Below are 72,089 nucleotides of genomic sequence, written 5' to 3' on the forward strand. Positions count from 1 at the left end.
AGGTGGCCAAACCGAGTGGATCTAAGCCTCGGAAGGCTTTGCCGCGGATGAGGGTCACAGTTCCCGTCACCTCAACGTAAGTGCATTGTTCTTCTATCTTCTTCCAGTATTTGATTGAACTCATGCTTATTGGTCGAATGAATTTTACTCGACAGAGCTGCCACCTCCGCCACCTCTCCGCCACGCCAGGGGGACGATCCCATGGACATGGACAATGTTGTCACATCCCAGCCAGGTGCGTCGTGGCGATTCCGAGAGCTTACATTATTGCATCACGAATTCTGTCTTTGGTATTGCCTTTTTCTGTGGTCTCACGCCGTTCGATCGGGTTTCCCTCAGAGGTGATTTATGTGGAGGAGGGTGACCAGAGGAGGTCCGAGCAAGCTGCGGTGCCTGTCCTTGAGGTTGTTCCGCCGGTTACTATTCTCGCTATGGACGCACCGCCAACTGAGACGATGTCGTCGACTGAAACGGCGCTTATCGCTGCTGAACCGACTGGAGCAGGACTTGGGATGCCCAAGGAGTCTCCTATGATGCCAGGTTCGTCGACTGTCCAATACGACGTCCAGCGCCTCCCGGAAGATCAGGTGGGAGCTGCCAAGGGGGCCATGGTGCAGGCGGAGTTGATGGCGGGAGATGCCAAGAGAGCGTACGACTCCATCGCGTCTGTGTACAAGCGAAGCTTGGAACTCCGGGACGATATCCGAGTAAGTGGGCTAGTAAGTATTTACTTTCCTCTTGTAATCCACTGGGTGTTTAAGCAATGTACTCGGATACAGTATGATTATTTTGCAGTGGGTTCACTCTTAGTGAACCCAGTGGGTGTAGTCCCCGAGACTTCTGTCGAGTGCTTGCACCGGCAGTTGTCTTTATATACATTTTCTTTAACTTGATTAGATCAAAACTAATCTGTTCGAATGTTACCGGTGGGGGCACTCCGAGTGCACCTACTGGATGAGTCCCCGAGGGTAACTTTACTCAGGTCGGGTAGTAGTAACCTCATAGGCTTGTTTTTGTTGTTATGTATCTCAATAGGGCGAACCTGTTTGAGCTTCATGCCAGTGGGGTCACTCTTAGTGAACCCACTGGGTGTAGTCCCCGAGACCGCTGTCGACTGCTTGCGTCGGCAAGGGTCTGAAGAACTTCGAGTTTTTATTGTTGTCCTTGTTGAATTTGTCTGATCGTCTCTTGGCGCTGACTTGCAGAAAACTTGCGAGATGGGATCAACATACGAGACTCTGAAGGCTGAAAAGATTCAGTTTGCAGCGGAACTGGATGCAGCAATGCTTGCGTTGGCTGGTCTGAAGGGTGTTGTGGCTGAATGAGAGAAGTCCTTGGAGGAGTCCCGTGAGGCAAACAAGGCATTGGCGGCCGAAGTGGAGAAAATGGGGAAACAAAGGACCGAGCTGATGGGACAGATGCAGGTGTTGAACAGGCGGTGCATAGCACAGGAGAATTACGTCAGTGACTGGGCAAGGAAGATGATTGCGCTTCTCGGTGGTAAATTCTGTTTTTTCCGAGTGCTTCTTGACTGTGTATTTCACCCTGTGCTTATTTTTTGCTCGTCCTGTCTTTGCAGATTCTTGCATGGATTCTGAGGCTGAGGCAGCTGACGTTGAGCGGTCGGTTCTTCCGAACGTTCCATTCGGCGAGGACGCCAATCGAGACCTGCTCCGAGCGCACATTCGCCTGGGCAAAGTGGGACCTTTCATCGGTCGACTGAGAGAGGTCGTCGGCCGAATCGACAAGGATCTTTGGCCTGAAGACGAGTCTCGGCAAGAGATGGAAGGTTTGATGACTCGGCTGGAGGAGGTCCCGAACCGAGTGCAGGCGTGGAAGAAGTCTGCGGCTCGCTGTGGTGCGTACGTGGCTCTGTCGCTGGTCCGAGTGCACTGCAAGGAGGCTCGTGAAGAGAAGCTGAAGGCGTTGCAAGTTGTCAACACCAAAAAGCTTCGATTCGAAGATTTCATGGAGACCTTCCTTGAGAGCACCACTCGCATCTGAGACGGGATCGACCTCGACACTTTCGTGGAGCCTGCCAGTCCCAGTGCCAGTCCTGACGACGTTTAAGAAAACTTTTACCTCGGTATGCCGAGTGTTAGCTGTATGAAACTTTGGCCACTGCTGTTGGCCGTCACATTCGTGGTTCGGTGTGGATAAGCTTGATCTACACCGAACCAAATATCTTTAGACGAACTTTGAATTTGAATCGAATCTTTTGCTCTTCCTTTGCCAAAGAGTTGTTGACACGATTTTTGCTCGTGGTTTTTGTTTAGCGTTTCTTGGTGAAGCCAATGGAAAACATGCGGAGCATGTAATTTTCAGTTGTCTTCACATCTGCATGAGCCTCACTGAGGGTCTGCTGAGTCTCCGAGTGGATCAGTAGGATACACTCGAAGGCAATCGTGTACTTAGGCGATTCGTGATCGCGGCTAAGTCTTCGAGTGCAACTGTAAGGTCGTACTCGGAGCGAGTTGTTACTCATGTAATTGTCAGTTGTCTTGACATCTACATGAGCCTCAATGAGGTTTTGCTACTCATGTAATTGTCAGTTGTCTTGACATCTACATGAGTCTCAATGAGGGTCTGCTAAGCCTCCGAGTGGATCTGTGAGATACACTCGAAGGAAGCTTTCTATTTAGGCGATTCTTGATCGCAGACAAGTCTCCGAGTACGACGTTTTAATGCACATTCGGAGAAAGTTAGTACTTAGGCGATTCTGGATCGCGTCTAAGTCTCCGAGTGCGACGGTAAGTGTACACTCGGAGAAAGTTTGTACTTAGGCGATTCGTGATCGCAGCTAAGTCTTGAGTGCGACGTTAAGTGCCCACTCGGAGAAAGTTAATACTTAGGCGATTCTTGATCGCAGCTAAGTCCCCGAGTGCGACGTTAAGTGCACACTCGGAGAAAGTTAATACTTAGGCGATTCTGGATCGCAGCTAAGTCCCCGAGTGCGACGGTTAGTGCACACTCGGAGAAAATTTGTACTTAGGCGATTCTGGATCGCAGCTAAGTCCCCGAGTGCGACGTTAAGTGCACACTCGGAGAAAGTTTGTACTTAGGCGATTCTTGATCGCAGCTAAGTCCCCGAGTGCGATGTTTAGTGCACACTCGGAGAAAGTTTGTACTTAGGCGATTCTTGATCGCAGCTAAGTCCCCGAGTGCGACGTTTAGTGCACACTCGGAGAAAGTTAGTACTTAGGCGACTCTCGTTCGCAGCTAAGTTTTTTTTTGAGATCGGAGTCTGCGACCGCGAAGGAATTTTGAATCTGCAAAAACTCAATCTGCTTTGTATTACTTCACCGATACTTGTTCTTTACATTGCTTCAGTCGATGGTCACGTGTAGAAGCGCTTCAGGAGATCTCCGTTCCATGCTCGCGGCTCGTCCGTTTCCCTGTCGATGTTGTAGAGTCGATATGCTCCGTTGTTCAGCACCTTGGAGATGATGAAGGGTCCTTCCCATGCGGGAGCCAACTTGTGAGGTCTCTGCTGATCCACTCGGAGTACCAGGTCGCCTGCTTGGAACGTACGACTCCTGAAGTGTCGCGCGTGAAAGCGCCGCAGATCTTGTTGGTAAATGGTTGAGCGTGTCAGTGCCATCTCACGCTCCTCCTCTAGAAGATCCACTCCGTCTTGCCTTGCTTGCTCTGCTTCAGCTTCGGAGAAGAGTTCAACTCGTGGAGCGTTGTGAAGCAAGTCACTCGGAAGGACTGCCTTTGCTCCATAAACGAGGAAGAACGGGAATCGCCCTGTAGATCTATTTGGGGTTGTGCGGAGACCCCAAAGTACCGAAGATAGCTCGGTGACCCATGCGCCAGCGGCATGTCCCACTTCTCGCAGGAGTCGAGGCTTCAAACCTTGCAGAATAAGTCCATTCGCCCGCTCTGCTTGCCCGTTTGTTTGGTGATGCGCCACAGATGCAAAATCCACTCGGATACCTTGGCCTGTACAGAAACCTTTGAATCTGTCCGAGTCAAAGTTTGTTTCGTTGTCAGTGATTATGCTGTGAGGTACCCCGAATCTGGAGATGATGTCCTTGACAAACTTGATGGCCGTAAGGGCGTTGAGCTTCTTCATGGGTTTGGCTTGATCCACTTTGTGAACTTGTCGACTGCCACCAACAGATGTGTGAATCCCCATTGGCCTGTCCTGAATGGACCGACTGTATCTAATCCCCCTACTGCAAACGGCCAAACAAGAGGGATTGTCTTCAATGCAGATGTTGGCTTGTGGGACTTGTTGGAGTAGAACTGACAGCCTTCACACCGGTCGACCATATCTTTCGCCATTTCATTCGCCTGCAGCCAGAAGAAGCCAGCTCTGAATGCTTTGGCGACGATTGCCCTCGAGGAGGCATGATGACCGCAGGTTCCCGAGTGAATTTCTTCCAGGATTAACTGTCCCTCCTCAGGGGAGATGCATCATTGAAGGACGCGTGAAACGCTTTCCTTGTACAACTGGCCATCAATGACAGTGAACAACTTTGACCTGCGGACGATCTGTCTGGCTTGGACTTCGTCTTCTGGTAATTCTTGCCTCGGGATGTATGCAACGATCGACACAGTCCAATCGGGGATGACAACAAGAATCTCCGTGATCAAATCAACCACAGCAGGTACTTCGACTTTAGTCGGATCTGTCGAGCTCTTTGGTTGTACTGGTTCCTCTGTGAAAGGATCTTCTTTAACTGAGGGAAGGTGGAGGTGCTCGAGGCAGACGTCACTCGGGACTGGTCTCCGAGTGGATCCGAGTTTTGCCAACTCATCAGCTGCTTGGTTTTTCAGTCGCGGAACATGGTGGAGTTCTAGACCTTCAAACTTTTTCTCGAGCTTCCTCACTGCATTGCAGTATGTGGTCATGGTGGGGTTCCTGACGTCCCACTCCTTCATCACTTGATTAACCACCAAATCCGAATCGCCATAGACCATCAGGCGACGGACGCCGAGTGTGATGGCCATGCGCAGTCCATAAAGAAGAGCTTCATACTCTGCCTCGTTGTTGGAGGAATCAAAGTGTATCTGCAACACATACTTGAGTTTGTCACCCTTTGGCGATATGATCACAACGCCAGCGCCGGAGCCATTCAACATCTTGGACCCATCGAAGAACATTGTCCAATGAGCCGAGTAGATGTGGGTCGGTTGCTGTTGTTCTACCCATTCTGCTATGAAGTCAGCCAGAGCTTGAGACTTTATAGCTTTCTTGGCCTCGAACTTGATGTCGCAGTACAACATCTCCATTGCCCACTTCGCCACTCGGCCCGATGCGTCCCGATTGTGGAGGATTTCCGACAACGGAGCATCAAAAACGACAGACACCGAGTGGTCTTGAAAATAATGAGCCACCTTCTTCGCAGTCATGTAAATCCCGTAGATAAGTTTTTGATAGTGGGGATACCTCTGCTTGGAAGGAGTCAGGACTTCGGAGACATAATACACTGACCGCTGAACCTTGTATGATTTGCCTTCTTCTTCCCGTTCGACTGTGAGAACAGTGCTGACGACTTGAATTTGTAGCCGCGATGTACAGAAGAAGGGGCTCTTTACTGAGCGGAGAAGTAAGAACCGGCTGGGTGGATAGTAGGACTTTGAGGTCGTCGAATGCGACTTGGGCTTCGTCTGTCCACTCGAAAGTATCTGATTTCTTCATGAGTCGGTACAAAGGAAGCGCCTTCTCGCCGAGTCGACTGATAAACCTGCTCAAAGCCGCTAGGCAACCTGTGAGCCTTTGAATATCATGTATTCTGACCGGCCGCTCCATTCGGACGATGGTCCCGATCTTTTTGGGGTTGACATCGATCCCTCGTTCGGAAACGAAGAAACCGAGTAACTTTCCGCTGGGAACGCCGAATGAACACTTGGCTGGGTTGAGCTTGATATCGTACCTACGAAGGTTGGCGAATGTTTCTGCCAAGTCAGTCAGCAGGTCGGAACCTTTGCGTGACTTGACTACGATATCATCCATATACGCCTCCACATTCCGACCGATCTGGTCGAGGAGGCATTTTTGGATCATGCGCATAAAGGTTGCTCCTGCATTCTTCAAAACAAATGGCATAGTGATGTAGCAGAAGCACCCGAATGGGGTGATGAAGGTTGTGTTTAATTCATCGGGGCCATACAGACGGATCTGATGATAGCCCGAGTAGGCATCAAGAAATGACAAACGCTCGCAACCCGTAGTCGAATCAACAATTTGATCGATGCGGGGGAGCGGAAAATGGTCTTTCGGGCAGACCTTATTGAGATGCTTGAAGTCGATGCACATTCGGAGCGACTTGTCCTTCTTGGGCACCATGACAACATTGGCGAGCCACTCGGAGTGGCGTACCTCGCGAATGAAGTTGGTTGCCAAAAGCTTGGTCACCTCTTCTCCGATTGCCTTCCTCTTGTGCGCGGCGGACCGACGCAGGCGTTCTCGGACAGGCCGAGCGGCGGGATCCACATGCAGTCGGTGCTCAGCCAACTCCCTGGGTACACCTGGAATGTCAGCGGGCTTCCATGCGAAGATGTCCCAGTTCTCACGGAGGAATTGGATGATCTCGGCTTACTATTTAGGATCGAGGGTGGTGGAGATGTTTGTCAGGGCAGCGGTGTCGTCCGTCGGGTGGATGCTGACCTTCTTCGTCTCTCCCGCCGACTAGAATGCGGACTCCAAAGCTGGCTTCTTCGAACGCATCAAGTCTGCGAGGTCGATTGTCTTCTTGTACTCGTCAAGCTCGAGGACAGCCATCTGCTGATCAGCGATCCTCGATCCCTGTTGCAGACACTCCTCGGCCCGCTGCCGATTGCCTGTGATAGTGATCACACCTTTCGGGCCTGGCATCTTCAGCTTCAGGTACACGTAACATGGACGGGCCATGAAACGCGCATATGCCGGGCGGCCCAGAATTGCATGGTACGCACTCTGGAAGTCCACCACCTCGAACGTCAGCTTTTCCTTGCGGAAGTTCTTGTCGGAGCCGAAGACGACGTCCAACGCGATCTGGCCGAGTGACTTGGCCTTTCGTCCTGGGACGACTCCATGGAACTGCATGCTGCTCTCGCTAAGTTTGGACATCGGAATGCCCATCCCCTTGAGAGTGTCATCATACATGATGTTCAAACCACTGCCGCCGTCCATGAGGACTTTGCGCAGTCAGACTCCTTCCACCACCGGGTCGACGACTAGAGCCTGCCTCCCTGGGGTGGGTACGTGTGCTGGATGATCCGACTGGTCAAAGGTGATCGCAGTCTGAGACCATTTGAGGAACGTGGGGTTGGTCGGTGTGGCCATGTTCACCTCCCTGTTCACCAGCTTCAGCCGACTCTTGCTCTCAACTTCAGCAAAAATCATCAGTGTTGCATGGACTTGGGGGAACGGATCCTCCTTGTCCTCCTCATCCTGTTCATTGCCCTTTTCACTCGGTTGCCCTTCGCCGAACCCCTGGATCAGGAGGCGACATTGCCGAGTGGTATGCTTCGGATATATGGCGTTGCCCTCTTCATCCATCTTCGTGTGAATCGGACATGGCTGGTCCAGAATGGGGTTTCCGAACTGCTTCTTCTTGGGGGTGAACTGATCCTTCCCCTTGCCCTTCAACTTGGCATTGGTAACAGATGCGGCCTCTGCCTGTGGAGTGGACGGAGCTTTCTGCTTCTGCTTCCGAGTGTTGTTCCCATCTCCATCGGCGACTGCTTTGTGCTTGCCGCTACGAATGCGGTCCTCTTCTTCGCCATTTGCATAGCGTGCCGCTATCTCCATCATTTTACTCATGGAGATGTCGCCTGTTCGACCGAACTTCAGGTACAGATCTATGTACCGCACGCCTGCCTTGAAGGCGCAGACTGCTTGGTGCTTTGTGACGTTCTCCACCGTGTGGTAGAGAGTCGTCCAACGCTGAATGAAATCGTGCAGGGGCTCATTCTGCTTCTGGACACAGTGCTGGAGCTCCACGAGGCCAGCAGGGCGTTTGCACGTCCCTTCGAAGGTCCTGATGAAGACTCGGGCCAGATCTGCCCAGCTGTAGATGCTTGAGGGGGCCAACTGGTTCAGCCACGCTCGTGCCGAGCCGTCGAGCATTAGAGGGAGGTGTTTCATGGCGACGTGGTCGTCCCCTCCTCCGATCTGTACTGCCACTCGGTAGTCGTCCAGCCACGTTTCTGTCTTGGATTCTCCTATAAACTTGCTGATCCCCGTCGCCAATCGGAAGTTGGGAGGGATGTCAGCCGAACGGATGGCTCGACTGAAACACTCGGGACCAGAGACGATGGTCCTGCTTCCACTTGGACGGTCCATATCGTGACCATCGCGGTAGGCTCGGCCCCTGTCGACCCTCCTCTGGGCGATATGCCCTCTCGTGTCGGGCCTCGGATCATAAGTGTCACCGACTGAACGCCGATCATCATGATGTCGGGGCCCGTAGGGCCCACCCCGCGGAGGGGTGCGTGAGCGGCGACGATCTTCGGGATTCATGGAACGGCTGCCTCCCCTGTGCCGCTGATGAGAACCGGGGCTGTGAACTGACCGATGCGTGTTCGCATGAACAGAACTATTGTGGATCCTGTTGTGCGACAGGGAGACCGCCGAATTTTGCTCCTGCGCCGTGTGCAGCAGGGCGCTGATTTGCTCGATCCCCCTGTCAGCCTCTGAATCAGTCGGCTGGAGGGAATCGGCTATCTTGGCGGCGGCAGCCAGGTTGAGGACGGGTGTGCGGAACACCTCCACGTTGCTCCGCCGAGTGTGCCGACTGGCAGAACGGCGGGGCTGACGGCGAGCGCCAGATGTCTCGCCAACCTCGTGCTCGTTCCGGCCAGTTTGGCGGGGACTTTCATGGGAGTTGGCCATGTGCACTTCAGCTGCAGGCCCGCGACCCAAGTACTCGGAAGGAAACTCAGTCGGAACTGAGTCCGAGCGGTGGGACGGCGACGCAACCACAACCGACTCCAGGACAGCCACTTGTGAGGACGAGTTCTGGCGGGCCTGGGCGTGTTGCACCCAACGTTGGAGCCGCGGACGGCGAGACCGCTTGTTGCGCCGCGTGACAGCGGCGTAGGTCGACACCGGAGCCAATTGCTGGAGAAGAAGAATACCGCGGGCGCCGGCACGGAAGTGCGTAGCCCCGCGACTGGGGAGCGCCTCGACGTCGAGAGGGGCGTCCCGAAGCCATGCCGAATCATCGACGATGAAGGAGAGAGCGTCGAAGAGGATCTCGTGACCCATGCTCAAATCTCCACCGGATGACATGATGAAAAAATGTAGTCGCAAACTCGCCGGAAGTCGCTTAGACGCCTGCCCCACGGTGGGCGCCAACTGTCGTGGGTATAAGTCTGACAATAGATGTGTAGGGTACGAAAGGATGGGCACAGCCTTAGCTACGGCGAGGTTGTTTGAGTTCAGGCCCCTCTACGATGGAGGTAAAAGCCGTACGTCTCAGTGCTCTTGGAGCTTGTTGTCGAGTGGAATATGGATTACAGTGAATTGCTAACCCCTGCACCAGTGGGGAAGGGCGGCTTATATAGAGTGCGCTGCCCTTCACAACGGTTCGGTGCACAGGGGTGGAGTAGTGGCGAATAAATGCCTACGTTACAGGTAACGTATGTCTTAAATGCTAATAAAGGTACATGAAAACGTATGACCGTTGCCCTCCAGGGGGGTTACGATGCACAGAGTGGAATCCAGTCGGTAAGTTCGATACGCTCCGAATGCTCATCTCCGACTGGATGATGGAGGAATCGTCACCGACTGGATGATGGGAAGTCCTTAATTCAGTCGGAACTGACTAAGGGCCTTGTCCCTTATGAAGGGTAGCCCTTGGGTAGGACCCATAGGGCAGGCCTATGACCCTACCCTAGGGCTATATCCCCATTAGTAAATTTGCATTACTTGTCGATGAATCCAGAGATGCATCGATGAAGGAGCAAATGGCTATGTGTTTGAGATGAGTACCTTTGCTCGTATTGTATGTGTGTGTTCTTACAGTTTTTAAATATTAATCCTCCTCCTTAGTGTATTGTAGGTATCTGGGCAAACGAGATTCATGGAAATTGAGCATGTTCCTCACACAAGAGCAACTTCACTGAAGGCAGCTTTGGATGGTATGTTTGGCAATCTTGGCTTATCTATGTCTAATTTGAGAGGACAGGGTTATGATGCCAACTGTTTATCCCATAAATTACAATTAATGGATGTTGCTACTGCCAAGTGTTGTCCATCACTAAGTTTTTTTTTAGTACACAAGCATGGTTGTAACATTGTTAATGCTTCTTGTAAAAGACATGATCACTTAGCCCAAGAGCAACGTGATGAAATAATGCGCCAAATAGAGGTTGGGGAACTTCTTGAGGGAAGAGGGAAAAACCAATTAACTAACCTTGTAAGACCTGATGATACATGATGGGGATCACATCATAAAACATTGTCTCGTCTTATTGAGATGTGGAAACCAGTTCTAAAGGTGTTAGAAAATTTACACAATGATGCAGATAATGTTGCCCAAAGAACCACAACCGCGTGGTTGATAAAGAACATGGAGTGTTTCTAATTTTTTCTCACATTGCATCTTATGATTAGATTATTGGGCAAGACTAACAATCTGTCACAGTGCTTGCAAATGAAAAATCAGCATATTGCACGTGTTGTTGGATTGATTAAAATCACCTTCGAGGATATTCAAGAGATAAGGCAAAATGGTTGGGATGAGCTCTTTAAAGAGGTAGCAGACTTCTGTGTCAAATATAACAATGTAGTACCAAATATGGAAGATAAAAAAAGTGCTAATGGTCATTCAAGGACTTGGGGTGGACAATTGGTAACTTACATCCATCACTTCAAAACTGAAATATTCAATGTGTTGCATGATCAACTTATTGTGGAGTTAAATAAATGCTTAGTTGAAAGGTCTACTCAATTGCTAAGATGCATTGCTTGTCTTGATCCCAAGAATTCGTCGGTCGATTATAGTGAAGACAAGCTAGTAGATCTTGCTAATATCTATGCCGACGACTTCTGTACATATGTTACTTTTGTCCTTAGAAACCAACTAGACTCGTTGATTTTGGAAGCAAGAGCTGATCCACATTTGATGAATTGCAATGATCTTGGTCATCTTGCCATTAATATGGTTACAACTGATATGCGCACCACATTTTCATTGGTTTATCGCCTTGTTGAGTTGGCATTGATTTTACATCTTCAACCGCAACAGTGGAGAGAGCATTATCTGCAATGAGCATTATCAAGACTGGACTCAGAAACAAAAAATGGGTGATGATTGGATGAATCATAGAATGGTATGTTACATTGTGCGAGATATAGTTGTTAGTACTGAAGAATCTAGGAAATTTAGGCGATTTCAAGGTTATCGCATACGTAAAGGCGTTTTGCCTCGTCCTAGACATAAGTTGTCACATTTTACATCTATTGTTAACTAGTTTTACCTACTATATTATGCATTGATATGCATTTAAAAAATGTGATTGAAGGTTTAGCTTCTTCTGCTATTGAAGATGTAGTCATGGGAGGTTCAAATCAACCAATCCTTTGATTTGGTATCAAACATTTGTATCATCTATCCATGTTACATATTGTATTTTAATTCTTTTTAAAAAATATATTGTATTTTAATTTGTCTTGCTTTATTAGTTGACCAAGCATCGAACAAATGCTGCCATTAAATATTATGTTTGAATTTTTATTAGTTATGCAACATAGATTCACTTTCGCGTGGCTTGATACTAAAGTTTTTTCTGGATAGTTTTTAGCCCTTAGTTTCTCACGGGCGTCAGCCAATCCTGGGTCCGCCAACTGATAAGAGGTACATTTCTTTGGTAGAATGAATTCTCAGATAATCGATAGCTATTAAAGACGTGAGCCACTGCCTTATATAGCTCAGATGGTAACGATGAAATGATAGAGTAAGGCAATTGACTGCAACAGTAAAGATAATTAACGGTACAGCGAGTAGGCGAGCTCTGCGAGCCGTTAGATGGTTGATCATGCCTTGAATCTGCACCGCGCATTAACTAAAGTAAATAGACACGTGCATCCGAATGTTCATGCCCGACACCTTGGTCAACAATAGTGGGTTCAGGTTCAGTGTCGTACCAAGCTTAACCAGGCCAAGAACAGCCATGGAGACCTCATTGTTCTCTGACGCGCCACTGGGGGTACCAGAGCACAGCTGGAGCAAAGCACAAAGCAGTGTCTACTGAGAACGGTGGTAGCAGGTGGAAATATTCGTATTGTGATACACAAAGAAGGCCGAGATCTGCTGAGAGCAGACGTTTGGAGGCCGAGTTCTATGGAGTTTGAAATTTTTGAAAAATTCAAATTTAGAATTTTTTGGTTTTAAAAAATCCCAAGTTCTGTCCGTGCAGTGTCGGCTACGGGGTTGGCGTTCTCGCGTCGACGTGGTGTTCCTTTGTGCGGCCGCTCGGGCCGGTGCGGCGGCTCCCTCATCCCAGCCCAGGGATGGGCTGGTCGGGTCCTGCCAGATCTGGTCCCGCAGGTGGCGGCACCGATTTGAGGACTTCGGACCATGACTATGGGCCGTGGTCGGCGGAAGCTACGTGAGGTGCTATGCGGGGTTGTCCAGGAGCGGAAAGGAGCTCTTTTCATCTCGTTTCTTCGGTGGACTGTGATCGGCGACTTGGCTGGGTTTGGGGCAGCGAGATCTGGGATGCCGGGACGGCGACCCTAGAAGGAGTACTGCGCAGTCGAATCTTCGGCGAGCGACGCTGCGGTGGTGGTGGCGTTTCTCCTTGGCTGTGTGGGCAGCAAGGAGCGAGGCAGTGGGGTTCCTCGCGGTAACATTGCTTCAGCGATGGACTCGTTCAGATCATGATGTAGAGGCCTGATTAGGTGACGGCCGACGTGGACTGTGGTACTTTGGCGCGAGGGAGTCTTCGGGTGAAAGCTCAACGCTCCGGCGTCGACGATGGTAATGCCCGTGGGTGTCGTGTCCCTCTTGAGGGCATCGTCGTGGAGCCTAGGTGCCTTCCGGTTACGTTTCTTCGACATCGGCAGCTGATACGTCAATTTTGCATCATGCTTTTTTGTTGATATTTATCGCTTTATGGGATGTTATTACACTTTACGGTACAATACTTATGCATTTTCTCTCTTATTTTGCAAGGTTTACATGAAGAGGGAGAATGCCGGCAACTGAAATTCTGGCCTGAAAAAGGAGCAAGTTTGAGATACCTATTATGCGCAACTCCAAAAGCCGTGAAAATCAACGAGGAATTATTTTGGAATTTATAAAAAATACTGGACGGAAGAAGTACCACAGTGGAGCCACCAGGAGGCCACAAGCCTGCTAGGCGCGGCCTACCCCCCTGGCCGCGCCTAGGGGGCTTGTGGGCTCCTTGTTGGCCCTCTGGCTCCCCTCTTTTGCTATAAGGAGGGTTTCGTTTCAGAAAAAATGAAGAGGAGGCTTTCGGGAGGAATCGCCGCCGCCACGAGGCGGAACTTGAGCAGAACCAATCTAGAGCTCCAGCAGGGCCGTCCTGCCGGGGAAACTTCCCTCCCGGAGGGGGAAATCGTCGCCATCGTCATTACCAACACTCCTCTCATCGGAGGGGACTCATCACCATCAACATCTTCATCAGCACCATCTCATCTCCAAACCCTAGTTCATCTCTTGTGACCAATCTCCGTCTCGCGACTCCGATTGGTACGTGTAAGGTTGCTAGTGGTGTTAATTACTCTTTGTAGTTGATGCTAGTTGGATTACTCGGTGGAAGATTATATGTTCAGATCCTTGATGCTATTCAATACCTCTCTGGTCATTAATATAATTATGCTTTATGAGTAGTCACTTTTGTTCCTCAGGACATGTGATAAGTTATGCTATAAGTAGTCATGTGAATTTGGTATTCGTTCGATATTTTGATGCGTTGTATGTTGTTTTTCCTCTAGTGGTCTTATGTGAACGTCGACTACATAACACTTCACCATTATTTGGGCCTAGAGGAAGGCATTGGAAAGTAATTAGATGATGGGTTGCTAGAGTGACAGAAGCTTAAACCCTAGTTTATGCGTTGCTTCATAAGGGGCTGATTTGGATCCACTAGTTTAATGCTATGGTTAGACTTTGTCTTAATTCTTCTTTCGTAGTTGTGGATGCTTGCAAGAGGGGTTAATCATAAGTGGGATGTCTGCCCAAGTAAGGGCATCACCCAAGCACCGGTCTACCCACATATCAAATTATCAAAGTAGCGAACGCGGATCATATAAACATCATGAAAACTAGCTTGACAGAAATTCTCATGTGTCCTCTGGAGCGCTTTACCTCCTATAAGAGTTTGTCGAGGCTTGTCCCTTGCTACAAAAAGGATTGGGCCATCTTGATGCACCTTTGTTACTATTGTTACTTGCTACTTGCTACGAATCATCTTATCACACAACTATCCATTATCGATAATTTCAGTGCTTGCAGAGAATACCTTGCTGAAAACCACTTGCCAGATCCTTCTGCTCCTCGTTGGGTTCGACACTCTTACTTATCGAAAGGACTACGATAGATCCCCTACACTTGTGGGTCATCAGCGGCGAGCTCGGATCCTATCTTGAAGCTCCTTCGGCTCTGGCTTGAGGCGGTCTTGTGGCCTTCCTATTTTTTACACATGACGTCGTGGGCATCACACTCGGGCCGTGTTGTCCGCGGGCAGGGTTGCCTCTCCAGCGACAACTTGGTATGTGTGCTGCATCAACGTCCGGTGGTTTCTCCTGGAGGCACGGTCTCTCTTCTAGTTAGTAGCCTCGGGTGTGTCTTCATGGAGTTTGGGCACTCTTATAATCTTGTTTTATCTTTGGTCTTCTTTGTAAGAGGTTTCCCTCATCATCATTTTGTATCGGTTCGGTCGTGTTGTTTTATATATAAAGCGGGGTGAAAGTCTTTTTCGGTAAAAAATCTGAAAAAATATGCAAGTAAAGAAGGGTATTATGTGTGTATGTGTAAAGTTTTAGGATGAAATTCATTGAAATATGATCTGCATAAAAAGGTAAATTCATGGTCTAGGATGATGAATAGTATCATGTGTTACAAAGTCCTAGATTTGTCTTTTTTTGAACATGCCTCATTTCAAGGTACTTTTCTGAAAATTTACACACATGTGTGCGCCCTAACTTATCTCTGTATTTCTTTTTTCAGATTTTTTTTAATGTAAAAATATAAATTTTCATGAATTTTAATTTCAAATTTAAAGGTCATCATGGAGGCCGAGCTTGAACAACAATTTTCGGAGATCTCCCGTACTTATTCATAAAAAAAGGATACATCAGTCTTATTTTAAAAATACTTTGCCTCACCGGCCCTCAGTCAAACGGTGTCCGGCGATGCGGGATGGGTGATTGCGAGGCATGCCATCGGTTACCGAGGCGACCGTATGTTCCGAGGCGACGCGAGTTCCAACACATCTCCTTGGCTCCCGAGGAGACATTAATGACCGGCTATAAGATATGACCCAGCTGACCTTCCCCATCCCTGACGCGATAACCTACTCCGGAGCCTCAGCCAACCCATCGACCGGCAACGGACCTGGTGGATGAGTTGGGCTACATGGAGGCCCTTTGTGAGTCGGCGGCCGAAGCCGACGGTGCCGATGCATGAGGCGGAGGCGGCGAGGCCGACGTCCTTGTCACTAAGCCGAGCAAGGCCTACTCGACCCATCCCGATCAAGCCCGGGGGCAAAAGGGACCGAGCTTTCGGCCGCTTCACAAGCCGACGGTGGGGCCCCATAGGGTAGCCACATACTATCTTTTAAGGAGCTTAGGCATTACATGGATGCGGCTATGTAAACCGGTTGCGACGTCCCTCGATCGGCGAAGTGCGACTAAACTATCACCCCCGCCGTCCACGCGAGCGCGGCGAGTTGTTGGGTTGGTCCAACAGACGCGATGTCATCTGGTAGTTGGGCCAAGGCCTTGGCATTATTTTTTATTTCCTATTTTTTGTTTCTCTTTATATTTTTTATTAATCCATTTGTTTCCATTTTTGAACTTTAGTATTCTTGTCGAACGTGTTCCAAAATTCAAAATACTGCTCTAATATTACCAACATTTTCATTACTTGTGATAGCAAACATGTTTGGAAACATGCATCTTATTGTGATAGTATATATTCATAAAAAAGGAAAACATTCTAAATTAACCGGATGATTTCTTGTCTTTGTAAGCCACGTTCGGCGCAGTCTGATGCCGACACAGCATCACCACGACCATCGCAGCACACCATGGGCATTCAAAGCATGTCGCGGCGCCATCAACAGGACGTCTTCGCATGCCTCGTAACATGCGAGATTCATCATTGCAGGGGTTGTCATCGCAACATCATAGTAGCATCCGGCATGCCGACACCGCATCGTGACGGCTACCGAAGCATACCATGGGCGTTGAAAGCATGTCGCCGTGCCATCGTCGGGTCCCTCATCGCATGCCTCGTAGCATCGCCGCACCCGTTGAAGCAATCGGGTGTCATAAAGAGCACCATCCAGCGTTGCAACACTGCCAAGCGGCCTCACAGTGACACTCGCGGATCGCCCTCGCAGCGTCTGTCATTTGGGCGTACAGTTCGTCAGCCCGCAGAAGCCACTCGGTCGCTGGTCTTGCAGCTCTTATCGCTACAGCGGGCCTCTATCATTTCATTTCCTAGTTCCAAGGTTGCATGCAACTGCAAGCCCAATACGCTTGTACGTGAGAATGCAAACGCCAGCAGCCCTGAGGCATGAAAGCAAAAGAACGAACTGATTTTTTCCATCTAACGGTTATGATTATACTATTAAACGAGCCGGATGATTTGTAGCATTAGCCCATAAAAAAGTACTTGAAGTACGATTGGATGTCGAATTGAACACGTTACAGGGTCCGGCTAGGACTCGGCAGCTCTCAGGATCAATGCAAAATCGGAGCTACTCGACTACGCACGGACGGACTCCATATATATACCTAGCTAGCTAGTTTGAGATCGATCGCCGCCACCAAATCCTGTACTCGTCTTCGTTGCTCTCCATCGTCGCCTTGTCCGAGTCTTATCTGCACCACTTGCGATGGACGGTGACGGCGATGGCAACGGCCTGTGCTTCCCCTACGACGTGCTCCTCCACATCATCCGCAGCCTTCCCTGCGGTGCTCTCGTTGAGTCCCGGCGTGTCTGTCGTGCTTGGCGCTCGATCGTCGACACCCACAAGCTCCTCCTTCCTCACTTCTTCCCCCGGGGCTCCTTCCCCGGCATCTTTACCAGAAACTATGGATCCAACATTGAATCCTCCTTCTTCGCCCCGCCGGTGCCGGCGTGTTCGGGCCACCTACGTGGAACTCATGATGGGCCTGTATTCCAACGTCCTCTGTTTCGGCACCACAAATTCTCGATCCTCCATTACTGCAATGGCCTCCTTCTCCTCGAGATGGATTTTAATTATTACGTCTGTAACCCGGCGACAATAAGATGCGCTGAATTGCCACCACCAACGAAGGAGGATTGGTGGTGGCACCAAGATTTCATGTTCCTCGCCTTCGACCCGGCCGTTTCTCTTCACTATGAGGTATTCCTCCTTCCAAGATATGCCGAAGAAAAGATCCAACGAAACAAGGAAGTGAAGCAAGAAGAGATGCATGTCCATGAGCGAGGGGTCGATGAGCAAGATAAGGTGATTTCTATATTGATGTTCTCGTCGCAAACCAATCAATGGGCGAGCCGGGAGTTTGTGCCAGGGCGTTGTGCCCCTGGGGCCCTCTATGACATGGTGACTGCGCCACACCATCCGAGTCATCGGATATGGAAGTCAGTTGAGTACTGGCAGGGCTCACTCTACGTACATTGCCGAAACAACATCGTTATGATCCTTCGCAACTTGAATGGGTTGTATGACATGGCTCAGCTGCCGGGAAAAGCCTATGATGATAAAGAACGTCATTCTGAGCTGCTCGACAGGTCCATCGTAGCAAGCTACAACGGAGGAGTTCGCTATGTGGCGCTCGACAAGTTCCAACTACATGTATGGAGATTGACAGAATCAGCCGCTGGCCAGATTGGGTGGGTGCTAGTACACGTGGCTGACCTTAGTCCTTATAATCATAAAGTACAACTGATCATGGAGCATAGAGTGTTGTGGGAGGCGGTTGATAGCAACGAAGCCTTACTTAGCTTGTTCAGTCAAATTAACTTGAATGAATTCACAGATGACGAGGAGGATGACCAGAGTGGCACCGTTAATAATAGTGATAGCGACACTGTTGATAATAGCGATAGTGACACTAAGGATGATGAAGAAGGCATACATGAGGTAAACGGGTTTGATGGCACAACAAATGATGGTGACAAAGATGATAACAGTGATGATGCATGTGAATATGAAGGTGAAGATGCGGATATCAAAAGTGAAGATGATCCCAAATACCCTTGGGACTCTGATGAGGAGAACTTCATTGACCTGGATGAAAGTGCGGCACACCTAGGGGACAAGGAGTATGGGCATTACAAAATTATAGGACTACATCCGCATAAGGAAGTGGTGCTCCTTCGAACCTATGGCGGCGTTGTGGCATATCATCTTAACACCTCGAGGATGCAATATTTAGGATGGTGGCTTGTGAAAAAACCACATTCACATGCTCATGGCATCGGCGCCGCGTTCCCTTACCGTCCATGCTACATCGACGCACTTCCGACGACTAAACTATCCTACAATATTCATGCAACATATCATGGTTGGTGATCCGTTTGACGCAACTCTTGAGAGGAAGAACGAGAGGACAAAGATAAAGCGTACATGTCCTTCAATACGATTCAGCTGTGTCCTTCAGTTGGACGTGTTAATGCGAGAGGTCTTTTACCAAGTCTTCCTGTCTACCATTTTTGAACATGGTGTATATCAGCTTGGCCCTTCTGGGGGGATTAAAAAAAATTACAAGCACTTTTTGGCATAAGCTGTTGTGTTTCTGTTTGTTTGGTTTGTTTGACACTGATATTAATTTGTAATCTACAGGAGTCTATTAAGACCATGTTCGGAATCTCTTCACTCCACGGAACTGCGGAGTTGGGTTCCTGTAGCCAGCTTCGTTCCGGGAACACTGTCAACGGAGCGGAAAGAAACGAATAGTCACTAATTCTCTATCCTCGGTTCGTGTTAGTCAATTTGGCCCTAGCATGTAGGTTTCAGATCCAAGTGTTTGTATCTGTGATGAGCGGACAGGAGAACCCTCTTTGGACGTACTGTGTGTTGGTGTTAAACACGACAAAGCCTTCCAATGCTGGTACGTGTCCAGGTGCCACTACATGTATGATCCGAGTAGGACTTGAATTAGCAGCCGAGTCGTATTGCTCTAGGTGCTAGCTTTGTACTACTTATATATATACATGTAACCAGCCCTGTAATATGTACCGAACCGTGAACTAGATCAAGACCAAAAGTAATACAAGCATAGGACCGACACGGCCCTATTAGCCATCACCTGGATTTCTCGTGTGCGTGTTCCTTGTGATCGAATTAGCCCGGCGAGTTGATCGCTAGCTTAGCTGATTAAGCTAGCTATATTCGTGCGGCAGTCCAGCAACAATCCATCCACCTGTGTGCCTACTTGCTTAGTACTACCACTACGGCGTGTATCGGATCTTCTTGTACAGGCGTTTGGTTGACGGCCGAAAGCACTGGTCGTTGGAATCGTCGTCGTTCGTTGTCGTCGTCGGAAAGTACTCGACGGCGTGGTCTGGGCCAACAATTGGTATCAGAGCTTGGTTTATTGGCGTGATCTTCGAAAAGCAATCGAAGGATCATGTCGACCCCCGGCAAGGAGATCATTGTGGTAGGAGCGGGAGCACCGATGCGGATGGTGGGGGTGTCGCAATTCCCTCGATTGGATCGAGAGGACTATGCACTATGGGCGATGAACATGGAGGTCGCGATGGAGGGAGCGGAGTTCTGGGAAGCTGTCGACCCCGGCGGCGCCGAGTACGCGAAAGGTGCGGCGAAGTACCGGACGGATCGTCAGGCGTTAACGGCGATCTACTCCGCCATGCCGAAGGATGTGCTGCAACACCTCTTCGGAAAGAAATCGGCGAAGGAGGCATGGGAGACCATCAAGATCCTGCACCAGGGTCATGAACGTGTCAAGGAAGCACACCTTCAGTCCTTGATGAGAAGCTACGAATGCCTGAAGATGGAGGAAAGCGAGACGGTTGATCAGTTTGCCTCCCGTCTTAAGACCCTCGTCAATGGCATACGGGGCTATGGTTCAACCCTAGAAGAAGTTGCGATCGTTCGACGATTTTTGCGCGCCGCGCCGGCACGCTACATCCAGATCGTCACGTCAATCGAGCAATGTCTCGACCTAAAGACTCTCACGGTCGAGGATCTCGTCGGAAGGTTCAAGGCCCACGACGAGAGAATTCGTCTCAATTTCGGCGACGCAGAGGGGAGTGAGCACCTGATGCTGACAAAGGCACAATGGATTGCCTTGTCAAAAGAACAACAAGGCGGATCCACGAGCAGCAGCAAGAAGAAGGGGAAGGGGAAGCAGCGCTCGGCGAGAAAGAACTTCGCCGACTCGGACGACGAGGATGCGCCTGCACCACCGAGGAGGAAGTTTGACATCAGGAAAGTGAGGTGTCATAAGTGTGGCCTCCTCGGTCACTTCAAGGCTGACTGCGAGGAAGCACCGAAGCAACAGGCGCTCATGGCTGAGGAAGGAGACGACGGGGATATGATTCTGATGTGCGAACTAGTGGACGAAGATGATCCAGATGATCATGATCTGGACATGAGTCCGGTGAGTGCACCCACATCAGTACACCCAGGCGAAGTCATGGTGCCAGAAGACCATGATGCACGGAGTGATGGCGTGGTCACGGTAGAACCAGGCGAAGTCATGGCGCCAGAGAACCATGACACAGGGCGTGACGGTGTGATCGCGCTAGAAGCAGGTGATGTCATGATGCCAGAAGCCCATGACACAAGGCGTGATGGTGTGGTCGCACAAGACACGAGCAAAGTTATGATGCCAGAAGTTCATAACACAATACGTGATGGTGTGGTCACGTTAAAAGACGACGAAGACGTGTCGCCAGAAGATCGCATCACGCGGCGAGCTACACTCGGACCAGATGACCACCACACTCGTAGAGCTAGACTCGGATCGGACGACACGACAAAAGAACGTCGGGCGATGCTTGATGTGTCAGCCACGCGCACTGAGTCGAGGGAACGAGGCGCTATGCAAGACGTGCCAGGAATGCTCGTACCAGTCTCTACAAGTGACCTTGCGAGCAAGGAGGCGACCGACGCGTCAACGAATTCATGCATGAAGGTGGATAACACAAAGTTCGAGCGCCATGCAGCAAACCGGCTAGAGGAAGGCGTCCTGGAAATAACGCAAGCAAGGCCGACAGTAGTGGCAGCCACCACAATCGATGGAAGTAGCAACGGCTCAGCCTTTGCATGGCCTTGTGCTGCTTTGAAAGGCGTTGGTGGGACATCTCGAGAAGTACATGCACGTGAAGAAATGCATGACTACGTGGATGGCTCATCTGATGAAAATGCAACCAGCTCGAGAGAGTCCGAAATGCCAGAAATGAGAAGTTTGGCAACTTCAGAAGATGTGTCGTTTCTTTCGAAAGCACTGGACACAGAAGAAAGGCCACATGAACCAGGGAAAGCATTCCAAATAAATTCGGTGAAGATGAAAAGTAAAGGGCAACTATGTTTGCACATCAAGGAACCGGAAAATTTTGAAGACGCAAATATGGAAGAGTGTTGGAGTTATGCTATGGATGAAGAGTTGAGATTGATCCGAGACAACAAAGTATGGGAGCTCGTGGATCTTCCCAACGGACATAGTGCCATAGAGCTCAAGTGGGTGTACAAAGTCAAGAAGGATGTTGAAGGGAACTTGGTGAAGCATAAAGCAAGACTCGTGGCTAAAGAAAACGTGCAAGAGCAAGGTGTGGAAATCAAAGAAGTGTTTTCTCCAGTTGCAAGGATGGACTCGGTGAGGCTACTTATTGCTCTCGCGGCTCAAGAATGTTGGACGATACATCACATGGATGTGAACTTCACGTTTTTGGCTGGGGAGTTAGAAGAAGAATTGTATGTGAAGCAACCACCGGGATATATCAAAGAAGGAGAGCAACACAAGGTATTGAAGCTACACAAGGCGTTGTACGGGCTACGACAAGCTTATCAGGCATGGAGCATCAAGCTTGACAGTACATTGATTTCTCTAGGTTTTGAGAAGAGTCCACTCGAGCATACGATGTATAAGCGAGGTAATGGAAAGGATCGTCTCTTAGTGGGCATCTATGTGGATGATCTGTTGATAACTGGAGCTGACGAAGAGGTGATTGCAAACTTCAAGCTACAAATGAAGGAGCTATTCAAGATGACTGATCTAGGGCTCTTGTGTTACTACCTTGGGATCGAGGTACAACAAAAGCTGGACGAGATCACACTATGCCAGCACGCATCTACAAAGAAGATACTTGAAAGCAGTAGCATGGAAGATTGCAACCCAAGTTATGTTCCAATGAAGCCTCGTCTTATACTAAGCAAGAAAAGTGAAGCACTTGCGGTTGATGCAACGGAGTATAGAAGTGTGGTCCGAAAGTTGAGGTATCTCACAAATACAAGACCGGACTTGGCCTATTCTGTTGACATAATGAGTCGCTTCATGGAAGCACCCATGACGAAACAATGGGCAGCTGTGGAAAATATACTCAGGTACATCAAAGAGACAACAAACTTCGGTTGTGTCTATTTGAGAGAGAAGAAGAAGGAGATGATGAAGCTACTGGGCTACAATGATAGTGACATGTCAGGAGATGTGGACGACCGTAAAAGTACCTCGGGCGTGGTATATTTCTTGGGAGGAAATATAGTGAGTTCGCTATCACAAAAGCAGAAAGTGGCCGCATTATCCTGCCGTGAAGAAGAGTATATTGCAGCTGCAACCGCGGTGTGTCAAGGTGTGTGCCTAGGAAGACTACTCGGTGACCTCACAAGTAAGGAACCAGAACGGGTGGTGCTCAACATTGACGACAAGTCTACAATCTCTCGGTGGAAGAATCCAGTGCGTCATGATAGACGCAAATACATCGATACAAGGTATCGGTACCTACGAGAGTGCGTGGAAGAAAGCAAGATTGACGTCAACTACGTTTGCACCGATGACCAGCTTGCAGATATCCTAACCAGATCTTTGGGACGACAGAAGTTCATGGAGATGTGGAGAAGGATCGGCGTCCAAGCTGTGAAGTGAGGACATCGTGTTTAGGGGGTGATTGTTGGTGTTAAACACGACAAAGCCTTCCAATGCTGGTACGTGTCCAGGTGCCACTACATGTATGATCCGAGTAGGACTTGAATTAGCAGCCGAGTCGTATTGCTCTAGGTGCTAGCTTTGTACTACTTATATATATACATGTAACCAGCCCTGTAATATGTACCGAACCGTGAACTAGGTCAAGACCAAAAGTAATACAAGCATAGGACCGACACGGCCCTATTAGCCATCACCTGGATTTCTCGTGTGCGTGTTCCTTGTGATCGAATTAGCCCGGCGAGTTGATCGCTAGCTTAGCTGATTAAGCTAGCTATATTCGTGCGGCAGTCCAGCAACAATCCATCCACCTGTGTGCCTACTTGCTTAGTACTACCACTACGGCGTGTATCGGATCTTCTTGTACAGGCGTTTGGTTGACGGCCGAAAGCACTGGTCGTTGGAATCGTCGTCGTTCGTTGTCGTCGTCGGAAAGTACTCGACGGCGTGGTCTGGGCCAACACTGTGTGTGTCTTTAAATAATTGGTGTTTTCTTGATCCATTTAAGAATTTCACAACCATCCCGAACGTAGTAGCAGACTGCCGCTGTTCTCTCACCAAGGCACCCATTCTAGCTAGTGTCTTGTGCATAAATCACTTATAAATTACTACTAAAGATTGAGGAACTTTACTGTCTTAGTCTCACTGACCTAACCTAGTAGAACGTCTGTGCGTTGTTATGGACTACAGTGCATATAAATGAATCAAACAAATGATTTGTAAACTTAACTATGAGTCATTAAATAATTGATGATCTTTCTAGATCCATTTAAGAATGTAATAGCCCTACTATGGATTGAGAACTTATAGTCTTGTCTCACTAACCTAAAAAAATGCTCCATTGCTGCATATTGTGTTGGAAAAACTTAAGGTTATCAGCGACTCTGCTGTTTCGGAACCTCATTTGAGCTTTCTTTTTGTTTGTGTGATGACGTTAGAATTAACTGCATGCTCTGTATATGGTGTCGTTGCTGGGGCTTACATTGTTCCCGCATTCGTCGTTTTTCCTAGTGTTATCTATGCACTTATACATACACAGTTGAACATGAGAACTCTTGGGTTGTGTGACAAAATGGCTATGCAAATTCTCTTCATTTCATTGTACAAGTTAACTCAAACCTAATTCACGCACAAAAAAAGTTAACTCAAACCATTATATCTTTGCAATGTGTGTAGCTTTTGGTTGTGGTCGTTGCATATGCCCAGGTTGTAAAGTATCAAGGAAAAGCTTTCGCCTATCAAGACCTAATGCTTAATATAGATGCCAGTACCACGGAACTCTGAATATCATGAATCTTCATGTTAATTCCATTTCCCTTTCGTTTCCCCTTTGAACTAGTACTGCATCATGTATTTAATCTCGCGTATTGCCGTCAAGGGAGGCGGCGACCTGACGGCGAGACGACTCCACAGGCACCGGCGTGGCATCTTGTCCCTGGACATCCTCATGACAGTCCCCGTGTCAACGGTGCGGAGGGCATCGTCCGTAGCAGTGGCGATCCTGCGGACATCCTGCTGCATTGTGCCGGGGTTCTTGTTGTAGTCGTCAATTGCAATTTCAGAGAAGAACTGACTGTGTGCACGGTGCTGATGCATGCTTCCATTCACTACCAGAATTTTCAACTATGCCTACAGCCAGATGCCGTCGGCATAGCCCTCCTACCGTCGGCATAGCTCTATGCCGACGGCAGCCGTCGGCGTATCCCCGTCGCCATAGAACACGTCAGCGTAGATGCCACGGCCGTCGGCATAGAAAAGCTGTCGGCATAGGTATCTATGCCTACGGCTTTCGTACAGCCGTCGACGTAGTTTGACCCTCGGCATATTTTTTCATGAGACGGTTTCTAACGGCGCCGTTACTCCACCGGCCGTCCAGCGGAGTGACGCGTGGCGCATCTATGCCTACAGCCAGGCCGTCGGCATAGATTGTAGATGTCCTGCGCCGGCCGTCCTTCATGAAGACACGTGGCTCATATATGCCGACGGCGTTGCCGTAGCCACATATCGTAAATATATGCCGACAGGTCGGCCGTAGGCATAGATGCGCCACGTGTCGGCTACTGGTGGCATACCTATACGCCGACGGTCTAGCCGTCGGCACAGATGTGCCACGTGGTAGCAACTGGCTACTTGGCCATATCTATGCCGACAGCAAAGCTGTAGGCATAGTTACACTCTGTTTTTTTATATATTTCCTATTTTGACCATTTCATTCAAAATCAACACAATAATATGACAACAAATATGACATCACACTAAGATCATCATAAAGTCCAACATCATCATCATCTCACATAAAGTTCAACAACATCATCATCATCTCACATAAAGTTCAACATCATCATCATCATCTCACATAAAGTTCAACATCATCATCTCACAAATATCACATAAAGTTCAATATGACAACACATATCATGATTATCTCAAGAACATCATCTAATGAACACAAGTAGAAACTTAAAGAACATCATCAAAACTCGACGAAGCAGCAGTCGAGTCACCAGTCCCCTACATGTTTGAGAAAAGATTGTAAGGATAAATATAATATGATAGTGTTGATTGAACGAGAGCTAGTTTATCAATAGTTAGGTAAATGTACTAACCGGAGTCTGACTGCATAGTGCCACCCATTCATCGAACGTGGGTACATGTCGGGGTTCTCCAGCGGGTGGTGGTGGGGGTCCCATTTGTGGTGGCTCCGCGCGGTTATTCCAAGACGCCACTATAGCCTGGATGTTAGTTAACCAAGCAAACTAGAAGGTCAGAAGGAATGAAAGTGCAAATTTTAGCTTGGTTTGAAGAGGGCAAAACTAACCGCCATCATCTCACGATTGTAATTCACGTTTGCCTTCATTAGGCGCATGTACTCCTGCACCTCGAGATTCCTACGCTCGACAAAGGCCATGTATGCCTACAAAAATTAGGTTGTTTGTAAGTGAACAATGTTGAAAATAAACTAAAAAAGTGAGAAAGAAAGATGATAAGGGGATAATTACTTACATCATGCTGGGGGTCTGAGGGAGGTTGCGAACGCCCCTTACTGCTGCACGGGCTCGGATTGGTAGCCCGCAGTTGTGTGTAAGAGACTGAAGGAGTGATCAAGCCATCGAAACACGGATAGCGGCCATGGGCCTTCCCCTGAATAGACACCACCGCTGTCTCATCAATCTGAGACTCGATCACGTCAGGAGCATCCGGACCAGGCGGATGCAACCTCTCAAATTGTTCCTTGTAGGACTCCATGTGCTCCTCTGTATTGCCATAGTACTTGCTCTCGCCTTCCTTGGGATTAGTCCTAGCACGGGCCATCACCCATGACTGTATGTCTGAGAGTGACATCTTCAACTTGGCCTCCTGCAACGTCAGACGGAAGTTAGCCATACATAGAAAACATGACGGTAACTATAAAAAGAAGAACAAAAATGAACCTTCATTGCCTTGAAGCCCCAGTGGTTCCTGTTTCCTTGGCCGTGTGTCCCGTCTTTTCCACGGTTAGCCCGGGCCATGCTGCTCTTGGCAGCAAACTCTGCATCATCGCCGAGCCACCTATCCACCAACCTAGCCCATCCATCACCCTTTCCCAAGCACCATTTAGGAATAACCTAAAAAATGGAAGCATGACATGTCAGCACAGAACAATGAAATTGATTGCTTATATGTTGGATTGAAAAGTCTCTAATACTTACCATCATGTACTGCTCCCTGTTCAAGGTAAGTCGTTGCTTCTGCGCTTCATTTTTGCTCATCTTTTGATTAAGGTAGGTGTGATAGTAGTGCGAGACGGCAACCCAACGCACCTCGTACAGGAACTAACGAGCTTTATTCTTCGCAGCCGCCAGCAAGACCCCGTCGGCTATGGCCTTGTGCTCGTCAAGAACTCTATAGAATTCCTGCAATCATGCATAAAACCAGAAGTAAACAAGGCATGAGTTGAGTGATTCAATGACAAACTATGACTGAAACTGAAGACAAGTGATTCAGAAGAGAACTTACCCAAAATTTGGTGATCACGGCCTTAGCGGCCGTCCCGTACGCCGCGAGGCTGGAAGCCTCGAAGTGGGCGCAGCTCGTGGCCAAAACCCACAGCTCTGACTCCTTGTCTGGCCGCGGCTGGAATAGGCCTGGCCAAAACTCCTTCAACAGGACAGTGATAAGGCCGTTCGGTTTACGGCCCTTTCCGTGAACCTTCCAGTTACTGCAAAAGAATCAAAGAATTGGCATATGTACAATAAGAAAATGTTGTCATGTGTTCAAAAATATGATTGAGAGGCACTTACTCTATCCCCTTCGGTTCAATGAGCACCTTGTCCGCCTCGATAGAAGGTGGTGTAGGTAGTTCTGCAATACCACGTAGCCACCCCTTCGGAGCACCAGACGGCAAATCACCCGACAACTCGGCGTCAACCTCCCCTCCACCACCCTCCTCCTCACCGTCCTCCTCCTCCTCCTCGCACTCCTCCTCACCCTCCGCACCCTCACACTCCTCCTCGACCTCCTCCTCCTCGCCCTCCTCCTCCTCAGGAACCTCCTCCTCATCCTCAGACTCAGAAGCTGCCTCAGTATAGGAGGGCATCGAAGAAGACCCCCCTATTTCGGACACAACCCGGAGTTTTTTGATTCTTTTGCCTCTCCCCCCACCTCCTCCTCCTCTAGGGGCTCTCCCCCCACCCCCTCCTCCTCTAGGGTCTCCTCCCCCGACCCCTCGACCTCCATGTGAGGTGTCATCGTCGCATAGCCGGGGGGGAACCTTGGGGACTCGTCCACTCCAAGTAAGTCCTTTGCATTTGCTGAGGAAACCGGCGCCGCTAGACTTGCCCATGCTTAGCAAACCTGCATTGAGAAGGGAATAAACAATTAGTAACGATATCAAATAAACAAGCATACAGAAAAGAACATTAATAACAGAAGAGCGCATTAAGCATAGTATTGTAATCTACCTCAATCATCATTAAAAGAACTTACATTTTCTAGAACCCATATGAATCATCACTATTGTAATCTATTTGTCGACCGGTCTCATCATCACTATCATGCATATCTTCTTCGTTGTCTGACGGAGGTGGAGGCTCTTCCTCATCGTCGGCGTCTTCATTTAGCTTTTCAAGCATTATTATGTCTCTTTGATTCACAATTGCCTCACCATCGGTATGTGCATCGTCATCGTTTGGGTCCAGGTCAACATAACCCAAGTCATCGTCGTCCTTGTTTCGGACAACTTCACCATCTTGCTCTTGAAAGAACACCCCCTCGTAAGTCATGGGGTTTATGTTGTAGTAATCATCATCGTTCGGGTCCGGTAGCTTACCATGTGGCGACACCTTAAACACAACTTCCCAACCCTTTAGGTACTCTTTCTGGCATGGGTAAGGCAGATAATATACTTGTGTGGCCTGGGTAGCCGCGATAAAGAGATCAGCTCCGGCATAGACGGTTGATGGTTTAACTTCAACTAAACCAACAGAAGGCGTATGTCTCAGACCCTTTTTGGGGTCGAACCATCGGCATTTGAACACAGTGAGACTTAGGGGTTCGCGGCCACGTTTGAATGTAAGCTCGTATATTTTTCCTACCCTTCCGTAGTATTCTACTTTATTATCTCCTTCGGTGAAGACTCCGGTATTTATAGTTTTGGGATCAGGCCGACTCTTCTGGTGCTCCTCTGTATGGAAGCGATACCCATTCACATCATACTTTGAGCATGTCATGACCCGACTGTTAAAGCCCATGGAAACCCATCTCAATTCTTCATCCATTGATGTGTTCGGATCTTTTCCCTACAAGTTTAATTGAAATTATAGGCTGGATTAGTTTAATTGGAATTGCAGGGTGGACTCGGTAATAGGGAAGTGTGAAAAATTACTTTCTCCATGAACCACGCAACAAAAAATTTCCTTCCATCGGCACCCTTTCGGAGAAGAGCAAGTGCCTCTGCTTCAGTAGGAGGCAGCATTCCCGTCCACTCTTCATCAACGAATCGACTAAAATAAGAAAAGGGGTATTAGAACGAGGCAAAGTGGGCATAACAAATTGACTAAAAGAACGGTGCAAAGGTATTACCTCATCCACTCATCCTCAACTTCCTTGATGTTGTGCAAGATATAGAACATGACATCCTCCCACTCATCTTGTGGCATGATATAAGGTGTCGTGCATCCAGCCCTGCCACCTTGCCCGTTGAATAGAGGCAGCTTGGGTTTATACTTGGGTTCTTCTGTATTGTATCGAGACACCTTATTGTGCAGCGTGGGAACATGGTCCGGATAGTACGCTGTCCTGAGGTCTGCCACCTCCTCTAGGATAACTGCCTCAGCTATGGAAGCTTCAATCTTAGCTTTGTTTCAACATTTCTGTCTCAGATGCTTGTTCTGTCTCTCAGGACCGTACTGCCAACGATTCTGCACAGGGCCCCCCAACAATACCTCGTTCGCGAGGTGCAAAATGAGATGTGTCATCAGAGTAAAGAAGCCCGGCGGGAAGATCTTCTCTAGTTTGCATATCAACTCCGGCGCCTTCTTATGCATTTCTTTTATCATCTCGGGACATACTTCTTTAGCACAAAGCGTGCGGAAGAAATGGTTTAGCTCCGCAAGCACACGCCAGACACGCTCGGGAACATAGCCTCGAACCATCACCGGCATAATCCGCTCAATCCATACATGATAGTCATGACTCTTGAGCCCGGTCACTTTGCCAGTTAAAAGATTGACCCCCTTACTTATATTTGATGCATAACCATCAGTGAATTTCACGACGTGTTTCAGCCACTTGAATGCTTCCATCTTATGATCTTTTGTAAGTACGAAGTCAGCATCTGGCTTGAACCAAGATTTTCGACCGCCTGTGGGAGGCCGCATGTGTAGACGTGGTCTATCACAAATATTCTGTTGATCGACTCTAGCATTAACATTATCCTTTGTCTTATCAGGAATGTTGAGGATCGTGCGAAAAAGGGCCTCTGCGACATTCTTTTCGGTGTGCATCACGTCGATGTTGTATGGAAGTTTGAGGTCCTTGAAATAGGGAAGCTGCGTGAAGGGGGTAATGTGAGTCCAGTTGTGCGTCTCACCATATCCTTCAAAATCTTTGGCTTTCCCTTTGCCTTTTCCTTTGACCTCACACTCGCCCTCGCCTGTGGCTTTGGCTTTGGCTTTGGCTTTGGCTTTGCCTTTGCCTTTCCCTTCGTCGGTGGGCTTAAGAGCTTTCAGCTGAGCAAGCACATCCGCACCAGAAAACGTTGGAATCTCGTTTACTTCATGGACGACTAGGCCTTTTGTGAAGTTCTTCTTGTCTTCCCTATCAGGATGATCTAGAGGGAGGAACTGTCGATGCAGGTCAAAGGCAACATACTTGCCACCCTTCTTCAGCCACATGAAACGCAAGGCCTGCATGCACACTGGGCAAGGCATCTTCCCACTTGTACACCATCCGCAGAATAGGGCATAGCCGGGAAAGTCATGCATGCAATACAGTAGCCAAACTTTCATATAAAAATTTTTTTGCAGATGCCGGTCGAATGTCAACCTCGGGAAGTACCAAGAATGGTGCAAATCATCCACCAACGGCTGCATAAACACACTCAAATTCTTCCCCGGATATTCAGGCCCCGGAATTATAAGCGACAGGAACATAGTCTTGCGTTGCATTATGGCGCCGGGAGGGAGATTGAGCGGAATAACAAACACGGGCCAACAGCTGTATGGATTAGACGACATACCATATGGATTGAACCCATCACCTGATATAGCAATTCTTTGATTCCCAGCCTCAGCTGCTTCCTCAGGGTATTCTGTATCGAATGACTTCCATGCTTCACCTTCTGATGGATGTACAATTTTATTTGGATTGTACCTTTTTCCTTCCTTGTGCCACTTCATCATTTTGGCACACTCCTCGGTGATGAAAAGGCGCTGCAGTCTTTCTATGAAATGAAGATACCAAAGAACCTTCACAGGGATTTTTAGCTGCTTCTTCTGACCCAGCTCATCGACCACCTCAACATACCGAGAGGAACCGCACTTCCTACAGTAGTTGTCACTCGCATACTCATGCCTAAACAAAAGGCAATTCTTTGGACAAACATCTATTTTCTCATAATCCATGGAGAGCGCCTTCATTATTTTCTTCGTAGCGTACATGGTTTTCGGCAGTTCATGGCCCTCAGGGAGGCTGTTAGCCCATACTCCCAGAAATGCTTCGAAGCAATTTTGGCTACAGCCGTACTCGGCCTTCACTGTCATCAGTTGCGAGATGGCATCCAACACAAAGAGCTTGGCACCCTCATAAAGAGGTTTCTTTGAAGAGGCCAAGATATCCAGGAAGGCCTTTGCGGTTTCCTCCGGCTCCTCCAGTTCATTCGCAGAATGTGATGGAGGTGTCGGTTGTGCAGCAAAGACATCATCTAGCATGTCTCTAACCCCATCGTCCTCATAACCAGCGATGCGTTGTCGTATCACCTCCTCTCTACCACGGCCCCGTTGGGCAAAGTTTATCGGCATATTAAAGTTTGGCATAAATCCATGCGTGCGAAGGTGATTAGTCATCTCACTCTTATCTCTGCGCATACGTCTCTTACATTTGGCACAGGGGCATTCTGGCACCATCCTCATTGGACTACGGTGTATCTGTTTCAAAAACACATCAGTTTTCTCGACCCACTCTGCTGTTACTTGATTCCGATGGAAAAACCCACTATACATCCATTGATTATCTGCCATCTCTGATTTATTGGAGCCACAGAACAAAATTAAGGATTTATTTAAATTACTCACATCAATGTTTTATTTTTTTTTAGGGTTGACGAGAAACGACATCTAATTAACCTACATCTCTAATAGGTAAAGATGGGTCCTAATCCCACCCGAGAATGTATAGATTGAGTACGTTGTCCATGCTCTACCCCATTCCGAGACAGAATTTCGGCAGCACCTCCCCGCTGTTCTCCAAATACACGTCTCGGAAAATGCCGGGAGAATGTGCATCCGGAGAACAACGGGGAGGTGCCGTCGAAATCCTGTCTCGGAACGGGGTAGAGCATGGACAACGTACCCAATCTACACATCCTCGGGTTGTCCGTGGAATATGCTGGACAATCCCAAAGAGTTGCGGTGATAAATATGCAATCGAATGCATATTTATCGATGCAACGCTTTCGGACGGGGGACGCCTAGGTTACGCGACTTGATGTGAAAATGAAATCTAGTGACATGGAAAAAAAGCAGACGAGGTGCTGGAATTGTTACTCACCCTCCAATGTAGAGGATGTAGTCGATCAGAGGAGGTACGATCGTGGGACAACACCTCCAACGTCGGTGATCACTCCAAGAAGATGAAACACCACAAATCCTGTTAATTCCACCAAATGAAAAAAATAGGTCATCACGTCACATTAAGCATTGACACTTTAAACCATAGGTTTGAGGCACTGATAAGATAAAAGTAGAAAAAATCTTCACTTAAACAGGATGCCTTTAAAAAATTTAAATAGGAGTATAGGACAATACTATAGATAAATAGACAATTACAAACAAAAAAAATTAAGACAACACAGAATTTGAGAGTTGTTGACAGCTACAGAATTTGTTAAACATTTAGGTGAGATGTATTAAGAATGACTAGTCAGGTATTGTAGATTTTCAGCATAGAAATTATAGGTTTTGTAGAAGATCTTTATGTCTGTCAAGTTTATATAGATGGTAAATTGGTGACCGGTCATCCATGTACTAGTCAGGTATGTGAGTGTCAATACTTAGCTTCTAGATTTCAGTTGTTTTAGCTATACATAAAGTATATATACATAGTATAAGTAAGCTTTTGCATATAGTTATATTATACACGGTTTTCTTCTTCATAAAATCTGCCACACCTAAGAACTATTCTTGGCTCCGCCACTGATTGTAAACTATATTTTGGACTAGAAAATACATCAAAAACCATAACAGTTGCATGAATTCAGATTTCTGCAGGTTAAAGCAGTTGTACCATATGTAATATCTTCTCTTGGCTCAAGCAGCTGTAATATAATTTGCTTGTAGCAACATAAATCCACAAGTCTTAGACATGTTACTGATATTCAAATGCATAAGAACTGAGGAGAAAACGAATTGTGTCTAACAGAAATAAATTTCCCGATTCATGAAAATCACAAACAAGCAGGACAACAATATCTTCTCTTGGCTCAAGCAGTTTCTACTGTTTCCATCAACCCCTAACCTGGGAGCGGCGGTGATGGCGGCAGGGGGCAGGTGACGGCGGCGGCGGTCGTAGGTGGAGGAGGCGACGGCGGCAGCAGGTGGAGGCGGCGGTGGCGGCGGCGGCAGGTGGAGGCTGCGGTGGCGGCGGCAGGTGGAGGCTGCGGTGGCGGCGGCCGCAGGTGGAGGAGGCGACGGCGGCGGCAGGTGGAGGTTGCGGTGGCGGCGGCCGCAGGTGGAGGCGGCGGTGGCGGCGACCGCAGGTGGAGGAGCCAACGGCGGCGGCCGCATGTGGAGGAGGCGACGGCAGCAGCAGGTGGAGGAGGCGGTGACGGCGGCTGGTGGAGGCGACGGCGGCAGGAGGAGGCGCCGGTGGCAGAGGTGGAGGCGGCGGTTGCGCGGGTGTGGACGAGATGGTGCGTGAGAGGATAAGTTACCTCGTGGCTGAGAGGATAAGTCCTCTCTATGCCTACGGCTTAGCTGTAGGCATAGATGAGGACCCACATGGCAGGGAGTGGAGGAGGTATGCCGCCCGACCGGATATTGCCGCGGATCGGTGACGTGGCAGGGAATGTGCCGACAGCTAAGCCGTCGGCGTACCTGCATTTCATTTTTTAAAGTTTTTTTACATATACTTTATTTTTATATAATGTTTTAAGAATTTTTTTATATGCACTATTTTTAAAAAAACTTTTTTATATATACCGACGCGCACCTTTCCCCCGCTCACACAAACGGCAACAGTGCATGAGGACCCAACGTGGCTATTTCCCCCCTCTTCGCTTTGGGCAACACTGTCGTACATGAGGGGGGCACACCCCGGAGCGTCGCGACGGGCGTCTACGCATGTCACATCACTTTCACACATGCATGAGGACCCAACGCGATGTTTCGGTGGCATAGCTACCCCCGACACCCACCCGACCGGACTAACCCTAGCCCCGTTGACACGGAGATCTAGGCCTTTGACTTTCGCCGAACGGGCTTTGAACAGTGGACTCGTCAGCCTGGTTATGATAGCTCAGCACATAGGATCATCCATGAACACGGCATCGGCCCAACCCACCACTAGATTTACTCCGGCTTGACCCGACGCGCACGTTTCCCCCCTCAAAGTGACTGCGGCAGTGGCATCCATGAAGGAGGGACACACACCGGAGCGTCGCGACGTGCGTCTGTCGATGTCACATCACTTTCACACATGCATGAGGACCCGACGCGATGTTTTGGTGGCATAGCTACCCCCGACAGCCACCCGATCGGACTAACCCTAGCCCCATTGACCCGTAGATCTAGGCCTTTGACTTCCGTCGGACGGACTTTGACCAATGGACTCTTCCACCTCGTTTCGATAGGTCAGCACATAGAAACATGTAAGAACATTGTCTCAGTCCAACTCATCACTAGGTTCCCTCCATGTCGACCCAACACGGCTATTTCCCCCCTCAAAGTGACGATGACATTGTTGTACATGAAGGGGGGACACACATGGGAGCGCCGCGACGGGCGTCTACGCATGTCACATCACTTTCACACATGCATGAGGACCCGAGTGATGTTTCGATGGCATATCTACCCCCGACAGCCACCCGATCGCAATAACCCTAGCCCCGTTGACCCGTAGATCTAGGCCTTTGACTTGCGTCGGACGGGCATTGACTAGTTGACTCTTCCACCTCGTTTCAATAGGCCAGCCCATAGGAACATGTAAGAACATGGTCTGGGTCCAACCCATCACTAGGTTACCTCCATGTCAACCCGGCACGGCTATTTCCCCCCTCAAAGAGACGGCGGTATTGCCGTACATGAAGGGGGCACACCCAGGAGAGTCGTGACGGGCGTCTACGCATGTCACATCGCTTTCACACATGCATGAGAATCCGAGTGATGTTTCGGTGGCATAGCTACCCCCGACAGCCATCCGATCGCACTAACCCTAGCCCCGTTGACCCGTAGATCTAGGCCTTTGACTTGCGTCGAACGGGCTTTGACCAGTGGACTCTTCCACCTCGTTTCGATAAGTCAGTCCATAGGAACATGTAAGAACATGGTCTCAGTCCAACCCATCACTAGGTTACCTCCATGTCGACCCGACGCGGCTATTTCCCCCCTCAAAGTGACGACGGCATTGTCGTACATGAAGGGGGCACACACCGGAGAGTCGCGACAGGTGTCTACGCATGTCACATCACTTTCCCACATGCATGAGGATCAGTCGTGATGTTTCGGTGGCATAGCTACCCCCGGAAGCCACCCGACCGGACTAATTAACCCTAGCCCCGTTGACACAGAGATCTAGGCCTTTGACTTTCGCCGGATGGGGTTTAAACAACGAACTCGTCCACCTGGTTACGATAGCTCGGCCCATAGGATCATGCGTGAACACGGCCTGGGCCCAACCCACCACTAGATTTCCTCCGGCTTGACCCGATGCGCACGTTTCCCCCCTCAAAGTGATGGCAGCAGTGTCGTACATGAAGGGGACACACATCCGGGACCACCGCGACGGGCGTCTACGCATGTCAGATCACTTTCACACATGCATGAGGACCCCACACGATGTTTCGGTGGCATAGCTACCCCGGACAGCCACCCGATCGGACTAACCCTAGCCCCGTTGACCCGTAGATCTAGGCCTTTGACTTGCGTCGGACGGGCTTTGACCAGTGGACTCTTCCACCTCGTTTCGATAGGTCAGCCCATAGGAACATGTAAGAACATGGTCTCAGTCCAACCCATCACTAGGTTCCCTACATGTCGTCGCGACGTGACTATTTCCCACCTCAAAGTAACGGCGACATTGTCGTACATGAAGGGGGGCACACCCTGGAGAGCAGCGACGGGCGTCTACGCATGTCACATCACTTTCACACATGCATGAGGACCCTACGCGATGTTTCGGTTGCATAGCTACCCCCGACAGCCACCCGACCAGACTAACCCTAGCCCCGTTGACCAGTAGATCTAGGCATTTGACTTGCGTCGGACGAGCTTTGACCAATGGACGCTTCCACCTTGTTTCGATAGGTCAGCCCATAGAAACATGTAAAAACATTGTCTCAGTCCAACTCATCACTAGGTTCCCTCCATGTCGACCCGACACGGCTATTTCCCCCATCAAAGTGACGAAGACATTGTCGTACATGAAGGGTGACACACACGGGAGCGCCGCGACGGGCGTCTACGCATGTCACATCACTTTCACACATGCATGAGGACCCCGAGCGATGTTTCAATGGCATAGCTATCCCCGACAGCCATCTGATTGCACTAACCCTAGCCCCGTTGACCCGTAGATCTAGTCCTTTGACTTGCGTTGGACGGACTTTGACCACTGGACTCTTCCACCTCGTTTCGATAGGTCAGCCCATATGAACTTGTAAGAACATGGTCTCAGTCCAACCCATCACTAGGTTCCCTCCATGTCGACCCGACGCGGATATTCCCCCCCCCCTCAAAGTGACGGCGGCATTGCCGTACATGAAGGGGGGCACATACCGGAGAGCCGCGACGGGTGTCTACGCATGTCACATCACTTTCACACATGCATGAGGATTCGACGCGATGTTTCAGTGGCATAGCTACCCCCGACAGCCACCCGATCGGACTAACCCTAGCCCCATTGACCCGTAGATCTAGGCTTTTGACTTACGTCAGACGGGCTTTGACCAGTGGACTCTTCCACCTCGTTTCGATAGGTCTGCCCATAGGAACATGTAAGAACATGGTCCGAGTCCAACCCATCACTAGGTTCCCTCCATGTCGATCCGACGCGGCTATTTCCCCCTCAAAGTGACGGCAACATTGTCGTACAGGAAGGGGGGACACACACGGGAGCGCCGCGACGGGCGTCTACGCATGTCACATCACTTCCACACATGCATGAGTACCCGACGCGATGTTTCGGTGGCATAGCTACCCCCCGACAGCCACCCGATCTGACTAACCCTAGCCCCGTTGACCCGTAGATCTAGGCCTTTGACTTGCGTCGGACGGGCTTTGACCAGTGGAATCTTCCACCTCGTTTCGATAGGTCAGCCCATAGAAACATGTAAGAACATTGTCTGAGTCCAACCCATCACTAGGTTCCCTCCATGTCGACCCGACACGACTATTTCTCCCCTTAAAGTGACGACGACATTGTCGTACATGAAGGGGGACACACATGGGAGCGTCGCGACGGGCGTCTACGCATGTCAGATCACTTTCACACATGCACGAGGACCCGACGCGATGTTTCCATGGCATAGCTACCCGCGACAGCCACCCGATCGGACTAACCTTAGCCCCGTACGACATGTATGAGGGCCCGGTGCGATGCTCTGGTCCCACTGCTACCCCAGGGCCCCCGTCCCACCTAACCGTGTAACGATTGAACACGAGATCTAGCCTTTGACTTTCGGTGAGGGGGCACACCCCGGACGTGAGGGGGGTCACATCCCAGAGACGCGTGTAGGGCGTTTGCAACCACCACAATATTTTTGTAGGCAGAGCTGTTTTTGATTTTAATAAAATATAAGGACCTATATTCAAAGAAAATGACGACACATCATTAACGTATTCGAAAGAAGTACAAAGTACATATATGTTCATAAAAATAATAATACATTTATATTTACACATGGTACATGTAAGTTAATCAAATTATATATATATATACACACATGGTGCAAAGAAAAGAAAAGAAAAACTATGCCTACGGCAAAGCCGTCGGCATAGATACGGCCAGGGCCGGCGGTCGACGCGCTGCGGATCGATGACGTGGCAGATATGCCGACGGCAGCCGTCGGCATAGATGTTGGTCGGTGCGCCCCGGATCGATGACGTGGCTTTGTGTATCTATGCCGACGGCCAGACGTCCAGCCGTCGGCATAGATTCGACGGCGTCAGCCCCCCCTGACCGGGGCCCGTCGCCGGCCCCACATCTATACCGACGGTCTATGTACGCCGACGATGGCCGTAGGCCTACTATTTTGTAGGCCGACGGCCGTTTTTATGCCGACGGAGGCTGTCGGCGTAGATGTAGATATGCCTACAGCTTTTCTGTGCCGAGGGCTTTTAAAAAGCCGTAGGCATAATGCCAACTATGCCGACGGCCCCGACAAACAGCTGTCGGCATAGAATAAGCCGTAGGCGTAGTACGTTTTTTTGGTAGTGATTCTCAGAGAAGAAAGAAAGGCATTGTGTTGGGCTGACTAATAAACTGAAAGAGCTTTTTTACACTACCCTATACTGCTATTGGAGAGGGCAGTATAAGTCTCATCCAACCGTTGATTTCTAGAGCATGATGGACATGTTCAAAGGGTAATTAGGTCAATAATTCTAACTTTCCTGTAACCATTTCAGGGCGATTGATTCCGGACATTTGAGCGTTCGCCTGTGACACCATCCGAATGGACAAAATCACGATCTCTGTCCAATTAGGCATTCTAGTGTAGTATTGCTAGGCGTGATCTCGTTCCTGTAGTGAAAAACAAAATTGTCGTCAGAACTAACTCGGTGCAATGATTAAAGGCTCGCAATATCAATCATTTAAACAAATATCTCGGTGTATAATAATCAAATGAAGATCATAGTTTCTATTTAGAAAAGTTTTGTGTTTCAGCTGGGTGATAACGATCAATAAAATTTCCATAATACAACATCTGACTGATGCTTATGAACAAGTCAATGGATTTAGAAATTGATAAGGGTGCGGGGGATTGGATATGAAAAAGGGGAGGTGGTGATGATGGCACAGGTAGTTAGCAATTCTTGACATGCTGATTTCGTCCAGCGCCTTGTCTCGCCTACAGATACGAAACCATCCTTTGCCATTGAAACATCTCGCCGGATAGCCAAGCAAGAGTTCGAGACTCGGGGATCTAGGGTTAGCTGATAGGGGCCGCCGTCTTCTTCTCTCTTGTTGTACCCGTGTCGTCTATAGCGACTCAGCCTAGAGGTCTGATGTGGAAATTGGAATACACAACTCAGTTCGGCGACAATTTTTAGCCTCGTGACGATTTTGCCCTTATCATTTGGTATACTGCTAAGGATTTTGATCCCTCTCGTTTGTGCACTGGTTGTTAGTCTGAGCAGTATAAGTGGATCTACACCGTCAGATTAAGGAGGATGGATGGCTCAGGTTCATGGGTGGGTACCGTAAAAGAAAGAGTGTCTTGAATGAAGAATTGAATGTCTTGTGTGCTTTCAGAAGTTTGTTCGGTAGCAAGTGCGTATGATTTCTATCTTTGTACGCGTCAATGGTCCTATCGCCGCACCTACCGTCCGGTGACCAACACGGCAACACCTGTGATGGCTTGGTCTGCATGCCCCGCGGCGCTTCCGCCTCTCCTCCGTCTGACGGCAGGACGAAATCTGTTGATCCGTTTGATCGATTGAGTTGGATTGAGTTGAGAGGAATCGGAAGATTGCCGCAGGGATACACAGTTCATTTGACGATGATTTTCTGGGCTAGATTGTTAAGAAATGACTGTAAATCAACAAAATAGGTAAATTAATCGACAAATCGAGGTAATGGGTGGCAAATCATCCAAAGCAAAATAAAATTGGGGCAAATGATCATGTGCACAATTAATATGAGGCAAATGATCAAATCCCATGGCATTTTCTGATGACGGAGGTGCGAGTTTCAGTTCAAAGATCTAGACATAATGATGTAGAATGTTACGCGTTCCTCTATTTCGGCCCGGCTGCAGTCCGCCATCAATCATGTTGGTTTATACAGGCTTTTTAAAAAAACCCTATTCGCCGCTAATTGTTGGGAATTGTCGAGCGAACGCACAGACCGAGCAACGCGAGGAACTAAATGAGCTGGCCCGTTGCACATTTCATTGATTCCGGTTTTGGAAACTTTATGGAAAGTTCCCAACCGGTCCAGGTCTGGTTTTTCTTTTTCTTTTTTCCTGCTGTTTCTTTTATTGCTTTCTTTGATTTTTCATTGCTTTTATTTTATGTTTTATTTTATAATTTTCTTTTTTCTTTTTTTGTTATCTGTTTCTTTTCTGATACCTTCTTCTGTTTCTTTCCCAATTTTTAGAAATTGTTTCTTTTAATGTTTAGAATTTCAAATTCTGTTTCTTTCTACTATTTAATTTTTTTTGTGAATTTCAAATTTTTCTCATGTTTCGAAAAAATATTTAACTCTTCAAATTATGTTCCCTTCTATACAAAAAATGTTTCAGCATTTCAGTTTTTGTTGAAGTTTTAAAAAATTACACAAATTATATTCCCTTCTATTCAAAAGTGTTTAGGAATTTCAAATTTTGCTCATGTTTTAAAAAATTCTACAAAATTTTAAATTTTGTTCCCTCCTATTAAAAAATGTCCGCGAATTTCCAATTGTGTTCATGTTTTAAAAAATTGTTCAAATTTTTTTTCTTCTATAAATAAATATTCGGTAATTTAATATTTTTTGTGTTTTCAAAAACTGTTCAAATTTTCTTCCTTTTGTTCAAAAAATGTTCGGGAATTTAAAAAAATCATGTTTTTAAAAGTTCAAAATTTGAGGGACAATATTTTTCAAAAAATGTCGGGAATTATAATTTTTCTTCATGTTTTTAAAAAAGTTCACAATTTTGAAAATTATTTATTTATTCCATTGAAACTGGATTTCCAACTATTGTTGGCGTTTTAAAATATGTAGAATTTTGAAATATATTTATTTTTCCAAAAAATTGTTCCGGATTTACAAATTATTTTTGCGTTTAAAGCAAATTTTCAGAATTTTTAAAATTGTTCACTTTTTCGAACTATGTTCTTCCAAAAACAAATCACTTTTTTTAATAGTTAAAAAAATGTTCCAGATTTAAAAATATTCATGTAAAAAAAAGTAATCTTATATTTTCCAAATATTTGAGTTTATTGCTAAAAAACACAAAATTTCGTTAAACATTATTTTGTTGAAAAAAGTTGATTTTGAGTACACATGAACAAAAATATTCGGGTAAAATATATTCATGTTTCCCAAACTTGTTCACATGTTCAACATTGTTTGGGAGATTTAAAAATTGTTCATGTACGCAAAAAATGTTCACGTTTATAAAAATTGTTTACAAATTCAAAAAATGTTCGAAATTTTCAAAAAAAACACTATTTAAATTTATCCTTAAATAAAAAAATGGTCATGTTTTAAAAAAGTATAAATTCGAAAAATTGTTAATGAGTTTCAAAAGAAATTCCTGTTTTATTCTTTTTATTCTTTGAAAACATAGTTTATGCTTTCAAATGTTTCTTCGCATTTTCAAAATCTAATTCACGGATTTGAGAAGTGGTTGAGTTTCTAAGAAATGTTCCTGTTTTTCAAAATTTGTTCATAACTTAAAAAGTTGTTCCTGTTTTTAATTTTATTTTACAAATTCGAAAAATTGTTAGCATATTTTCGGAAGCACACATACGTTTCTCAAAAAGGTTTGGAAGTTTTATAAAAATGTTCAGAATTTTCCAGAAATAATTAAAGTAAGGAAAAAATAATCTGATCTGCCTATGTTGCCCGTTCTAATGTATTCGCCTTGCCTTTTCAGTATGGACATGAAGCTACCTCGCCCTAACAGAGCACGATCGTGAGTTTGAATCCTAGCTAACGCTCCATATTTTTTTTGAATTTTTACACCCCTTGCAGTCTGCTGATTTTTTACAACGCACGCAACCTGTGTTGGCCGGCTCAGTCGGTGCTGCCATGTGTGAATCATCAGCATTTTGCCGCTGATTGCGGCAAATAGGAGTTCAAGGCTTTCCTCTCCATGTCAAAGAAATCTCTGGCAGTGTTGTGCGGACGTGGGCTGAACATCACATGATCCAGGCCGTGCGCGATGGCAGGGCAGAACCACAAAGCAGAATTACCGGAGTAGATTGTCTTCACACACACAAGAAAATACTATCAAAGTAGAATTTTTTGGTGAGGAACTACCAAAGTATATTGTGTCCACACGCAAACGAAGAACAATAATGCTACATCTTCGTAAAAGGTATGAACGCTTACATAACCTGTCTAAATTGAATCCTCTCCCCCCTGGATTTAACGAGGTGGATCTGACCCCGGTTTAAAAAAAAAACAGGTTTTAACCATTTTCCCTGCGATCGTAGACGACTGCGGTAGGGTTTCATACCTACCGTCAATGTCAATGACGGTACCACTTAACTGGGCCGTCACGTTCGTTTGACATAATAAATACCTCTATCGTCGAAGTCTTTAACTGTAGCCCATTATATCCTACCGTTCAAGACGATGACGGTAGGGCTAACAAGACGGAATTTTTACTCTTATAACGCGAATTGAATCTATTTGATTCACTCTTATGAAGCAACAAGAAAAAGATCACTCGAGGATCTAATATCTTATTCCACAAAGGAAGTATCCTGAAAATCCTTTATTTAGTTTCGAGTAAGAAACTAATAAAACCTTAATCAAAACTATTCAACTAGACTAAAAAAAACTTCAATGGAAGAGCTTACTTTTTTTTTTTGCAAAATTTCTGTAAGTTTGAAGTTAAACTTAATTAAACAAGCCAAGCAATTCTATTTGCTTACAATCACAATAAATTTGTCCCCCGCCGTATTTTCTTCCCCTCTGTTTGTCTACTACCTCGGCTAAACCTAAGCAAAAGAAAAAAAAGGTCCAAGAGACAGACCCGAATAAAGAAGAAATAGTAAAGTAATATTTGACGAATTAGGAAGAAAAATGAATGCATTGGTCTACTTGATGTTCTGCTCCGCTCTTTTCACGGGAAAAATACAGGATCGCATGCCAAAGTACACAGCAAAGCCAGTCCAAAGTATCAACATGTATTTTCTATCTATTTCCTTCTCTTTTCGTCTGCAAGCATGGTCGTGGTGAGTCATGCATGACGTCTCGTGTTAGCCATGAGTCTCGTGGACTTTGAGGTGCTCACGCCTGCAAGCTAGAACTGGCCGGAGGAGGCCTTTTGCTGTTCCACGTCTAGCCTTTCATGGTAGAATATACTCTCTCTCTCTCCCAAAATAAATGTCTCAAGCTTTGAATAATTTTATAGCTTGAGATATTCATTTTGAGACGGAGAGAGTAATAAATAGGCTACCGTGCCAGATACTTATGCAGTAGGGTATTTTCTTTTGACGAACGGAGTTGACGGCGTTGTCAAGCCTTATCATCATTGACTTTGGCAGTAAGCAGTGAAATCTTACAGCTATCGTATATGATGGTAGGAAAAAGATATAAGATACTAATATTTTCATAAACGAGATTTGATGATCTTGCTTAACTTTTCAGAAAGGATCAAAACACTAAAATCGGTCCAAAGTTGATGTTTCAGTAAATTAGGTATGTGTTTCACGTAGATGTAGCATTACTGAAAAAAAGAACTAGCTGAGTACAAATACATGCAGTGGCGACACTGTTTAGGACGGGCATTCCAGCGCTACCATCCCCAGCTGCCCGACGTTAGCACAATCACGTACCGCTCGGCGTACCTACGGTCTACGGAGCAGCAGCAGTCAGTAGCGTATAGCCGAAATTAAACGCGAATTGAATTGAAACGGCAGCGGTACGACCACAACATAGTACATGGGCGATCTGAATTCCACGGGCCAACTTGCTACCGTCTACTCCTCTACTTTAAAGCATCTACAACGGAACCCTCGTAATGGCGGTGCTACTCATTGTTTGTGATGTCAACCGACATCATAAAATTGTGGTTAGCTGCACTAATTAGCTTGTGATTAACTGTAGTTCACCTACAAATACTAATATGCTATGCACAAGTATATGGCCTTGACATCACTAGGTCGGACTCCTAGCACCGCCAACCCGAAGGTCCGATGAGCACCTCGACCGTCGCCGAGGGGTGAACGCCGCTAGGCGCCGCTCCGGCTCCCCGTTCGAGACCAGAGACGACTCTTTAAACCGACAGGTTTCCACCAGCCCTAGCACATCCACCTCCTCCCTTCCGTCGCCGCTACCCGAGCCGGTCCGCCATGCCCCCACGACGCCACCACTACATGATCCAGCACAGTCTATGGCTCCTTGAGGAGGTTTGGATCCGGAGGGCCGCTGGGCTACCTCTGGATCCGGAGGAGGATTTCAAGGAGGAGGAGGAGGTGAAGGAGGAAGAGGAGGAGCTTGGGAAGGGAGAAAAGGAGCTTGGGAAAGAAGAGGAGGAGCTTGGGAAGGGAGAGGATGTGGATGTGTGGCCGAAGCAGCATGCCATCATTAACTCCATCTACTCGGAGTCGGCTCCGGAGCCCAGGCGTCTTCGTCGGTACCAGATAGAGGTGGCGCGGGCTGCAGTGGAAGCAGCGCTAGCGGCTCAGGCTGCGACGCATATGACTCAGCCGCTCAGGCCATCTTCGATGATGATGAAGAGTAGTATAGTACGTAATACACGTAAGGTATACATTTTGCATTATTTTACATAAATCAAAATGATGAAACATGAAAGAGTTAAATGTGGACGAAAAGATTTAAAACGTAACTGATTAGTGTTCGGGGCGTTCGGACGCGTCGGTGCGTTTGAGAGGTTGGATTTACAACTTGTATGTTTTTACCTTAGAAAGACGTCAATGTTTACAGCTAGCTTTGCACGAGTACGCTGTGAAGAATGAGAAGAGCTGTCCATGGCCAGGTGTAGTTGATTTCGGCACACTATGACGTCGGTCTTTGAGATCTTGTTCGGCTGAGAGTGCTCCGAGACACTTCTCATTCAACTCATTTGTATTCGCTTGCAGCTGTTGCTGCTTGTGTTTCATGCTTCCAGCAGTGGCGATGAGGCGCCGCCAGAAGCACTCTTGCTTGAAGGGGTCTTCGGGGACGATAAGGTCCTCGGTACCGAGGCTCGTGCCTTCCTCGGACTCCAGCATGTAATTGTCGTCGACACCTCCAAAGATGTCATTGGGACCTGAGTCCTCAGGATTGTCTTCGGGATTAGCGTTCCGTACTGGGGAGGCTTGAGGGTCATCTCCAGTGTTGTGGGCATCACTTGTCATTGCCTCGCCGTCATCAGCGGTGGTATTGCTGCCTTTGGGCTCTCCATTGTTGCCCCTTTGGTGTCTGCGCCGACTTTATTTTGGGGGAGGGGGGATTGGGGGGGGTATCCATCATGTAGACATCATAGCTAGATGTTGCCCGTGTTTACAAGTGGGTTCTATAGGGCCATCGGTATCTTCATCTATGTATGTCGCCTCGTTATAGTCAAGCACGTTTGGGCCCGAGCTATGGTTCTCGGATAGATTGTAACAGGAATAGGGGAAGCGATGTTTACCCAGGTTCGGGCCTTCTTGAGGGAGGTAAAACCCTATGTCATGCTCTTGTTTATATTGATGATGAACTATCGAGTACAAGCTTGATCTACCTCGAGATCGTATGTTGTGGTCTAAACCCTAAGGCTAGGTAGGTAGCGTTGCGTTTATCTCCCCTCTACGGGCTAAACCCTACGTCTTACATACATGCCAAGTAGGGTATCTAGAGCTACAAGGTTGGTATCTTTGCGTAGAGGCGGTAAGAAAAGTTTTGAAGTACACGACAAGCCTTCAAAAAAAGTAATCCTCATCATGATGCCACCGAAGTCCATCTTGAGAGGGAGGAGAGCCCCTCGGCCTAATCCAAAGAGTCTAGACCGATTAGGTTAGGGCTCCCTAGTCCAGGACACCGTAAGTTAGCTATTTATATTTTCTTTGTTTATTTAAAACTATTCAGACGAATTTGCAAACATTTTCAGTGTTGAAAAAAATGTTCATGAATTTGAAAATACGTTTATCTATTTACAAAATATTCATATATTTAAAATTTCATGGTTTCAAAAAATGTTCATGAATATGGATGGATAAAATGTTCATGATTTAAAAAGATGTTATCAAATATTGAAAACATCTTCCTCACTTTACAGTCATGAAAAAATGTTTGCAAACATTTTTTTAAATCATAAAAGTACATGAATGTTTGTCGACATTTTTTCCCATATTGGCACGACACTAACATTTGTTTTTAAAGTCATGTACGTTTTAGGCTTGAAGGACACACTTAGTGCACCTCGAAGACCATGATGCTGATTTTTGTAGTTTCAAGACCTGTATGCAGCCGTAAGACCGTATAGGCCGTGGCCCGCCCAGCCCATGCGAGGTTCTGTAGTGTATGCTTCGCTTTGGGCCATGAATTGTTTTTTAAAGGTATTCCCTAAAGCCGGCCCACCCAGCTTTCTGGACCAAGCTCTGCCACTGCCTATATGACATCCTTGATATAGTTTAGAGACCTACAATGCATATCACTCTTTTGGTTAGGTTTCAGGCATCCGGCCTGTCACCACGTGCCTTCGTGGTAATACTTATTAGTTCATTAGTTGTCTTTATTATGAGGTAATGGCTGCTTTGTTTCTAGAGTTGTCTTTATTATGAGGTAATGGCTGCTTTGTTTCTAGAGGGAAATCTACCTACCTTGAGGCCTTGTTTGGTACTAGTGTATTTTAGGAAATTTGTGGGGATTATCCCGGTCAAACCCTTCAATCCCCACACATCTCATACCGCCATTTGATTTTAGTGTATTTGACATGTTTCATCCCCACATTTCCCCTCAAATCCCCAAATTATAGTGCATTTTTCTCAATACTCAATACACTACCCCTACCTAGTGTATTGGGGATAAATGGGGATTTGAAGGGATTGGGTGAAGGTTGGGGTTTCACCCAATCTCTTGAAGGATTATCCCCATCAATCTTTTCAAAAACACTAGTACCAAACAAGGTCTGATGGTGACTTAATCGTCATCCATCTATATATCTACAGGAGGATTTACTATACTCATACATGCATGTGAGGCCAAGCCTTTCCAACGATCAGATCACAGATACTCCCTCATTCCTAAATATTTGTCTTTTAAAAAAAATCACTACAGATTATATATGGATGCATGTAAACATAATTATAAGTGTAAATTCACTTATTTTATTTCGTATGTAGTCCGTAGTTGGACCTTTAAAAAACAAATATTTAAAAACGGAGGGAGTAGAAGAATGTCGCAACTGTTTCTTGTTTCTTGCTTCTTGTTGCTTTCCAAAATTAATCACCGTCTACATACGTGACAACATATGTCAATTGTCTGACCTGGGCATATCCTATGATTGCCGTGAGTTAGGTGACAACAAATCACAGAACAGGAAAAACGTCGCCATTGTCTATTGAAAGAAGATCGGTGCATGCATGGATATGTATATCATTCCGGCACGTGAGACGATGTCAAACCTTTCCAACGACTCCTATATATTGCCCGGACTGGAGGCAATGCAAAGTTAGACTTGATAACTCAAACCAGCAGGCAATATTAATGGCCAATCGGCGCGACACTGAACCACAGATGTCATACGGATGTGTGAGTGGGTGGCCTTTGCTGTGCGGTGTTGACTCTTGGGGCTAACAGATGGGACTTTTTTTTTTTTTTTGCGAGGGAACAGATGGGACTCTTTCGGGCCAAGAAAAGGGATCATTTTTTTTTTGCATGTTTAGCTTCCTTAGGCCAGGCCAGCACATGTCTATATTTGAGTAAATTCCATGTAATCTGTATATGTTTCTTTGTAGACAAAAGCAAGTTATTTTCTATGAGGACTGCTAGACATTCATCGATGGATTTATAGTAATCATCCACCATCCTTTTAGCCGTCCGATGTATATGCGCGTATCGTCCGACAGTGGCGGAGCCAGAAATTTTATGGAGCCTGGGCAAGTTAAGACTAAGTGCATAATAATCACACAAAATTTAATTTTGAAGTGAGCTAATATATCAATATCCAAATAAAGTTGGGACATAACACAAAAGATACACATTCAGCTTTGCAAGAATAGAGATGGTCAGATGGAACATACCGACAATGCACTACAGAAAATCACGAGGCAAATGCCCTTTCCGAGAGCTAATTGCAGTAAATGTTTGAATAATATCCTTATCATCAACTGACTTGAATAACTTCCGCTCGGTGTAACAGATCATCAAGTCATTGAACCATTCATTATTGATCTTGCTACGCAGTTTAGTCTTGATAATCTTCATTGCCGAAATATCAAATGTTTCTCGGTTTCAACCATTTTGCGACCAAACTTTGAATATCATCACAAGTAGAAAAAGAAGCATGCCTTTTCACCTGATTTATATAAGTGAGAAGTTGCTCTCTTATTGTTCCACGGCCATCATTTGAAAAATCATCATGATAAATTTCAGCAAGGCGCGCAAGCTTATCAACATTAAACTTGGAGAAAGAATTATTGGGGTCAAGAGATGAGAAGCAATCAAGCACACCATTAGCTCCTTCGCTAAAGCGGTGATCCATCTCCACGCATATTTTGTCAGTAGGAACATAAAAAATCTCTGCACGATAATGGTGAAGATTAGTGATAGTCCTCCCTGCTTTCCTTGAATGACCACGAGCTGGGGCAAGAGCGTGATCCAGTTAGCTGGGGCAAGAGCTCTCCTTCCAATTAATTCTGCAAGAACAAATTCTGACGGAGATTAGTTACTTAGTTCCCTAGCCGGCTAACCCTAATTTTAATGGAGCTTAGTTACTTAGTTTCTTACCAAATTGAAGCAAAACTATCAAAGACGTGACTGAGAAGGGATGACTGAACGAGTACACTACCCAGGTCGCCGGACGCCTCAACCTCATGTCCGTCCGCTCGCCGCCGTCGCCCACCGTGTCCTGCGTCGACTCGTCGCCAGCCGCCTGTGAGCAAACGAAACGACGCAGGAGTTTGCGATCGATCCGAGGCTCCGAGCGAGCCAGCGAGGCATTCCCAGGCGTGTATTCTGTATATCGGGCTATCGGCCTCGCTGCTGACTGGGCTACTGCCTGCTGCATTGGGGTGGGCTGATGTGGCCCATTTTTTTTGCCCGGGTAAGCAAAGTCATCCAACGGTAATTGGCTCTCATAATATCGATCCATCACAGATGATGGCAGTTTCCTAGGGCTCCTGCGTTTCCGCCGGCGACGACGGTGCACCCCTAGATTTCTTGCCCTAGTTTGAGGACGGTGATCCCCACGATCCCGTCTCTCCTCTTTCTCCGCCGTTTCCTTCCTTCTGCTCTCTAAGAGTCCACACGCTGTTGGGCGTGGTCGTCCCCGAGATGGCGGAGGAGGTTGCGAACTCTGGAGTTTCCGTTCCCAGTGGTACCCGGGTACCTAGGGGAGTTCTATCGATCCGCGCTTCGGATCCGGCTGCCGGTGGTACAACGTTGCCTATGAAGGACCCTCAGTCTTCGTCTGCGGAGGACAATGTGGCTGCGATGCTTGATCGTCTAAACCTCACGACTCAGGAATCATCAGCGTTTGTTATCGAGGAAGATGATGAAGACTACCCAGGCTGTCCGTCTTGGGCGATTGTCGGAAAGGTTCTAGCTCCTAACACCCTTCATATCTCAATGATCTGGTCAGTTCTAAGGCCGGCTTGGGGTAATCCTAGGGGTCTTGAGTTCCATCCGTTGGGGCCGAACAGATTTCTGGCTGAATTTGGGTGCAAAGCAGACAAAGATCGGGTGTTGATGGGATCGCCTTGGACGATTAGCAGGCACTGTATTTTGTTCAAGGAATTTGATCCAACCCTTCGTACGAGTGATGTTCGTTTTGATACTCTGTCGATGTGGGCTCATATTATGAATCTGCCTTTTGGATTTATGAATGATGTTCGAGGAAAAGCCTTGGCATCTAAGTTGGGCAAGGTGGAGAAGATGGATGTTGATGGCAAAGGGCGTGCATGGGGGGATTTCCTGTGTGTCAGGGTCTCTGTTGATGTTAATCATCCCTTTATGCGATGTGTGTCAGTGTTTTCTCAGAAGCGGAATGCTACTGATGTTTACCAAGTGAAGTACGAAAGACTCCCGTTATTCTGCTTCTCCTGTGGCTGTGTGGGGCACTCGTCCGTCCTGTGTCCATCGCCAGGTGAACGTGATGCTGAGGGACTCCTTCCGTACCACAGTTCAAGATTGTGTGTCCAAGATGGCAGGAAGAAGATGCCGACAGGGGCTAAATTAGGCCAAAACTCGTTTTCAAAGAATACTGCTCCGGGGTCACGTGGTGGTGTACATGCACCGGTTAATATGCAACCTGGGGTGCGTGGTAATGACATTGCGGGTGAGGATATTCCTCCCCCGAAACCAAGGAAACCTAGAGCTACTCGGGCAAGGAAGGTTGCCGCTTCTGATGTGAATATGAGGAGGACTGATGGCTCGGCTGGCAATGCGTGTGCAGGGAGTCTTGCTCCGTCTAGTGGGCAGAAGCGCAAGGAGTATCAGCCGATTGTGCCACTGCAGCACGATGTGCAGGAAACCTCTCCATTGCCTATGGTTCTGGTTAGTAACAAGGGATCGCCGGCCGCTCTTCAGACCACCATATCTGACGATGGCCATCTTCCAGCAGTCGAGACTAATAAGAAGCAGAGAACATCAACCACAACTAGATCGGCGGATCAGGCAGTGAAAGTGCATGCTATGCCCCTAATCGTCTTTTGGTGTTAATGACAACACATACATAGGAAACTAATCCTATTTGTTGAGTGTATCTCAGGATGGCAAGTACTTTAGTAGATTGAGAATTATGTGCCAAAGGTTGTCTGAGAAGATTGGGGATTTATATTTCGAGAAGGCTCGGGATTTATATTAAGAAAAGATGATGTAGACTAGTCTTTTGAGTTTACAGATATTGAGTATAGGGATCCCGCACTATTAAGAGGGGATCACAGGTTTTGCGATGAACTTGCTCATACCACATCTTTACTGTCATACCCAATACAACATATTCTCCACTCTGTTCTTATATAAAAACAGGTCTATTTCCTCGGACATCCGGCTCCCTCCGGACGTCCGAGGGCCGGACGTCCGGCAGGCTTCGGAAATCCGCAGCCCTTCACCAGAAGTTTGTGAGTCATATAACTCGGAAATCCGGCTCCCTCCGGACATCCGAGGGCCGGACGTCCGACCAGCCCCGGAAATCCGGAGCCCTACACCAGTAGAAGTTGAGTTCTATAACTCGGATTTCCGGCTCCCTCCGGACGTCCGAGGGCCGGACATCCGACCCCCTTCGGAAATCCGGAACCTACCACCAGAAGAAGTTGAGTCGTATAACTCGGATTTTCGGTCCTCTCCGGACGTCCGGTCGCTGTTCAATTCAAAATAGTTTCAGTCGTATCTACAAGCCTCGGACGACCGACCCCTATCGGACGTCCGACCCCTCGCGGACGTCCGGACTTCCGGCAACTGTCGGACGTCCGGACCCTGTGTGACTTAAAGTGCCCCCAACGGCTGGATTTCACTCCCCACTATATATACTCTTCTCCCACCTCGTGAAAGAGTGTTCAACACAGCTAGAATACACCCAAGAACACCTTTCCTCTCACTCACTCTTGTCTACACCAAATCCTAGATCCCAAGAGCATTTGTGAGTCCCTTTGAGTGTTGTTCCAGTCAAAAGATAGATCGTCTCCCTCTCCTCCTTCCCACCAAAGTTATTTGTGATTTGAGCAAGTTTTGAGCAATCCCCGTGATCTTGTTACTCTTGGAGGTTGGAGACTCCTAGGCGGTAGGAGTCTTCGGAGAGGAATCAAACCATTGTGATATCCCCCGGAAAGTTTGTGAAGGTTTGGAAGCCACCTCAAGGCTTACCACTAGTGGTTGAGAAACGCCTTCGTGGAGTTATCTCAAAGGGAGAATAGGGTGAGCCTTCGTGGCGTTGGTGTGCCTTCGTGGTAACATCCGCCCCTCTAACGGTGACGTAGCTTCCCTCCAAGGAAGTGAACATTGGGATACATCCTTGTCTCTCTTGGAGTTTCGGTTATTCCTAAACCTAACTCTCTACTTGTGTTAATCCTTATTACGTACTTGTATTTGATTATTGTTTACCGCTTGTCTTACTTCACTCTAAATAGCTTACTCCTTGTCTTAGCAATTATTAGGCTTACACTCATATTCCACACTTTTGCCTAAAATTGCTAAGTAATTATTAAAATTTGGATTTGTACCTATTCACCCCCTCTAGGTCCATCTAGATCCTTTTCAATTGGTATCATAGCCTCGTGCTCTATTCGTGTGGCTTAACCGCCCTAGAGCGAGATGGACGGGGAACCAGCTACGGTAGCTCCAGTGCAGAGGGACGGGACTTCCTCGGAAGTCAAGTCTTTCACCTCTGAGGACCTGAAACGGGCCCTTGCCAAGCAAAAAGAGGAGCATGATGCTTCTCTTGAGGCCATGGTCCAAATGAGACTAGCATCACTAACCACGGGGACAACCACGTCTCCGAGGGCCTCAGGGCCACATGTGCACGGTACTTCATTTGGCCAACAACCTCCAGAAAGGAACCAAACCAGTGTTCCATGGCTTTATGCTAGATCTCAAATTGAGAAACCTAAGTACAATCCTGGAGGAAAACCTCCCTTGCTTGATGACAATTCCGATTTTGCTTTGTGGAGAGTTGGTATGCAGGATCATCTTAGGTACGCCAATGATGAGATGTTGGACATCCTCGAGCATGGGTACAATCCTGTAGATCCAAGGTGCCTCACTCCCAGAGAAACTTATGACAAGCATCTCAATGACACTGCGATCATGTGCATAAGAAAAGGAATGAATGACAAGCAACGAAGACCTTACATTCACATCACAAGTGCCAAGGAACTGTGGGATAGCATTATAAGGACAAAGACCGGTACCTCCACTCTTCGGCTTGCTCAATATGAAATTGCCAAGGGGCAATTACAGAATTTCTGTATGGAAAAGGGTGAATCTCCCAAGCAACTACTAGAACGGCTCATGACTCTCGCTGCAGACATTGAGTCATGTGACTGTGACAAGACGCAAGATGGTTTCAATCTGACCAAGAGATTTCTTGTGGACAAGTTACTTCACGCTCTTGCTCCGTATCACCATCAAATGGTATGGTACATGAGGCAACACCGTGGGTTCAAAGAAATGACTCCGGATGACATCATATCCACTTTCCAATTATTTGAAGAGTCAAAGGCAAATGCAACAAACCACCTTGCCATGCATGGCACTTCAACATCAAAGATCAATCTTGCTTTGAAAGCCAAGCATGAATGTGACGAAGAAGAAAGTGAAGAAGAAGAGGGTGATGATGACTGCGAAGATGGTGATGATGTTGACTCTGATGAAAGCCCATCTTTTGAGGACATTGCTCTCTTTGCAAAGAAGTTCAGTGCAGTAAAGTTCAAGGGAAGATTCCCAAAGAAGAAGGTAAGGAAATGCTATAACTGTGAGGAAACCAACCACTTCTCCAATGACTGCCCTTATGAGAAGAGAGAAGACAAACCAAGGTTTCCAAAGACCTTTGTAAAGAAGAAGTTGCCAAACCCTATGAACTCCAAGTTCAAGAGGACAGATGGAAGAGCAATGGTTGCACAAGAAGAATCAGATCCAGAAGATGTTGGTGGAGTTGCCGGAGTAGCTCAGGATACACAAAACACCTTGAGGCTAGTCAACAAAAGTGGTGATGTTGTTCACTACAACTATATGAAGGACTACAAGGGCAACGCTCACAAGTGTTTGATGACAAAGACTGCCATGGGAGATGAGGAAGACCAAAACTCCCATGATAAGGTCAAGGTAACTCCACGGTTAAACTCCTTCAGTCTAGCTTCTACTCCATCTGATGAGTATCTTGATGCGGAAGATCACTATGAGGATAATGACTTAGATCATCCCATGTTTGCTAAAATAAAAAAAATTATGTGCTCTCTTAAAGGAAAGAAGCTCACTATGTTTCGCATACTTATGGAAATGGTGAGCAAGCACACCAATACCATCAAGGAACTCAAAACCCTCGTCACTGAGGAGAAGGAAAGAAATGAAATCCTTGAGCAGAAAGTCCTGTATGAGGAAGCACAAAATGATGCACTATGTTCAAAAGTAGGTGAAAACCTTGATAAACATGCGAATGATCTTGCCTCCTTGAAAAAGGCAGAATCTGTGTGCAAAGAATTACTAAATGATAAAGACCGACTTGTGAACTCTCATGCTTCCCTTTCTAAGGACTGTGAGCGTCTATCCTTGTCTCTCAAAGACAAGGAAGAGAAACTCACTGTTCTTACAAAGAGCTTTGAGGCACTTAAGGTCACTTATCTTGACACTCTAGATAAGGCCTACTCCTCACCTATTATTAATATTGATACCTGCACTACTAACTCTAGTAGTGAACTGACATCTATCCTTGAGGAAAACTGTTCGCTAAAGGCACAGCTAGACAGAGGTCTCATGACATGTGCACAAGGACAAAAGACTCTCAATGAGATCTTAAGTCGACACAATGGAGGCTTCGCCAAAGAAGGGCTTGGGTTCAACCCAAGCACTGCCAAGAAAAGTGCATCTCCTCTCAAGTGTACCACTCCGCTTAAAGAAATATTTGTACGAGAGGGACACACGGAGAAAGGTAAGGTTGTGAGTGGATCGGCCACTAGGGGTTCGTCTACTCACAACAAGACAACCGAATTCTTGCCTCCATCCTATGTACTACGCAAATCAAAGGAAGGAGAGGTCTATGCTAAATTCGTTGGTCCTCGTAATGCATTCCGATTCTATGCTATTCGGGTCCCTAAGACTCTTGTAACTAATGTGAAAGGCCCCATGACAAAATGGGTACCTCAAACCAAGTCTTAATTCGTTACAGGCGGTTTTCTCCGGAGGAGCCAAATGGGTGATCGATAGTGGATGCACCAATCATATGACCGGAGATAGTAACTTGCTCTATGACTTCATGCAAGCCATTCGACCATACATGAGCATTGTATTTGGTGGAGGGTCGAAAGGGCAAGTAATTGGGTTGGGCAAGGTGGCAATCACAAATGACATGTCTATTGCAAATGTCATGCTTGTCCAATCTCTTCAATATCATTTACTTTCAGTTTGCCAATTGGCTTCCGTCGGTTATGACACATTATTTGGACTAACGGATGTGAAAGTCTTTAAGAGAGACACTCTTGAAGTGGCCTTTGTTGGAGAGTTGGATGACAACCTTTACACGGTTGACTTCTCGAAAGAGAGCACCTTCCATACAACTTGTCTAATGGCCAAGGCCAACATGGGATGGCTGTGGCATCGCCGGCTCGCCCATGTTGGCATGAAAAATCTTCAAAATCTCTTAAACGGCAATCACATCCTTGGACTAACAAATGTATCTTTTAAGAAAGATCGTGTGTGCAGTGCATGCATAGCTGGGAAACAACATCAATCAAGACATCCACCAAGAACGTTGTATCCACTTCGAGGACGTTAGAGCTCCTTCATGTGGATCTGTTTGGGCCTCCTTCATGGGCAAGTCTTGGAGGGAAAAAGTATGGCCTAGTCATTGTTGATGATTACTCAAGATATACATGGGTGTTATTTCTCAAGTCCAAGGACGAGACGAAGATCACCTTCATTGACTTTGCCAAACAAGCCCAGCGGAAGTTTGACAAGGACATCAAGGCAGTAAGAAGTGATAATGGTTCTGAGTTCAAGAACTACACCCTAGAAGAATTTCTTAGTGATGAGGGAATTGAACATCAGTACTCCGCACCTTACACCCCTCAACAAAATGGTGTGGCAGAGAGGAAGAACCGGACACTTGTGGAAATGGCAAGGTCCATGTTAGACGAATACAAGTCACCACATAGTTTTTGGGCTGAGGCCGTCAACACAGCATGTCATGCATTAAACCGGCTCTTCCTTCGATCAACATTGGAGAAGACTCCATATGAGCTCCTAACTGGGAACAAGCCCAATGTTAAGTACTTTCGTGTGTTTGGATGCAAATGTTTCATTCTCACAAACGGGAACGGTTAGGAAAATTTCAATCCAAAACAACTGAAGGGATTTTTGTTGGCTATGGGTCAAACTCTCACGCCTACAGAGTCTACAACAAATCCAATGGATGTGTTATAGAAACCTGTGACGTGACGTTTGATGAATTTAACCAGTCCCATGAGGAGCAAGTTGATCTAAATGATGCAGGTGAAGAAGACTCCCCACAAGATATCCTAAACATGGGTGTAGGTGCACTTCTTCCCATGGAACAAAGACCCCATGATGATGATGAAGATGATGAGAGTACTTCTCATCCTCAAGACAGTTCACTGCCCGTACCTCCACAAGATACTATCACACACATCATGCAAGTTGTTGAGGATCAAGTGGCAGAACATGTCTCTCACCCTGATCACACTCAAGAACAAGTTGATCTTCAAGAAGTAGACCAAAGTATGGGTATGTTTGATGATGAACCTCAACAAGTGCAACGCGAAGAGGAATATCTTCCTCCGCACATAAATGATCCATATGTTGAGGACGTTGATGATGGAAATGAAGTCGAACCTCGTGAAACCTTGACCTCCATCATGCCACGTGTGGCCGGTCGTGTTGATATTGATCAAATCCTCACCCGCGTGTCGGAAGGTAGAGTGACTCGTAAACAATTAACAAACTTTTGTGCTCACTTTTCGTTTGTCTCTAGTACCGTGCCACACAGGGTTCATGATGCATTGTGTGACAATGAATGGCTCCTTGCTATGCAAGAGGAGCTAAACAGTTTTACACGCAACGAAGTATGGTCATTGGTAGAACGACCAACTGAGGAACATAATGTCATTGGAACTAAATGGATTTTCAAGAACAAGGAAGATGAGAACGGGACTGTCCTACGAACCAAGGCAAGGTTAGTAGCAAAGGGGTATTCCCAAGTTGAAGGTTTGGACTTTGGTGAAACTTTCGCCCATGTTGCTCGTCTTGAGTCCATTAGCATTTCATTGGCCTATGCTGCTTTCAATGGTTTTACTTTGCATCAAATGGATGTGAAAAGTGCTTTTCTTAACGGTCCTCTACAAGAAGAGGTATATGTATCACAACCACCTGGGTTTGTTGACCCTCACCACAAAGACTATGTATATAAACTTCACAAGGCTCTGTATGGCCTCAAACAAGCACCCCGTGCTTGGTACGATCATCTTAAGAAGTTCCTACTCGATGATGGCTTTGTGGTGGGGGTGATCGATCCCACTCTTTTTACTAAGAGGGAAAATGGTGATTTGATCTTATGCCAAATCTATGTAGATGACATCATTTTTGGTTCTCCTAACTGTTGGGGAACGTCGCATGGGAAACAAAAAAATTCCTACGCGCACGAAGACCTATCATGGTGATGTCCATCTACTAGAGGGGATATTCGATCTACGTACCCTTGTAGACCGCACAGCAGAAGCGTTAGTGAACGCGGTTGATGTAGTGGAACGTCCTCACGTCCCTCGATCCGTCCCGCGATCAGTCCCACGATCTAGTGCCGAACGGACGGCACCTCCGCGTTCAGCACACGTACAGCTCGACGATGATCTCGACCTTCTTGATCTAGCAAGAGAGACGGAGAGGTAGATGAGTTCTCCGGCAGAGTGACGGCTCTCCGGAGGTTGGTGGTGATCTAATCTCGGCAGGGCTCCGCCCGAGCTCCACAGAAACGCGATCTAGAGGTAAAACCGTGGAGATATGTGGTCGGGCTGCCGTGGCAAAGTTGTCTCAAATCAGCCCTAAAACCTCCGTATATATAGGGGGAAGAGGGGGAGCCTTGCCTTGGGGTCCAAGGACCCCCAAGGGGTTCGGCCGAGCCAAGGGGGGCAACCCTCCCCTTCCAAACCGAGTCCAACTAGGTTTGGAAGGAGGAGTCCTTCCCCCTTTCCCCACCTCCTCTTTTTTTTTCTCTTTGATTTTCTTCCTATGGCGCATAGGGCCTTCTTGGGCTGTCCCACCAGCCCACTAAGGGCTGGTGCGCCACCCCCAAGGCCTATGCGCTTCCCCGGGGTGGGTTGCCCCCCCCCCCCTCGGTGAACACCCGGAACCCATTCGTCATTCCCGGTAACTCCGAAAACCTTCCGGTAATCAAATGAGGTCATCCTATATATCAATCTTCGTTTCCGGACCATTCCGGAAACCCTCATGACATCCGTGATCTCATCCGGGACTCCGAACAACATTCGGTAACCAACCATATAACTCAAATACGCATAAAACAACATCGAACCTTAAGTGTGCAGACCCTGCGGGTTCGAGAACTATGTAGACATGACCCGAGTGACTCCTCGGTCAATATCCAGTAGCAGGACCTGGATGCCCATATTGGATCCTACATATTCTACGAAGATCTTATCGTTTGAACCTCAGTGCCAAGGATTCATATAATCCCGTATGTCATTCCCTTTGTCCTTTGGTATGTTACTTGCCTGAGATTCGATCGTCAGTATCCACATACCTATTTCAATCTCGTTTACCGGCAAGTCTCTTTACTCGTTCCGTAATACAAGATCCCGCAACTTACACTAAGTCACATTGCTTGCAAGGCTTGTGTGTGATGTTGTATTACCGAGTGGGCCTCGAGATACCTCTCCGTCACACGGAGTGAAAAATCCCAGTCTCGATCCATACTAACTCAACGAACACCTTCGGAGATACCTGTAGAGCATCTTTATAGTCACCCAGTTACGTTGCGACGTTTGATACACACAAAGCATTCCTCCGGTGTCAGTGAGTTATATGATCTCATGGTCATAGGAACAAATACTTGACACGCAGAAAACAGTAGCAACAAAATGACACGATCAACATGCTACGTCTATTAGTTTGGGTCTAGTCCATCACATAATTCTCCTAATGATGTGATCCCGTTATCAAGTGACAATACTTGCCTATGGTCAGGAAACCTTGACCATCTTTGATCAACGAGCTAGTCAACTAGAGGCTTACTAGGGACAGTGTTTTGTCTATGTATCCACAGATGCACTGTGTTTCCAATCAATACAATTATAGCATGGATAATAAACGATTATCATGAACAAAGAAATATAATAATAACTAATTTATTATTGCCTCTAGGGCATATTTCCAACAGTCTCTCACTTGCACTAGAGTCAATAATCTAGTTCACATCACCATGTGATTCCAACGAATCCAACACTCATATAGTTATGGGGTCTGATCACGTCTTGCTCGTGAGAGAGGTTTCAGTCAACCGTTCTGAAACTTTCAGATCCGCGTGTTCTTTACAAATCTTTATGTCATCTTATAGATGCTCCTACTATGTGCTATTCGGAAATGCTCCAAATATCTACTCTACTATACGAATCCGTTTTACTACTCATAGTTATTCGGATTAGTGTCAAAGCTTGCATCAACGTAACCCTTTACGATGAACTCTTTAACCACCTCCATAATCGAGAAAAATTCCTTAGTCTATTTAGTTACTAAGGATAACTTTGACCGCTGATCAGTGATTCAATCCTGGATCACTCTGTGTACCTCTTAACAGACTTGCTGCAAGGCACATATCAGGTGCGGTACTCAGCATGGCATACTTTAGAGTCTACGGCTAAGGCATAGAAGACGACCTTCGTCTATTCTCTTTATTCTACCGTGGTCGGGTTTTGAGTCTTACTCAAATTCACACCTTACAACACAGTCAAGAACTCCTTCTTTGCTGATCTATTTCGAATTCCTTCAAAAACTTGTCAAGGCATGCATCTTGTTGAAACTTCTATTAAGCGTTTTGATCTATCTCCATAGATCTTGATGCTCAACGTTCAAGTAGCTCAATCCAGGTATTCCTTTGAAAAACTCCTTTCAAACAACCTTTTATGCTTCACAGAAATTCTACATTACTTCTGATCAACAATATGTCAACCATATATACTTATCAGAAATTCTATAGTGCTCCCACTCACTTCTTTGGAAATACAAGTTTCTCATAAACCTTGTACGAACCCAAAATCTTTGATCATCTCATCAAAGTGTATATTCCAACTCCGAGATGCTTGCGCCAGTCCATTGAAGGATCGCTGGAGCTTGCATACTTGTTAGTATCTTTAGGATCGACAAAACCTCATGGTTGTATCTCATACAATGTTTGCTCAAGGAAACCGTCGAGGAAACAATGTTTTGACATCCTAAGTGCAATATTTCATAAATAATGCAGCAACTACTAACATAACTCTAACAGACTTTTAGCATCGCTACGAGTGAGAAAGTCTCATCATAGTCAACTATTTGATCTTGTCGGAAACATCTTTGCGACAAGTCGAGCTTTTCTTAATAGTGACTTATCACCATCATCGTCTGTCTTCCTTTTAAAGATCCATCTTTACTCAACAGTCTTATGACCATCAAGTAGTTCTTCCAAAATCTACACTTTGTTTTCATACATGGACCCTCTCTCGGATTTCATGGCCTCCAGCCATTTGTCGGAATACGGGCCCACCATTGCTTCTCCATAACTCGTAGGTTCATTGTTGTCCAACAACATGACCTCCAAGACAGGGTTACCGTACCACTCTGCAGTAGTACGCGACCTTGTCAACCTACGAGGTTTGTAGTAACTTGATCCGATGCTCGATGATCACAATCATCAGTTTTCACTTCAATTGGTGTAGGAGACACAGGAACAACTTCTTGCGCCCTGCTACACACTAGTTGAAGTGATGGTTCAATAACCTCATCAAGTTCTACCACCCTCCCACTCAATTCTTTTGAGAGAAACCTTTCCTCGAGAAAGGATCCGTTTCTAGAAACAAACACTTTGCTTTCGGATCTGAGATAGGAGATGTACCCAACTGTTTTGGATATCCTATGAAGATGCATTTATCCGCTTTGGGTTCGAGCTTATCAGACTGAAATTTTTTCACATAAGTGTCGAATGTTGGGTAAGTAGCATAAATTCAAAAAAAAATTCCTACGCATGTTCAGATCTTCCTATGGAGAGACCAGCAACGAGAGAGGGGTAAGAGCATCTTCGTACCTTTGAAGATTGCTAAGCGGAAGCGTTGCTAGAACGCGGTTGATGGAGTCGTACTTGCAGCGATTCCGATCTAGTGCCGAACAACAGCACCTCCGCGTTCAACACACGTGCAGCCCGGTGAAGTCTCCCGCACCTTGATCCAGCAAGGAGGAGGGAGAGGTTGGGGAAGAAGTCCAGCAACACGACGGCGTGGTGTCGGTGGAGAGACGAGGTCTCCCGGCAGGGCTTCGCCAAGCGCCGGCAGAGAGGAGGAGGGAGAGGAGCAGGGCTGCGCCGAGAGAGAGATGAAACCGTGTCTCAAACAGCCCCGAACCCTCATCTATATATAGGGGAGAGGGAGGAGGTGCAGCCCCTAGGTTTCCCACCCCCAAGGGGTGCGGCAGCCCCAGATGGGAGAGGGGGCGGCGGCCAGGGCAGGGAGGAGGGGTGGCGCACCCCTCTGGTGGGCCTTACGCCCACCTATGCCAGGGTTCCCCCCTTCCACTTTTTCTATGGTGCGCATGGGCTGGGTGGGGGGCGCACCAACCCACCTAGGGGCTGGTTCCCTTCCCCACTTAGCCCATCTAGCCTCCCGGGGTCGTTGCCCCCCTTCGGTGGTCCCCCGGGACCACCTCCGGTGGTCCCGGTGGTCCCGATACGTTACCGGTGACGCCCGAAACACTTCCGGTGTCCAAAACCATCCGTCCTATATATCAATCTTTACCTCCGGACCATTCCGGAGCTCCTCGTGACGTCCGGGATCTCATCCGAGACTCCGAACAACTTTCAGTAGCCTCGTACAACAATTCCCTATAACCCTAGCGTCATCGAACCTTAAGTGTGTAGACCCTACGGGTTCGGGAGACAGGCAGACATGCCTGAGACACCTCTCTGGCCAATAACCATCAGAGGGGTCTGGATACCCATGGTGGCTCCCACTAGCTCCACGATGATCTCATCGGATGAACCACGATGTCAAGGATTCAATCAATCCCGTATACGATTCCCTTTGTCTGTCGGTATAGAACTTGCCCGAGATTCGATCGTCGGTATACCTATACCTTGTTCAATCTCGTTACCGGTAAGTCTCTTTACTCGTTCCGTAGCACGTCATCGTGTGACTAACTCCTTAGTCACATTGAGCTCATGATGATGTTCTACCGAGTGGGCCCAGAGATACCTCTCCGTCACACAGAGTGACAAATCCCGATCTCGATTCGTGCCAACCCAACAGACACTTTCGGAGGTACCCGTAGTGCACCTTTATAGTCACCCAGTTACGTTGTGACGTTTGATACACCCAAAGCACTCCTACGGTATCCGGGAGTTGCACAATCTCACGATCGAAGGAAAAGATACTTGACATTAGAAAAGCTTTAGCATACGAACAATACGATCTAGTGCTAGGCTTAGGTTTGGGTCTTGTCCATCACATCATTCTCCCAATGATGTGATCCCGTTATCAATGACATCTAATGCCCATGATCAGGAAACCATGATCATCTATTGACTAACAAGCTAGCCAACTAGAGGCTTGCTAGGGACACATTGTGATCTATTCATTCACACATGTATTACTGTTTCCTGTTAATACAATTATAGCATGAACGATAGACGATTATCATGAACAAGGAAATATGATAATAACCATTTTATTATTGCCTCTAGGGCATATTTCCAACAGTCTCCCACTTGCACTAGAGTCAATAATCTAGTTACATTGTGATGTATCGAACACCCATAGCATTATGGTGTTGATCATGTTTTGCTCGTGGAAGAGGTTTAGTCAACGAGTCTGCAATATTCAGATCCGTGTGTACTTTACAAATATCTATCACTCCACTCTGGACATGGTCCTGGATGGAGTTGTAGCGGCGCTTGATGTGCTTCGTCTTCCGGTGAAACCTGGGCTCCTTGGCTATGGCAATGGCTCCAGTGTTATCACAGAAGAGTGTCATAGGACCCGACGCGCTTGGAACCACTCCAAGGTCGGTGATGAGCTCCTTCATCCAAATTCCTTCATGAGCTGCTTCTAAAGCAGCTATGTACTCCGCTTCACATGTAGATGCTGCCACGACTTCTTGCTTGCTGCTGCACCAGCTCACTGCCCCACCATTCAACACATATACGTATCCGGTTTGTGACTTAGAGTCATCCGGATCTGTGTCGAAGCTAGCGTCGACGTAACCCTTTACGACGAGCTCTTCGTCACCTCCATAAACGAGAAACATTTCCTTAGTCCTTTTCACGTACTTAAGGATATTCTTGACCGCTGTCCACTGTTCCGCACCGGGATTACTTTGGTACCTCCCTACCAAGCTTATGGCAAGGTTTATATCAGGTCTGGTACACAACATGGCATACATTAAAGAGCCCACGGCTGAAGCGTAGGGGACAGAACTCATCTTCTCTCTATCTGCTGCCGTGGTCGGCGACTGAGTCTTACTCAATCTCATACCTTGCAAAACTGGCAAGAACCCTTTCTTTGAGTTTTCCATATTGAACTTCTTCAATATCTTGTCAAGGTATGTACTTTGCGAAAGACCTATGAGGCGTCTCGATCTATATCTATAGATCTTGATGCCTAATATGTATGTAGCTTCTCCAAGGTCCTTCATTGAAAAACTCTTATTCAGATAGGCCTTTATGCTCTCCAACATCTCTATATCATTCCGCATCAATAATATGTCATCCACATATAATACGAGGAAAGCTACAGAGCTCCCACTCACTTTCTTGTACAGACAGGCTTCTCCGTAAACCTGTATGAACCCAAACGCTTTAATCACCTCATTAAAGCGAATGTTCCAACTCCGAGATGCTTGCACCAGCCCATAGATGGAGCGCTGGAGCTTGCACACTTTGTTAGCACCCTTAGGGTCGACAAAACCTTCTGGTTGCATCATATACAACTCTTCCTTAAGGTTCCCGTTAAGGAACGCTGTTTTGACGTCCATTTGCCAAATTTCATAATCATAAAAGGCGGCAATTGCTAACATGATTTGGACTGATTTTAGCTTCGCTACGGGAGAGAAAGTCTCTTCGTAGTCAACTCCTTGAATTTGTCGAAAACCCTTTGCGACAAGTCGAGCTTTGTAAACGGTTACATTACCGTTTGCATCAGTCTTCTTCTTGAAGATCCATTTATTTTCTATGGCTCGCCGGTCATCGGGCAAGTCCACCAAAGTCCATACTTTGTTCTCATACATGGATCCTATCTCGGATTTCATGGCCTCAGGCCATTTGTTGGAATCCGGGCCCGCCATCGCTTCTTCATAGTTCGAAGGTTCACCGTTGTCTAACAACATGATTTCCATCACAGGGTTGCCGTACCACTCTGGTGCGGAGCGTACCCTTGTGGACCTTCGCGGTTCAGTAGTAACTTGATCCGAAGCTTCATGATCATCATCATTAACTTCCTCTTCGGTCGGTGTAGGCACCACAGGAACAACTTCTTGCGCTGCGCTACTTTCCTGTTCGAGAGGGGGTGTAATTACCTCATCAAGTTCTTCCTTCCTCCCACTTACTTATTTCGAGAGAAACTCTTTCTCTAGAAAGGATCCGTTCTTGGAAACAAAGGTTTTACCTTCGGATCTAAGATAGAAGGTATACCCAATAGTTTCCTTAGGGTATCCTATGAATACGCATTTCTCCGCTTTGGGTTCGAGCTTTTCTGGTTGAAGTTTCTTCACATAAGCATCGCAGCCCCAAACTTTAAGAAACGACAACTTAGGTTTCTTGCCAAACCATAGTTCATACGGTGTCGTCTCAACGGAATTAGACGGTGCCCTATTTAAAGTGAATGCTGCAGTTTCTAATGCGTATCCCCAAAATGATAGCGGTAAGTCGGTGAGAGACATCATAGATCGCACCATATCTAATAAAGTGCGATTACGACGTTCAGACACTCCGTTGCTCTGCGGTGTGCCACGCGGCGTCAGTTGTGAAACGATTCCACACTTCCTTAGGTGTGTGCCAAACTCGTGACTCAAATATTCTCCTCCACGATCGGATCGTAGACATTTAATTTTTCTGTCACGTTGATCCTCAACCTCACTCTGAAATTCCTTGAACTTTTCAAACGTCTCAGATTTGTGCTTCATCAAGTAGATATACCCATACCTACTCAAATCACCGGTGAGAGTGAGAACATAACGATAACCACCGCGAGCTTCAACGTTCATTGGATCACACACATCAGTATGTATTATTTCCAATAAGTCGGTTGCTCTCTCCATTATTCCTGAGAATGGAGTCTTAGTCATCTTGCCCATGAGGCACGGTTCGCATGTGTCAAATGATTCAAAGTCAAGAGACTCTAATAGTCCATCAGTATGGAGCTTCTTCATGCGTTTAACGCTGATATGACCAAGGCGGCAGTGCCACAAGTATGTGGGACTATCATTATCAACTTTGCATCTTTTGGTACTCACGCTATGAATATGTGTAACATCACGGTCGAGATTCATCAAGAATAAACCATTCACCAGCGGAGCATGACCATAAAACATATCACTCATATAAATAGAACAACCATTATTCTCTGACTTAAATGAGTAGCCGTCTCGCATTAAGCAAGACCCTGATACAATGTTCATGCTTAAAGCTGGTACTAAATAACAATTATTAAGGTTTAAAACTAATCCCGGCGGTAGATGTAGAGGTAGCGTGCCGACGGCGATCACATCGACCTTTGAACTATTCCCGACGCGCATCGTCACCTCGTCCTTGGCCAGTCTCCGCTTATTCTGCAGTTCCTGCTTTGAGTTGCAAATGTGAGCAACAACACCGGTATCAAATACCCAGGAGCTACTGCGAGCGCTGGTAAGGTACACATCAATAACATGTATATCAAATATACCTTTAACGTTGCTGGCCTTCTTGTCCGCTAAGTATTTGGGGCAGTTCCGCTTCCAATGACCTTTTCCCTTGCAATAGAAGCACTCAGTCTCAGGCTTGGGTCCGCTCTTTTTCTTCTTCCCGGCATCTGGCTTACCGGGCGCGGCAACAGCTTGCCGTCTTTCTTGAAGTTCTTCTTACCCATGCCTTTCTTGAAACTAGTGGTCTTGTTGACCATCAACACTTGATGGTCTTTCTTGATTTCTACTTCTGCAGACTTGAGCATCGAGTACAACTCGGGAATGGTCTTCTCCATCCCTTGCATGTTGTAGTTAAGCACAAAGCCTTTGTAGCTTGGTGGGAGAGATTGGAGGATTCTGTCAATTATAGCATCATCCGGAAGTTCGACTCCAAGCGAAGTCAGACGACCGTGTAACCCAGACATTTTGAGTATGTGCTCACTGACAGAACTGTTCTCCTCCATCTTACAGCTAAAGAACTTGTCGGAGACTTCATATCTCTCGACACGGGCATGAGCTTGAAAAACTAGCTTCGGCTCCTGGAACATCTCATATGCCCCGTGTTGCTCAAAACGCCTTTGGAGCCCCGTTTCTAAACTGTATAACATGCCACACCTGACCAGAGAGTAGTCATCACTCCGCGTTTGCCAGACGTTCAGAATGTCCTGGGCTGCCGCGGGAGCGGGAGGGTCACCTAGCGGCGCATTAAGGACATAAGCCTTTTTAGCTGCTTCAAGGATGAGCTTCAAGTTGCGAACCCAGTCCGCATAGTTGCTACCATCATCTTTCAGCTTGTTTTTCTCTAGGAATGCGTTGAAATTGAGGTTGACGTTGGACATCTACAATATTTAGAAAGACAACTTTTAGACTAAGTTCATGACAATTAAGTTCATTTAATCAAATTAAGTATGAACTCCCAGTTAAATCGACATCCCTCTAGTCATCTAAGTGATACATGATCCATGTTGACTAACCCGTGTCCGATCATCATGTGAGACGGACTAGTCACCATGGTGTGCAACTTCATGCTGATCGTATTCAACCATACGATTCATGTTCGACCTTTCAGTCTCTTGTATTCGAGGTCATGTCTGTACATGCTAAGCTCGTCGAGTCAACCTAGGTGTTTCGCGTGTGTAAATCTGGCTTACACCCGTTGTATGCGAACGTTAGAATCTATCACACCCGATCATCACGTGGTGCTTCGAGACAACGAACCTTCGCAACGGTGCACACTTAGGGGAATACGTTCTCGAAATTTTAAGAGGGATCATCTTATTATGCTACCGTCATTTTAAGCAATAAGATGTAAAACATGATAAACATCACAATGCAATCATATAGTGACATGATATGGCCATTATCATCTTTGCTCTTTCGATCTCCATCTTCAGGCATCGCATGATCATCATCGTCACCGGCGTGACACCATGATCTCCATCATCATGATCTCCATCATCGTGATTCCATGAAGTCGTCACGCCAACTACTACTATCACTACTACTATGGCTAACCGTTAGCAATGAAGTAAAATAGTAAGCGCATGGCGTTGCATCTCATACAAAAAATTAAGACAACTCCTATGGCTCCTGCCGGTTGTCATACTCATCGACATGCAAGTCGTGAAACCTATTACAATAACATGATCATTTCATACATCATACATGCAACATCACAACTTTGGCCATATCACATCACATGTCAAACCCTGCAAAAACAAGTTAGACGTCCTCTAATTGTTGTTGCAAGTTTTACGTGGCTGATTTGGGTTTCTAGCAAGAACGCCTTCTTACCTACATGACAGCCACAACGATGATATGCCAAAGCTATTTACCCTTCATAAGGACCCTTTTCATCAAATCCAATCCGACTAGAGTAGGAGAGACAAACACCCGCTAGCCACCTTTATGCACGGTGTGCATGTCTGTCGGTGGAACCAGTCTCACGTAAGAGTACGTGTAAGGTCGGTCCGGGCCGCTTCATCCCACAATACCGCCGGAAAAGAATAAGACTAGTAGCGGCAAGCAAATTGACAAATCATCGCCCACAACTTTTGTGTTCTACTCGTGCATAGAATCTACGCATAGAAAACCTCGCTCTGATACCACTGTTGGGTAACGTAGCATAAATTCAAAAAAAAAAATCCTACGCATGTTCAGATCTTCCTATGGAGAGACCAGCAACAAGAGAGGGGTAAGAGCATCTTCGTACCTTTGAAGATCGCTAAGCGGAAGCGTTGCTAGAACGCGATTGATGGAGTCGTACTTGCGGCGATTCCGATCTAGTGCCGAACAACGGCACCTCCGCGTTCAACACACGTGCAGCCCGGTGACGTCTCCCGCACCTTGATCTAGCAAGGAGGAGGGAGAGGTTGGGGAAGAAGTCCAGCAACACGACGGTGTGGTGTCGGTGGAGAGACGAGGTCTCCCGACAGGGCTTCGCCAAGCGCCGGCAGAGAGGAGGAGGGAGAGGAGCAGGGCTGCGCCGAGAGAGAGATGAAACCGTGTCTCAAACAGCCCCGAACCCTCATCTATATATAGAGGAGAGGGAGGGGGCGCAGCCCCTAGGGTTCCCACCCCCAAGGGGTGCGGCAGCCCCAGATGGGAGAGGGGGCGGCGGCCAGGGCAGGGAGGAGGGGTGGCGCACCCCTCTGGTGGGCCTTAGGCCCACCTATGCCAGGGTTCCCCCCTTCCCCTTTTTCTCTGGTGCGCATGGGCTGGGTGGGGGGGCGCACCAGCCCACCTAGGAGCTGGTTCCCTTCCCCACTTAGCCCATATAGCCTCCCGGGGTCGTTGCCCCCCTTCGGTGGTCCCCCGGGACCACCTCCGATGGTCCCGGTGGTCCCGGTACGTTATCGGTGACGCTCGAAACACTTCCGGTGTCCAAAACCATCCGTCCTATATATCAATCTTTACCTCCGGACCATTCCGGAGCTCCTCGTGACGTCCGGGATATCATCCGGGACTCCGAACAACTTTCGGTAACCTCGTACAACAATTCCCTATAACCCTAGCGTCATCGAACCTTAAGTGTGTAGACCCTACGGGTTCGGGAGACAGGCAGACATGACCGAGACACCTCTCTGGCCAATAACCATCAGCGGGGTCTGGATACCCATGGTGGCTCCCACTAGCTCCACGATGATCTCATCGGATGAACCACGATGTCAAGGATTCAATCAATCCCGTATACGATTCCCTTTGTCTGTCGGTATAGAACTTGCCCGAGATTCGATCGTCGATATACCTATACCTTGTTCAATCTCGTTACCGGTAAGTCTCTTTACTCGTTCTGTAGCACGTCATCGTGTGACTAACTCCTTAGTCACATTGAGCTCATGATGATGTTCTACCGAGTGGGCCCAGAGATACCTCTCTGTCACACGGAGTGACAAATCCCGATCTCGATTCGTGCCAACCCAACAGACACTTTGGGAGGTACCCGTAGTGCACCTTTATAGTCACCCAGTTACGTTGTGACGTTTGATACACCCAAAGCACTCCTACGGTATCCGGGAGTTGCACAATCTCACGGTCGAAGGAAAAGATACTTGACATTAGAAAAGCTTTAGCATACGAACAATACGATCTAGTGCTAGGCTTAGGTTTGGGTCTTATCCATCACATCATTCTCCCAATGATGTGATCCCGTTATCAATGACATCTAATGCCCATGATCAGGAAACCATGATCATCTATTGACTAACAAGCTAGCCAACTAGAGGCTTGCTAGGGACACATTGTGATCTATTCATTCACACATGTATTACTGTTTCCTGTTAATACAATTATAGCATGAACGATAGACGATTATCATGAACAAGCAAATATGATAATAACCATTTTATTATTGCCTCTAGGGCATATTTCCAACATCGAAGCCCCAAACTTTCAAGAAACGATAGTTTAGATTTCTCTAAACCTCAGTCTATACTGTGTCATCTCAACGGAAATACGCGGTGCCCTATTTAAAGTGAATGCGGTTGTCTCTAATGCATAACCCATAAACGATAGTGGTAATTCGATAAGAGACATCATAGCATGGACCATACCAAATAGTGCGTGACTATGACGTTCAGACACATCATCACACTATGATGTTCCAGGTGGCATGAACTGCGAAACAATTTCCACATTGTCTTAACTGCGTACCAAAACTCATAACTCAGATATTCATTTCTATGATCATATCGTAGACAGTTTATCCTCTTGTTATGACGAACTTCACTCTGAAACAGAATTAAACTTTTCAATATTTCAGACTTGTGATTCATTAAGTAAATACTCCTGTATCTACTCAAATCTTCAGTGAAGTAAGAACATAATGATATCCACTGCGTGCCTTAGCACTTATTGGACTGCACACATCAAAATGTATCACTTCCAACAAGTTACTATCTTGTTTCATCTCAATGAAAACAAGGCCTTGCTCATGTGGTATGATTTGCATGTCACTAGTGATTCAAAATCAAGTGAGTATAAAGATCCATCAGCATGGAGCCTCTTCATGCAATTTATACCAACATGACTCATGCGGCAGTGCCACAAGTAAGTGGTACTATCATCATTACCTCGTGTTTTTTTGGCACCAATATTATGAACATGTGTAACACTACGATCGAGATTCAATAAACCATTGAAGGTGATTATTCAAGCAAATAGAGTAACCATTATTCTCTTTAAATGAATAATCGTATTGCAATAAACACGATCCAATCATGTTCATGCTTAACGCAAGCACCAAATAACAATTATTTAGGTTTAACACCAATCCCGAGGGTAGAGGGAGCGTGCGATGTTTTGATCATATCAATCTTGGAAACACTTCCAACACGTATCGTCACCTCGCCTTTAGCTAGTCTCCGTTTATGCCATAGCTATCATTTCGTGTTACTAATCACTTAGCAACCAAACCGGTATCCAATACCCTCATGCTACTAGGAGTACTAATAAAGTACACATCATGTATATCAAATATACTTCTTCGACTTTTGCCAGCCTTCTTTTCTACCAAGCATCTAGAGTTGCTCCGCCTCAGTGACTGTTCCCCTCATTACAGAAGCACTTAGTCTCAGGTTTGGGTTTAATCTTGGGTCTCTTCATTAGTGCAGCAACTGTTTTGCCGTTTCACGAAGTATCCCTTCTAGCCCTTCCCTTTCTCGAAACTTAGTGGTTTTACTAACCATCAACTATTGATGCTCCTTCTTGATTTCTACTTTCGCAGTGTCAAACATCGCGAATCACTCAAAGATCATTGTATCTATCCTTGATCTGTGATAGTTCATCACGAAGCTCTCACAGCTTGGTGGCAGTGACTTTGGAGAACTATCACTAACTCATGTGGAAGATTAACTCCCAATTGATTCAAGCGATTGTCGTACTCAGACAATCTGAGCACACGCTCAACTATTGAGCTTTTCTCCTTTACTTTGTGGACAAAGAATCTTGTCGGAGGTCTCGTACCTCTTAACAAGGGCACAAGTATGAAATCACAATTTCATCTCTTTAGAACATCTCTTATGTTCCGTGACGTTTCAAAACGTTTTCGGCGCCTTGCTTCTAAGCCATTAAGTATTTTGCACTGAACTATCGTGTAGCCATCAGAAATGTGTATGTCGGATGTTCACAACATCCACAGACGACGCTCGAGGTGCAGCACACCGAGTGGTGCATTTAAGGACATAAGCCTTCTGCGCAGCAACGAGGACAATCCTCGGTTTTACAGACTTAGTCTGCAAAGTTTGCTACTATCAACTTTCAACTAAATTTTCTCTAGGAACATATAAAAACAGTAGAGCTATAGCGCAAGCTACATCGTAATTCGTAAAGACCTTTAGACTATGTTCATGACAATTAGTTCAATTAATCATATTACTTAAGAACTCCCACTCAAAAAGTACATCTCTCTAGTCATTTGAGTGGGACATGATCCAAATCCACTATCTCAAGTCGGATCATCACGTGAGTCGAAAATAGTTTCAGTGGTAAGCATCTCTATGCTAATCATATCAAC

General features: G+C 46.9%; 1 protein-coding gene and 1 long non-coding RNA gene across 2 annotated transcripts; both read right to left on the minus strand.

Moving 5' to 3' along the window:
• Nucleotides 1-24,625: 24,625 nt before the first annotated feature.
• On the minus strand, nt 24,626-26,687 carry LOC123405849. The gene is made up of 4 exons (XM_045099381.1): nt 26,294-26,687; nt 26,109-26,204; nt 25,897-26,015; nt 24,626-24,863 (listed from the first exon to the last, which is right to left on the minus strand). The coding sequence occupies exons 1-4, from the start codon at nt 26,672-26,674 to the stop codon at nt 24,626-24,628; spliced, it is 834 nt and encodes a 277-aa protein (XP_044955316.1). The 5' UTR covers nt 26,675-26,687.
• A 167-nt stretch (nt 26,688-26,854) lies between these two features.
• Nucleotides 26,855-27,377, minus strand: LOC123402971. Its single transcript, XR_006611379.1, has 3 exons — nt 27,287-27,377; nt 26,980-27,183; nt 26,855-26,895 (listed from the first exon to the last, which is right to left on the minus strand). It is a non-coding gene; the product is annotated as an uncharacterized LOC123402971 (long non-coding RNA).
• Between the last annotated feature and the right edge of the window lie 44,712 nt (nt 27,378-72,089).

The sequence above is a fragment of the Hordeum vulgare genome, chromosome 6H (genome assembly GCF_904849725.1).
Source record: "Hordeum vulgare subsp. vulgare chromosome 6H, MorexV3_pseudomolecules_assembly, whole genome shotgun sequence".
Taxonomy (NCBI): domain Eukaryota; kingdom Viridiplantae; phylum Streptophyta; class Magnoliopsida; order Poales; family Poaceae; genus Hordeum; species Hordeum vulgare.

Excerpts from the sequence above, each read along its gene's own strand:
- LOC123405849 (XM_045099381.1), bottom strand. The coding sequence starts at position 26,674 with ATGGCTAACTTCCGTCTGACGTTGCAGGAGGCCAAGTTGAAGATGTCA. Across the intron at positions 26,205-26,293 it reads CCTCAGACCCCCAGCATGAT|GCATACATGGCCTTTGTCGA; the intron begins GTAAGTAATTAT and ends TAATTTTTGTAG. Across the intron at positions 26,016-26,108 it reads ACAATCGTGAGATGATGGCG|TGGCGTCTTGGAATAACCGC; the intron begins GTTAGTTTTGCC and ends TCCAGGCTATAG.